Source organism: Trifolium pratense, linkage group LG5 (assembly GCF_020283565.1).
Source record: "Trifolium pratense cultivar HEN17-A07 linkage group LG5, ARS_RC_1.1, whole genome shotgun sequence".
In the NCBI taxonomy this organism is placed as follows: domain Eukaryota; kingdom Viridiplantae; phylum Streptophyta; class Magnoliopsida; order Fabales; family Fabaceae; genus Trifolium; species Trifolium pratense.
Genome location: NC_060063.1, coordinates 54,399,427 through 54,471,515, shown reverse-complemented (window position 1 = coordinate 54,471,515; position 72,089 = coordinate 54,399,427). Strand labels below are relative to the sequence as shown.

Genomic DNA, 72,089 nt, shown 5'->3' with positions numbered 1-72,089 from the left:
TGTTGTTACAGGAAGCTTGATCAGCCTCTCAGAAAGTTTCTTCTCTGTATTTGTGCTGAAGTGTTTCATGATAAACATCCAGAATTTCGAGCACTTGTCATATGACAATTCTTCCGATGATCTCTCCCAATCATTCCAAACATTAACATAATCATCAAGTGAGGGCTTACTCCTGACTTCCATGGCAAAGGTAAAGAAGGGAAGAATCTTCCTATCATAGATATCTTCAAGAACATAAAATTTTAAACTAAAAAGCTTATCCGGGTCATGTATGATGCACTCCTCAGAGTTGACCCACTTTCCACCATCAGTTCCATTCGGAATCCAAATTTTCTTGTCAGCTTTCTCCTCTGGTTTCCAATTGTATCCGGACAAGTACCTATATATTATCAAAGTCAGAATGAGTTTAAAGATGACTAGCAAGAAAGAAACGTAAAGAGAAAAATCATATAGTTGTATAAATTAAGTACCTATAAATTTTCAGAATATTATCAGTGTTAGAGAGAGAGTGAAGGTGACTGGCAAGCAAGGCACACCCATTCTCTAGGTCAACAGTGATTCCTATCGCTTTGAGAGTTTTCTGGAAAGATGACATTTTAGGTCCATAAAAATTTTCATCAATAAAAGGTCCATTAGTTGGATTAAAGAAAGAACTCCACTTGGAATCAAACAACAAACACATCTCAGGAGGCCTATAACCAGCATGTGTCTTTAACCAATTTCTGGACAATCTCTTTCTGAAGTCATCATCGATTGAAATCTTATGCTCTTGCAATAGACTTTGAATGCATTCCATTAAAGAAAACACACTTTCAGGACTAATAGTTGAGGGATCTGAAGGAAAACTCAGACATTCCGGCACAAACCTCATTCCATTTTTCAGTTCAGTTACAACACCAATGTTGTTCAACTCTTCTTTGTATCCATGTATTGCAGTACCATAAAATTTGTCACTGTCGTCAATGAAAGGGAGATAAGTAATTGAAGATATAGATTTCCACTCTGGACCATATAAAATGCACTTTCTTGGGCACGTATAACAACCAACCTTAGTATACAGCCACTTCTGATTATGTATAATGGTTGAGAAATCAGAAGGAAATTTATATACAGTTCCCTTAAGCTGCTTGCAACAAGAAAGAAAAGACATGACATTTTCTCGGTTAAATGTAGATTGTGATGACTTCTGTTTGAAAAGCGAACCAAATTTTTTGATAGCTTCACCAAAATCAACCACCACACCGATTTGCCTCAGTTCATTTTTGTAATCGAAAATCTTATGTCCATAGAATTTATGATCAATCACAGGAAGGCAATTGAATACCTCCAAAATGCAGCCCCACACTGGGTCATACAAGAAACATTCACTTGGAATTTTGAAACCCATGTTTGTCTTAAAGCAGCTTGCTCCCTTCAGTGAAGTTAAGAGTTTACTGGGGGCATTCAAGACTCTGATGCATTGCATTATCAAAAGAACAGCCTCAGCTGTTAAAGAGAACAAAGTTGAGGTAGATTTTAAATGCTGGATCACAATTTGATAATTTCCAGATAATCCAACTATCACACCTAGCAACTTGAGCTCCTCTTTGTAATTATTGATTTCCTCACCAAAATAAAATTGATCGATAAAAGGGATATTACTAATTTGGGAAGCAACGTTCCATTCGGAATCATTCAATACAGATCCATTAGGAGACCTAAGACCTCGAGTTGTCTTTAGCCAAGGTCCATCTTTGATGCTGATCACAAATTTGTCCACAGGGAGCAGACTTTTCCTGAGATATTGTATGAACTTAAGCATCAAAAGAACATGATTCTTACTTAAAGTAAAGGAAGACGCACGAGACATCAGTTCTCTTCCAATGAAATTGCATGCTTCTTCACAACTGGACATCACTCCAATTGTCTTCAACTCCTCTTCATACTTATTTATTTTAACACCATAGAAGCTCTCATCAATCAGAGGTATATCAACAAGAACGGAACCACTTTGCAAAATCTTCCCCAATGGTGAGCGAATTAAGAATGACTTCGAAGGAGGCCTGTATCCATTGACAGTAACTTTAAGCCAGCTGCCATCTTTTATACTTTTTAAAAACCTCTCTGGTAGGTGCTTTCCCTTATACTTTAGATTCCGGATCCAATCCAAAAGCAAGAAGGCATTGTCTTTGGTAAGCGGTGTATCTACCGCTGAAAACCCAGCATTTGGAGGAGATATATTTGGTATGTCAGAAGCTCCAACATGAGTTTTGAGGAAATCAATTAGCTTCCCGGAACTTGTATATTGGCCTGCATAAGATGATGAATTTAGGTACTCCTTTCCAAGCTCAACATAATTTTCATGTCTCCATGGATTGGAAACAATCAAATCTGCCCATTTGCTCACATTTGCAGGCACAAGAACTCCTTTTCTTTTATCTGTGACGCATCCGTAGTTGTCCACAAGTGGCATAGAGCTACATAGACAATCAACCTCCCGACTTGACAAATACCCTTTTGACAAAGAGTGGTATAGGAAATGAGCATAAGCAATGGCATGTTTGCTGTTATTTTTAACAGAACTGCAGAGGACATTTGCAAAATCATACACACTCAAATTAGTAACATAAACATCATTTGAAAGCCATTCCATCAAAGTCTGTTTCTGGGGGAAACGCAAAATAGCATTTTGTGTGCTTTCTGGCATAAAAAACCTGTTTGATGCACATGCAAATTCCTTATTCCAATTGATCAGCCAACAAGCATTAGACTGACTTGAGTCTGCTATTACCAATCGCTTGGAACCGGCATGCTGCTGTGTGCATTCATTAAGACTGAACGAGGATTGAGTTCCATCAAAAGCCACATATTTAATCATTGGAATGCTAGTTATGTTTGTGCCCTTAAATCTTGAAGACCAGTTTTTCGCAACAAACAGTAAAAGCCGAAGATAGAGATTTTCTGATACTCCATCCACAAGATTAGAACTCTGAATGCACTTTGCATACCAATTAACATTCACTGATTTCACCCCTAAAAAATTGAGTACTTGGTCATACTCACTTTTATCAAAAGATGAACTTAATATCTTCCTGCCATCATGAGAAGAAAGGTTAAGCAAGTGCACTCCTTCATCACGAGCTTTAGTCAAAATATTCCAGAATTCAGGCAGCAGCCTGTTAACTTCACCAGGCTTATAGAAGTGCTTCTGCTTTGTGTATGTTTCTATTGGAACAATACTTTCATCAACCAATTTTTCTTTGATCGTGTCCCTCACATAATTAAGCTTCTCAAATGGAGAACTTTCAATGGGAATAAACTTGAACATACGAACCAAACTGGATACTGGAGCCTGATCGGATCCTATGACAAGTGTTTTGAATGCATCCATAAAGGCTGAAGGAACACATTCAAGTATCCCTTGGTTCCATTTATTATCCAAGAGAATTGTTTCCCTTGATGAGGCAAGGACAAAATCGGCTTGAATAATGAAAGGAAAATTAGTGACCATCTCTGTAGGAAGAAATGCATAGACCCCTGGTGAGCTTTTTCCTCTATGAAGCCTCTCCTGATTAGGGAAGGCCAGTGTCACAGCCCATTCTTCCACATCCGTTCTCCTTTCAACCACATTTTCCGACCTGACGGGAAATTTTTGCTTCCACATGTAGTAGCTGCATTCCTTCTCAGCATCACTATTTTCCTCTGCAGAGAGGTGGAGTGTGTAAGACTCTGCATTCATGTTTTTCCTAGTCACAAAGTCAATCTCGCTTGAAATAGATACAGCAGTCACAGTGTTCTGCTTGGCATTCTCTTTAACTTCTCTGACAGAAAGATGTCTGATTTTGGTTAGAAACAAAAGGACTTCTGGATGAACGCTTGAGAGCTGCTGTTTAACGGGTTTGACCTTATCCGGCTTTAGAGGCAACACAATTGTTGTTGTGGGAAGGGAATCTTTACCATATATCTTCTTGATGTCCACAAGAGTTGGCTTCGCCTCAACCCATTCAGGAACTATATACCCAAGACTGCAATGTGGACAAGGTTTCTCATCAAACCTTATCTGATATCCATTGCTAAATATATAAGGCTGAGCAGTAACCAGAAACACACTCTTGAATCCAATTCCTGAAATTCAACAATGAATGAGATTCTGTTAAAGATTTGCATCATGATTTTCAATTTAGCAAGCATAACTTTATATGACTTGATTAACAACGATTTTCAAAATAAATTCAGATATGAAAATACAGAAATCATAAACTTGAATTCAATCAAACAATCAGTTATTAAAAATACCAAATAAAACATTTAATTCATCTTCAATAAAAGTAAATAAATTACCACAGGCCCTTCCACTTTAAGAAACATTTAAATATAAAGAATGGGATGTTAATTTACCTTTTTCGCCAATGTAACCACTGCTCCGATTGCCTTTTTTCGTTGATCGCCCAACACTGCAAATGGACTCGATGTTCTTTGGAGAGAAACCCTTTTCATTATTGAAAATAAGTAATGTAGCTGGAGCACCAGTTGCAGTAATGTCATCAGAAGTTACGACAAACTCCAATGCTGGCTTCACTCCTTCGTTGTAGTGATTATCTTCAGCATTCTGTTAAAGTTACCAATAAAAATTTGTGGAGATGAGTTTCAACTACTATAATTTGAAAAGAGAAATAGTATTTAACAAACAAAATTGTTGTCCAACACCAAATCTATATAAACAGATAGACTCTAGTCAGTGTTAGGCTCACTCCTTCATTTTGACTTATATATTACAATTTTTTTTTCAGTCACATCAGCAACTCTAGTGAGTGTCTTTTTACAAAGAGCCTAATATATGCTGTTTTGAACCCATACCCCATCTTATCAAATGTTAATGTAGTATTTTACTATCTGAGTTGTATTTACTGGACCTAAGAGTGTATTTTTATACAGCATGCATGATACATGTTAGGTTTTTTATGTTGAAATAACATCCTCATTTAAAAATATGATATGATTGTATAGATATAGGAATAATGATAGTGATATAACTCAATATAGAAAATCACTTCTTTACATGTGATGGAAAAAGATTATATGTTGTAACTGCATTAACATTGTAATCATTCCTGGTCTGATAAAAAATGAAGGGCTAGATTTAAACTGTGTTCAATCTACATTGATCAATCAGGACCGTCTGATTACTTTTGGACGTCCGAGACGGTTTACTGTGTTTAACTACAGTGAAGCAATTACAGAAAATCGCATTCCGATCTCAATCATGCGTAAGGTGTACGCAGGTTGGGTTAGGTCGGATTTGTCCTAATACGTTACCAAACCCGTTCAATATTCATTGGGTTAGGTTCATCAACAAATCCGCACTTTTACTATTAAATCCGAACCGAACGAACCTGGTTATTAAGGGGTTGGGTTCGCGCGTTGTTCATAAAATTAAAAATATTTTTTAATAGAAAAAAATACATTTTTCTAAAAAACTTCTACAAAATCTATAATACAATTTAACGCAATTGTGAGTTGTGACACAATTCTAGCACTTAAATTGAATAAAACACACTCATTCAACTTCAAATAAAAATTCATCCATAATCATAACACTTAATAAAATAAATAAGAGTAGCAAATTCCCACACAACATATAATTTCCATGACCGGGTTGGATACACGGGTAGACGGGTTAAAAAACTCAAATCCATACCGAACTGATTACTTGTGGGTACGGTGGGTTGGGCCGGGTTCTACCTACAAATGGACGGGTTTGAGGTGGATTGGGTTGGCGGGTTCGCGGAATGACCCGCACCCCTAATGCATTGTATCAAAACTTTAAAACAAAATAATGAAAGAAAAAAATTAGAAAAATAAGCATGGTCATAATATGTGTAACTTAACAACATATACCAAGTAACCAAAAACAATGAAATAAAAAATTTACAACATTGATTTTATTTATTCATAGATATGCATGATCAATGATTATACTAACAAAGAAAAGAGGTGAAACAGAAAATGTACCTGAATGAGTTCCATGAGGAAATGAACATCTTTTGCATAAAGTTCAGCAGAGAGATTCCTGACAGCATGATGAAGATCTTCAGTCAAAGGATTTGGATTCCCTCCAATAGAGAACTTTGTTCTTCTTATCTCTTCAACGTGTTCTTTTGGAGTAGCCATTGATGATATTCTTCTGTAATGAAGTAAGCAGTGAAAAATGAAAATGTTTGTTGAAGAGAAAAAGCAGAGGTGAAGAGTCCTTCTAGGAGAAGTAAGGTTTATAGATTATATTTTTTGGAAAAGAAAAGTTATAATAAAGTTAGTTAATTGCTTATTGGATATAAGAACTTTAATTATTGGGAAATGTACGTTAAAGAAAGAGTACTACTCCCTCCGTCCCAAAAAGAATGACCCAGTTGACCGAAACACGCATGTCAATGCATAACTTTGGCGACTAATATCTTTAATTGTATAATAGTAAAAATTATAAAAAATTGATATTTTGAAAATACTCATCGAGACGAATCTAACAACATCTTATATGTTAATATTTATTTTTATTTATTAGTAGAAAAATATGGTCAAAACAATATATATGAATAGTGCATATATTCAAAATGGGTCATTCTTTTTGGGACGGAGGGAGTAGTAGACACTAGTGTGGTGTGGTGACTGTCTTTCCAAATTTCCAACAAAATTCCTTTCAATTTCCAACGGGTTTTCCATTGCCAAAAATGGGCTTATGTTCAGTTTGGCTAGCACAATCTAATATTCTAGTCGATAATTTCTTTTAAAAATTAGTTTTATTTTAGCAGAAATAATTTGTTTTTTTTTAAGAAAAATATTAAACGGTGTCTCAACGGAACTAGTTATAAGAAAATAGAGTTTTCATGGCGGAAAAAGTCGTTAGCACATTTATAAAGTTGCTGCAAAAGAGTTTTACACCAACAACCAAAAAGTCGCTACAGGTTGTTGCGATAAATTCCGTTGCAAAAAGTTTTGCAACGAAATTTAATATTGTTGTCGTTTGTAATTTTGCCGACTACAATATTTGTTGCCATTTTTACAAGATTTTGTTGGGATAAGTTAATATTTTTGCTAAGTCTTTATCATAATACATACAAGATTGAAAAAATGGACATAAAAGATTAGAAAACTAAGAAACTAAGAAAGAAAAGGATTGACCCTTACTTGAACTTTTGGAGATTCTCCAACTGAAAAGGAATGACTACAAGCAAAACAAGGATGAGTATTAAGGAGAAAACTAAAATGGTTTTAGATACTGGCAGTTTCCACCTCAAATTATATATAACTCATGTTATTTTTTTTAATAGAAAAATCTAACCTATCACAAGCAAATTAATTAACTATAAAACGTGGGCATTTTCAATAAGTCATGGCTATGAACGTGTGAAAACTATGTGCTTTTTTTTTTGCTAATATCTCACTACTTTTTTTTTGGCGAAACTAATAATATCCCACTACTATCAAATTTGTCTCCAACATTTTAATATACAGCGCTGCTATATACAGCGAAGGAAACCTTCGTGAATTCCACGAACTGCTGTGGTCCCACCATTTTTAATTTACTAAAAAAAAAAAATTGTATCGTGTGTGCCGATTTGCCGCATAAGAGCGCTAACTGTTCCTCTATAACCTAAAACAAACATATATACTTTATAGGATAGGATTAACAAGACCACCGTTTAAGCATATGCGGTTATACCTCTGTGGCTCTGTATTTTTATCGGTCTTGTGATAATAGAGCAAAACACCATCGTGAAGTTGTGAACATACAAGAAAACTACTTGATTCAAAAAGTGGTAACAAGTAACAACAAGTTCAACAAAAAAATTATATCAAGTAAGTTCACTCCCTTAAATTGGCTCATCACTCATGAAGTGAATAATTGGCCATTTTGAAGAGAAATTAGAAACTCTAGTATTCAAGAATCGGAGCCGTTTAGTTGCGGGTTTAAGCTTGGCATGGGGTCTGAAAAAAAATTTTGCACAATTTTAGAACTCCGGGGGTAGTCCTAGGTCCAATGAAGCTCTGGTCCGAATTCTGTCTTTTTGTGTGATCAATCTGTTGTTTCTGCTTGTTGTCTGCTGTTTGGCGTCAATTAGGCATGATACTATTTTTCCCTGTCCTCGTTGCTTTAACATGTTCTGATGTATTCTTTGAGTGATTGAGAGTTTCAATTCTCTTGTTTTGACAGTGGGGATATTCTCTCTAATCTTGTATCTTGTATTTTGTTGGCATATCTTATGCCTATTTATTATACCGTAATTCTCTTAGCCTTTTATGCATATCTTATTATTATACTGTAATTCCCTTAGATTTTGTTAGCAAATTTTAGAGAGCAAGTTTAATTTGGAAGAAGAATAAGAGCAAATTTCAGAGAGGAGAAAGAACTTGTTGTTGGCGGTGAAACTTGGAAGAGATGAAAAAGGATGAGAGAGAAGAGATAAATTGAATTAATTAAAATGAATAAATAAATGTGAGTGGGTCCGATATAGATTTGCCAACTCATTCGCTGTACATTCGTGGAAATCAGTTCGCTGAAACTAGCATTTTCCTTAAAGGAAAGGAAAATGCTAGTTTCAGCGAACTGATTTCCACGAATGTACAGCGAATGAGTTGGCAAATCTATATCGGACCCACTCACATTTATTTATTCATTTTAATTAATTCAATTTATCTCTTCTCTCTCATCCTTTTTCATCTCTTCCAAGTTTCACCGCCAACAACAAGTTCTTTCTCCTCTCTGAAATTTGCTCTTATTCTTCTTCCAAATTAAACTTGCTCTCTAAAATTTGCTAACAAAATCTAAGGGAATTACAGTATAATAATAAGATATGCATAAAAGGCTAAGAGAATTACGGTATAATAAATAGGCATAAGATATGCCAACAAAATACAAGATACAAGATTAGAGAGAATATCCCCACTGTCAAAACAAGAGAATTGAAACTCTCAATCACTCAAAGAATACATCAGAACATGTTAAAGCAACGAGGACAGGGAAAAATAGTATCATGCCTAATTGACGCCAAACAGCAGACAACAAGCAGAAACAACAGATTGATCACACAAAAAGACAGAATTCGGACCAGAGCTTCATTGGACCTAGGACTACCCCCGGAGTTCTAAAATTGTGCAAAATTTTTTTTCAGACCCCATGCCAAGCTTAAACCCGCAACTAAACGGCTCCGATTCTTGAATACTAGAGTTTCTAATTTCTCTTCAAAATGGCCAATTATTCACTTCATGAGTGATGAGCCAATTTAAGGGAGTGAACTTACTTGATATAATTTTTTTGTTGAACTTGTTGTTACTTGTTACCACTTTTTGAATCAAGTAGTTTTCTTGTATGTTCACAACTTCACGATGGTGTTTTGCTCTATTATCACAAGACCGATAAAAATACAGAGCCACAGAGGTATAACCGCATATGCTTAAACGGTGGTCTTGTTAATCCTATCCTATAAAGTATATATGTTTGTTTTAGGTTATAGAGGAACAGTTAGCGCTCTTATGCGGCAAATCGGCACACACGATACAATTTTTTTTTTTTAGTAAATTAAAAATGGTGGGACCACAGCAGTTCGTGGAATTCACGAAGGTTTCCTTCGCTGTATATAGCAGCGCTGTTCCTTTAATATATGGGCATGTCCAGTGAAACCACTTGTCAAAAAAATTAAACCAACCATGCATAAAAAAATGCTAATGAGACCTTAGTACAAGTAGTATAAGTGATCATTTTTTTTTGGAGATAAATACGTACATTTTATTTATGAGTTTATACCTTCTAAAAGTTTTAGTTTCTTTTTTTTTCTTTCTTATCTACTCTTTTTACAACATATTTATTTATTTTATAGGATTTAATTGATATGCACTGACGGTGTAAAATAATTTTACACAGTCAACCAATATCAACCATGTTTTCCGTCACAACACCCTACTTTCTTTATATGACATGGCAAAGTAATGGTTGTTTATTGGACGATGGTGTAAAACTATTTTACACCGCCAATGCATATCAATTAAACTCTTATTTTATAATAAAACAAATTTTTTTATTTATTCACTTATATATTAATTAGTAATCTATACCTATATAAAGAGGATACAAAAAATTTTGGTGCGGACTTTTCATAATTAATTTTTTTTTTTTAATTCACTTGTTCTGTTTTTAACTTTGTTAGCAGTTCTTTTCCTCTTTTTTTGAGGGATTGACCTTGGCAGTTGGACCTTTATATTTTGCAGCAATATATTAATTTTTACACCCCCACTTTTACTAATACTGTTACCTCATAAAAAAAATTTGAGGCCTTCAGAGCTTGTTGCACTTGCTTCTGGGCCGGGCCTGATTAATGCATTGTTTGGTAAGTCCAATAAGCTGACTTATAGTTTATTGAACTAGCTTATAAGCTTGTCTAATAAAAAAAATGTTTGGTAACGAGTTTCTCTAACCAATTTATAGCGTTTTTTGAGATTCTATATTTCAAATAGCGTGTGAGCTTATAGCTTATAGATTTTTAAATTTTTCCCATTTTTACCCATATTATTTTTTATTTATTATTTCTTTATTTTTTTTAAAAAATATAATAACTACCCATTAACCATATTCATTAACCATATACTTTTATGTCATTTTGTAATTACAACAACTAAATTTGTCAAACACTTTTATTTTATTCTACTAACTTTTCAGCTATAAGCTACCAGCCATCAACTATAAGCTACATTTTCAGTATATATCGACCGAATTTTATTCAAGTTGGTTGCATTTTTTTATTAAAAAAAAATAACGGTTTTATTTCAAGTGCAAAAGAGGCACTATCTTCGCTAAACTTTTTTGGATGGCAAAACCAATCCTTCTAAAAACCACATTCATTGACCTAGGAGTCACAATATTACTATGTCTTTTGGACTCTCTGCTTATACAAAAAAAAAAAAAAACTTTTGGACTCTCCCAAGGAGATCCACAGCCTCTAGTGCGGAAGCCAAAGTGTCGAAATCAAATGGGATAAAAACATATTTATTGTCGGAGCACGCTTTCTCGTGTTTTGCCACTTTGTTGTAAGCGACTTTCAGGGCTGCCTGTCCAACGATAAATTCTCCAATCTCCAGTCTCACAAGCGGAAAAACTCCGATCAAATCTACCCACACATACCTCCTACCCATCCATTCTAAATTAATGCAAAATTTTATGGGTTTCTCAACATCTTAATAATGAGTTTTTTTCCTTGAGAATTGCTTCTTTTTTTTTTCCCTTCTCTCCCCTATTAACTAGGGAACTGTGATATGGTTCCAAAAGCAAAACAGAAAAAAGGCAGGAGTCCTCTTCTCCTCGCAATACCCTTTTCATCTTCTCCCTTTCAATTTCCCATAAAATACTGCATTAATTGTTCCTTACGGTGTGCAATATTCCCCAGGTTAGAAAAATTCATTAATCCAAAAACAGGACTACTACTATGATTGTGATATAAACCAGTTGAAAACAAGTTTTAATATAGGATTAGAAAAATATTCACAGCTAACTAATTTGAAATCCTTAAATTTGAAACCATTTACTTTTCACTTTTCAGGTTACAATTGAAATTTCAGATAATCAAAGAACAGAAACCAAAAGAAAATAATAAAACATAACAGTTGTTTTAAGAGTACTTCAGTAATAACAAAGGTAAACCAATGCAAGATATTGTTGACAGATAGTTATAAGAAATTCAGTGACACAATAATAACGTAAGTGTCTTAACATAGACTCACAAAACAATGAAAAGAGAACATAGGTACGAGAACGAGAAAACTTAAACATTCCGTAAAGAGACAGACATAGTAACAAGTAAACCTATGCAGAATCCTTAGTCAGAAGGGAAGGCAGAACTGAGGAGCTTCTCATCCTCGCAGAAAATCTGTAAATTCTTCGACTCCATCAAAAAATCAATATCTTCATTCTTGAACTTCAGCACAAATCCCAATGTGATCAATTCAGAAAGAGCAGCAACAAAATCATGATTCTCACACAAAACACCTTCAGATATCGTCTCAGAGAAATATGTCGCATACTTCAGTGCATTTTTCTGAGGCTCATCCATCTTCTGGATGAAAAACTTGGAACTTTGCTTTTCCCAGCGCACCATTTTGTCATATTTCTTTGTAATGATGCACCCTGATGACAATGATAACCTATAGCTTACCGAGACCGGCTCCAATGTTTCAAGGAAACTGAGGTTGAGAAGACCTTGAACAGCTTCATGCCTCTTTTCTGGTTCCATTTTCAGGCTAGAACAAGCAAGGAAACCAAGAATGAGCTTAACCAAACCTTTTAAGTTGAAAATATTGCTATGATCAATTTCCACCAGTTCGACAGCATTATCACTAGCTACAGATGACTCTACTTTGCATAGTGATTCAGATATATTGCGAGCACCGATCTTTCTGTAGATGTCGTATATCTTGGAAATGGACAATGGACAAAAATTCTGCTGAGGATACCACACAAATATCTTCTCCTGCTCAAAAAGCTTCTTCAAGTGAAGGTTATCAGGAATAAACACATCTTCTTTAGCCAACAGAAATATTTCATTGCTGCCTGTTGTTACAGGAAGCTTGATCAGCCTCTCAGAAAGTTTCTTCTCTGTATCTGTGCTGAAGTGTTTCATGATAAACATCCAGAATTTCGAACACTTGTCATATGACAATTCGTCCGATGATCTCTCCCAATCATTCCAAACATCAACATAATCATCAAGTGAGGGCTTACTCCTGACATCCATGGCAATGGTAAAGAAGGGAAGAATCTTCCTATCATAGATATCTTCAAGAACATAAAATTTTAAACTAAAAAGCTTATCCGGGTCATGTATGATGCACTCCTCAGAGTTGACCCACTTTCCACCATCATTTCCATTCGGAATCCAAATTTTCTTGTCAGCTTTCTCCGCTGGTTTCCAATTGTATCCGGACAAGTACCTATATATTATCAAAGTCAGAATGAGTTTAAAGATAACTAGCAAGAAAGAAATGTAAAGAGAAAAATCATATAGTTGTATAAATTAAGTACCTATAAATTTTCAGAATATTATCAGTGTTAGAGAGAGAGTGAAGGTGACTGGCAAGCAAGGCACACCCATTCTCTAGGTCAACAGTGATTCCTATCGCTTTGAGAGTTTTCTGGAAAGATGACATTTTAGGTCCATAAAAATTTTCATCAATAAAAGGTCCATCAGTTGGATTAAAGAAAGAACTCCACTTGGAATCAAACAACAAACACATCTCAGGAGGCCTATAACCAGCATGTGTCTTTAACCAATTTCTGGACAATCTCTTTCTGAAGTCATCATCGATTGAAATCTTATGCTCTTGCAATAGACTTTGGATGCATTCCAGTAAAGAAAACACACTTTCAGGACTAATGGTGGAGGGATCTGAAGGAAAACTCAGACATTCTGGCACAAACCTCATTCCATTTTTGAATTCAGTAACAACACCAAGGGTCTTCAGCTCTTCCTTGTATCCATGTATTGCTGGACCATAAAATTTGTCACTGTCGTCAATGAAAGGGAGACAGGTAATTGAAGATACAAATTTCCATTCCGGACCATATAAAATACACTTTCTTGGGTATGTATGACAACCAAGCTTGGTATACAGCCACTTCTGATTAAGTATAATGGTTGAGAAATCAGAAGGAAATATATACTCAGTTCCTTTCAGCAGCTTGCAGCAAGAAAGAAATGACATGACATTTTCTTTGTTCAATGAAGTTTTTGTCGCCGCCTTCTCTTTGAAGAGAGAAGCAAAGCTTTTGATAGCATCTCCAAAATCAACAACCACACCGATTTGCCTAAGTTCACCTTTGTAATCCAAAATCTTACTTCCATAAAATTCATGATCAATCACAGGAAAGCAATTGAATACATCCAAAATGCAGCCCCACACCTGGTCATACAAGAAACATTCACTTGGAATTTTGAAACCCATATTTGTCTTAAAGCAGCTTGCTCCCTTCAGTGAAGTTAAGAGTTTGCTAGGGGCATTCAATAATCTGATACAATGCATTAGCAAAACAACGGCCTCGGCTGTCAAATTTGAGGGCAGTTTTAGATGATCTATAACAATTTGGTAATTTCCAGATAATCCAACAATCACTCCAAGCAACTTGAGCTCCTCTTTGTAACTATATATTTCCTGACCAAAATAAGATTGATCAATGAAAGGGATATTACTTATTTGGGATGCAACTTGCCATCCGGAATCATTCAATACAGATCCCACAGGAGACCTAAAACCATGTGATGTCTTTAGCCAGCTTCCCTCCTTGATGCTGTCCACAAATTCATCCAAAGGGAGTAGACTTTTCCTGAGATATTGAATGAAGTTAAGCATCAAAAGAACATGATTCTTACTTAAAGTGAAGGAAGCTGCGCGAGACATGAGTTCTTTTCCAATGAATTTGCAAGCTTCCTCACAACTGGACATCACTCCAATTGTTTTCAACTCCTCCTTGTACTTGTTTATTCTATCCCCATAGAAACTCTCATCAATCAGAGGAATATCAACAAGAACAGAACCACTTTGCAATATTTTTCCCAATGGTGAACTAATTAAGAACGACTTTGAAGGAGGCCGGTATCCATTGACAGTAACTTTAAGCCAGCTGCCCTCTTTTATACTTCTTAAAAACCTCTCTGGTAGGTGCTCTCCCTTATACTTCAGATTCCGGATCCAATCCAAAAGTAAGAAGGCATTGTCTTTGGTTAGCGGTGTATCTACCGCTGAAAACCCAGCATTTGGAGGAGATATATGTGGTATGTCAGAAGCTCCAACATGAGTTTTGAGGAAATCAATTAGCTTCCCGGAACTTGTATATTCGCCTGCATAAGATGATGAATTTAGGTACTCCTTTCCAAGCTCAACATAATTTTCATGTCTCCATGGATTGGAAACAATCAAATCTGCCCATTTGCTCACATTTGCAGGCACAAGAACTCCTTTTCTTTTATCTGTGATGCATCCATAGTTGTCCACAAGTGGCATAGAGCTACATAGGCAATCAACCTCCCGGCTTGACAAATACCCTTTTAAAAATGAGTGGTATAAGAAATGAGCATAAGCAATGGCATGTTTGCTGTTATTTTTAACAGAACTGCAGAGGACATTTGCAAAATCATACACACTCAAATTAGTAACATAAACATCCTGTGAAAGCCATTCCATCAAAGTCTGTTTCTGGGCCAAACGCAAGATAGCTTTTTGTGTGCTTTCTGGCATAAAAAACCTGTTTGACACACATGCAAATTCCTTGTTCCAATTGATCAGCCAACAAGCATTAGACTGACTTGAGTCTGCTATTACTACTCGCTTGGAACCAGCATGCTGCTGTGTGCATTCATTAAGACTGAACGAGGATTGACTTCCATCAAAAGCCACATATTTAATCATTGGAATGCTAGTTATGTTTGTGTCCTCAAATCTTGAAGACCAGTTTTTTGCAACAAAAAGTAAAAGCTGAAGATAGAGATCTTCTGATACTCCATCCACAAGATTAGAACTCTGGATGCACTTTGCATACCAATCAACATTCACTGATTTCACCCCTAAAAAATTGAGTACTAGATCATACTCGCTTTTATCAAAAGCTGAGCTTAATATCTTCCTGCCATCATGAGAAGAAAGGTTAAGCAAGTGCACTCCTTCATCACGAGCTTTTGTCAAAATATTCCAGAATTCAGGCAGTAGCCTGCTAACTTCACCAGGCATATAGAAGTGCTTCTGCTCGGTGTATGTTTCAATCGGGACAATATTTTCATCAACCAATTTGGCTTTGATTTTGTCCCTGACATAATTAAACTTCTCAAACGGAGAACTTTCTATGGGAAGGAACTTGAACATACGAACCAAACTGGATACTGGAGCTTCACCTGATCCTATGACAAGTGTTTTGAATGAATCCATAAAGGCTGAAGGAACACATTCAAGTATCCCTTGGTTCCATTTATTATCCAAGAGAATTGTCTCCCTTGATGAGGCAAGGACAAAATCAGCTTGAATAATGAATGGAAAGTTGGTTACCATCTCTGTAGGAAGAAAAGCATAGACCCCTGGTGAGCTTTTGCCTCTATGAAGCCTCTCTTGATTAGGGAAGGCCAGTGTCACAACCCATTCTTCCACATCGGTTCTCCTTTCAACCACATTTTCCGACCTTACTGGAAACTTTTGCTTCCACATGTAGTAGCTGCATTCCTTCTCAGCATCACTATTTTCTTCCGCCGAGAGATGGAGTGTGTAAGACTCAGCATTCATGTTTTTCCTTGTCACAAAGTTAATCTCGCTTGAAATAGATACAGCAGTCACAGTGTTCTGTTTGGGATTCTCATTAACTTCTCTGACTGAAAGGTGTCTGATTTTAGTAAGAAACAAAAGCACTTCTGGATGAACGCTTGATAACTGCTGTTTAACAGGCTTGACCTTATCCGGCTTCAGAGGCAAGACAAATGTTGTAGTTGGAAGGGAATCTTTACCATATATCTTCTTGATGTCGACAAGTGTTGGCTTCTCTTCAACCCATTCAGGAACTACATACCCGAGACTGCAATGTGGACAAGGTTTCTCATCAAACCTTATCTGATATCCATTGCTAAATATGTAAGGCTGAGCAGTAACCAGAAACACACTCTTGAATCCAATTCCTGAAATTCAACCATAAGAGAGATTCTGTCAAAAATTTGCATCATGATCTTCAATTTGGCTACTCTAATGGATAATCATATTCCATAGTCAAGCATAACTTTATATGACTTGATTAACAAGGATTACCAAAATGAATTCTGATATGAAAATACACGAATAAAAATCGAATTCATTCAAACAATTCAGAAATTAAAATACCAAATAAAACACACCACAGGTCCTTGTTGACTCAGAAGTGCAAAACACTATGAAACATTTAAATATAAGAATGTGATGTTAATGTACCTTTCTCTCCTATGTAACCACTGCTCCTATTGCCTTTTTTCGTTGATCGTCCAACACTGCAAATGGACTCAATGTTCTTTGGAGAGAAACCCTTTTCATTATTGAAAATAAGTAATGTAGCTGGAGCACCAGTACCAGTAATGTCATCAGAAGTTACGACAAACTCCAACGTTGGCTTCACTCCTTCATTGTAGTGATTATCCTCAGCGTTCTGTTCAAGTTAACAATAAAACATTTGTGGAGATGAGTTTCAACCACTATAATTTGGAAAGAGAAATATTACTTAGCCAACAAAATTGGTGTCAAACACCAAATCTATATAAACAGTTAGACTCTAGTCAGTGTTGAAATAACATCCCTCATGATACATGTTTGGTTTTTGACGTTGAAATAACATCCCAGTTCTAGGGCCGGATACCAAGTTTAAAAAAAATAGTAATAATAATAGTGATATAAAAATATTAAAAATAAACTACTAGCTTTGATCTGGTAGGTAGGTGAGGGTTTGAGTAATATGCATTAGTTCATTGTAAACAAAAAGAAACAACCTAAATATAAAAATCACCCTTTACATGTCACTCAGGGTGAGTTTGTTTCAGCCTTAAAAAAAATCTCTATGATTCTTTTGGAGAGATTTTGAAGAAAATCTAAAACTACCTTCGGTTTGTTTATGATCATAAAAATCTATATCCTTCCATTGAGTTCACTTTGCACATGGTTTGTGATTTTAAAAAAAAAAGATTTTGAAAACAGCTTTTCATTTTAAGGGAAAAAATGATTTTTTGTACTAAAATATTTTTTTTTTAAGAAAATCTAAATATAAGATTCTCAAAGTAGTTTATGATAAAATAACTTATAAAAATACAATTTTTTTTATAAAATTGCATAAAACCTAATTTATATTGTATAAACTGTTTGCATAAGCTCAAAAATAAGCTACTCTAAGTAAAATAAAAAAAGTGATTTTTTTGAAAAAAAAAATAGATTTTTTTGGTAAAAAAAAATGGAACAAACGGGCCTCAATCATGGTCTTAAAAAGTTAAGTTCATAATGTGTAACTTAACAAACAACATATACCAAAAACATCCATGAAATTAAAAATTTACAACATTGATATTATTTATTCATAGATATGCATGATCATTGATTATACTAACAAAGAAAAAAGGTGAGACAGAAAATGTACTTGAATCAGTTCCATGAGGAAATGCACATCCTTTGCATAAAGTTCAGCAGATAAATTCCTGACAGCATGATGCAGATCTTCAGTCAAAGGATTAGGTTTCCCTCCAATAGAGAACTTTGTTGTTCTTATCTCTTCAACGTGTTCTTTTGGAGTAGCCATTGATGATGTTTTTCTGTAATGAAGTGGAAGTGAAAAATGAAAATGTGAGTTTTGAAGAGAAAAAGCAGACACAATGCAGAGGTGAAGAGTCCTTCTAGGAGAAGTAAGGTTTATAGATTATATTTTTTGGAAAAGAAAAGTTATAATAAAGTTACTTATTGCTTATTGGATACAAGAACTTTTAATAAAGAAAGAGTACTAGACACTAGTGTAGTGTGACTGTGAGACTGTCTTTCCAAATTTCCAACAAATTTCCTTTCAATTACCAACGGGTGGTTAATCAACTCAACTCAACTCAAACACCATCCATCAAGCTTCCTCCCATCTTAATTATAAGCAAATTTTACTTTTTAGATTCATTAAAAAATCAACGTATTTGACTTTAAGTAAGTTTAGATACATTGATATTCAAATAAATCTAAAAAATAGAATTTGCTTATAATTAAGGCCGAAGAGAGTAATAGATTATATGCAATTATTGCATTAACGTAGTAATTATTGTACATCATTTGATCAGAAACAAACGGTTAAGATTAAAATTGTGTAAAACAATTTTGAATATTTTCTCCGTATCATGATATAAGTCACTTTGACAGTTTTATGTATATTAAGAAATATAATTAATGTTGAAAAAATAAATTATGAGTTAATTTATATAATTGTCCTTCATTTATGATAAGGAAAAAATAAATTGAAGAATTGAAAGAAAATAAGTAATAAATAGTAAATGGTATAATAGGAAAAATAACATTACATGTTTTATCAATAATGTAAAACGACTTATAATTTGGTAGAAATTTTTTTAGCAAGGAGGGAGTAAATTACAGCTGATTGATCATCTTTTAATGGTTGAGATTGACTATTTGTGAAACTGTGTGGCAAACTTACGCTGAGTTTGGCTAGCACAATCTAGCTGATAGCTTATACAATACTTTTTTATTTTAAAATTAGTGTCATTGTACTTTTTTTTATTGTTAGTGTCATTTTACTTTTTTGAAAAAGCAGTATGCAGAAGTGAAGAGTCCTTCTTGGAGAAGTAAGGTTTTTACTATGATGAAAAAATATTCATACCACTAAATATTAGTGGATAAAATTTGCAAATATGAGGTGAATAATTTAATGGATATTCATGGATGAAATAAATAGATATTTTAAATACCCGATACTTGATGGATATGAATACGGATTTAATGGTATTCACGCCCGCGGATATCCATACCTGCTAAAAAATAAGAAAATTACTTAAATATCCTTAGTTATTAAATATAAAAGAGGCTTTTATATTCCGTACAACTTTATGATGAATTTTATTTTACTTAGAAATGTATCTATATTATTTTTTAAAAGAGAAATATATGGATATTAGATTAAGTTTTGGTAAAACGAAAAAAAAATGAATGTGGTGACATTTCTGTAAATTGAAAGGGAAATGCATGAATATTATTATGTGTTAATATTTTTTTTTACTACTTCTTTTAAGAAATTTTAGGTATAATTAGAAATTTTTTTTTTAAAAAATTATCATCCATGAATATCTATTAATATTCGCGGATACCTAAAAAACCGCGGATTACCCGCATAATAAATACCCGCATGAATATGAAGCGGATACGAATATCATATTTATCTAATAGAGTGGACACAGATATCATAATATCTGCGTCCATGGATATCGATTGATATCCCTAGTTTCTACCGTAAAAAGAAGATACTAGTCTTTCAAAAAAAGAAAGAGTTATTAGTTTTTGGAAAAGAATGATAATAAAGTTAGTTATTGCTCATCGGATATAAGAACTTTTTTTTTTTCTGAACCAATCGGATATAAGAACTTTAATTAATGGGAAATGTACGTTAAAGAAAGATTACTAGACACTAGTGTAGTGTGACAGTGAGACTGTCTTTCTAAATTTCCGACACATTTTCTTTCAATTTCCAACGGGTAATTGTCGTAGACCATCCAATTAGAAACAACCGGTTGAAATTAAAATTGTGTAAAACTACAGTATTTTGAATAAATTACAGCTAGTAGTATTTGATTATTTTTGGCTTAATTAATCTATTGGTCCCTTAAAGATATTTTAGGTTTCATAATAGTCCCTTAAAGAAAAAAAAGCTCGGATTGGTCCCTTAAAGAAAAAAAAGTTCGGATTGATCCCTTAAAGACATATATGTTTGTCATATTGGTCCTTTCCGTTAAATTTTAACTCCAAATATAACAAAAAATTCCAATGGTTAAAATTTTAAAAATTAATAAGGTTTTTGGTGGACCACTTACACTTAATGACATCCACAATCCAGTCAACTAAAACTAACGTTTTTTTTTGTAAAAAATTGACGGAAATGACCAATTGAGAAACGGACGTGTCTTTAAGGACCAATCCAGACCTTTTTTTCTTTAAGGGACCATTGTGAAACCTAAAATGTCTTTAAGGGACCAAAAGACTAATTAAGCCATTATTTTTTAATGGTTAAGATTGATTATTGCGTGAAACTGTGTGCGACAATTACACGCTTACGTTCAGTTTGGCCAACACAATATCTAGCTCATAGCTTATACTACGACTTTTTTCGTTTTAGAATGAGGTTGCATTTTACCCTACTTTTTTAAGGCTTAAAAGCTACTTTAAAATAAAGTTGATAAAAAATTTAAATTTAAAATTAAAGTTGAAGTTATTTGGTATTTATTATTTTTTCAACTTAATTATCACTTTTAAGTTAAAATCTGTTTGGTAAAATATTTTTATTAAAGTTTTGATATTTTAATATAAATTTATCATAAATAATAGACTTAAGAAATTCATGTTTTTTTAATAAAAAAATATAATATGCAGAGACGTGATTTTTAAAGATAATTATCTTAATAATAACAAAATTAAAAAGCGACGTAAACAATATTTGGATAAACAAAAAAAAAAAATATAATAATCATAAAAAAAAATATAATTATCATAAATTCTTTTTTTATAGTTATTTATTTTGTGTTTTCTTCATTACAAAAAAGACATTTCAACTTTGTTAAAATTGTATTTGACCATACTTCTCCTTAAAAGAAGTACATAAATAGAAAATAAATAGGAGCTAACACAATATTAGTGTCATTTTAGCAGTAATAATTTGTTTTAAAATAAATATCATTTTCACTTTTTAATACAAATTTTGTTAGCGTTAGGATCAAAAGTGTCAATAATTTATTTGACATTAAATCTCATCCATTGATTTTATTTGATCTAAAGTATAAAGTCATCACTAAAATGATTAATATGGAGCAACTCACACTCTATCATCTGAGTTACCATGTGTCATTAAAGGTTTATTTAGTTCTTTAAACAATTGAGTTGCAAAAGTAACTAGATGACTAACAAGGAAACCAACTAATTAAAATATTTACATACAAACCATATCAAGCTTCTTTACTTCAACAAAGTTGTAGAAGCTTCCACTCATTTGAAGGGATATATGGTAAAGGAGCTTGAAATTGTTGAGGTAATAATTCTGCCTCTGATGGTATCAATAAAATTTAATTTGAACTTCTTCAATTTGTTGGGACTAAATGTCTCATATGAAGGAATATATATAGTTAGATAGATATCAAAATTCACTGCCTATGGTGTGTTCCAAGTTGATGGACCTGAAGTTTTCCATATAGAGATCAACTAAACACTGAATGAAAATAAACTCAAAAGTATTGTCTCATAGAGCCATTAGGCTATTTTTGGTTGTATAGTATTACAGACCAGTATTCTATCACACCACCAACAGACCTACAGGCCATTATACTACATTAGATATTGAACTTATTTGCGCCCGACATTTTTCAATTACGAGACTTGCAATGATTTGTAGGGTCTGTAAGTTGGTAAGACGAGTCATTCTATCTAGCAGCCATTCTAAATCGCTGCAAAAATCTGTTGTGAAAGTGATATGGCGAAGCGATGAGAGGTTGCAAATATAATCTAACAATGCTGTTAGGGATGAACAATGAGCCAAGGTGATTTTTTGTAGGGAAGGGAGATAGCTGAGATTTTCTTTAAACTAAATTTTAATTTCTTCAAATTGTTGACTTGTAAACCATTGAATTTGAAGATGCATTAAATCATGCATTATAAAATGAAGTATATAAACAATGATTCAAAAGTTGAATACATGTTGCACAGGCATCAAGAACAGATACTCTTAATGCATGCATTACTTGAATGGAACTACTTTCCCATAGAGTTCACTCACTTTAATCTCGATTATACGATAAACAAACAATGAATAATTTTATTGATAAACGAACTTGACGCTGTCTTGCAGAGTTATTTATCATAACTAATCTATAGCAACAGGCATACAAATAAACAATTGCTGCATATAGAAAAGCTTCTCTCCTTGATGTGCAAACCAGCTATACATGCGTACCAACAATTGATCCTAGATGTTTATGAGTGTTGGAGAAGTCATCGATAAATATCAAAAACTCTAAACAGTTAGAAACTTCCTCTGTGATGTAAATGTTCTCTCTCTCCTGAAGCCTTTCAGCTTTGATGTAAATGTTACTACTATGATTGTGATATAAACAAGTTTTAATATAGGATTAGAAAAATATTCACAGCCAACTAATTTGAAATCCTTAAATTTGAAACCATTTACTTTTCAGGTTACAAATATTGGAAGCCATTTACTGTTGAAATTTCAGATAATCAAAGAACAGAAACCAAAAGAAAATAATAAAACATAACAGTTGTTTTAAGAGTACTTCAGTAATAACAAAAGTAAACCAATGCAAGATATTGTTGACAGATAGTTATAAGAAGTTCAGTGACGCGATAATAACGTAAGTGTCTTAACATAGACTCACAAAACACTGAAAAGAGAACATAGTTACGAGAACGAGAAAACTTAAACATTCCGTAAAGAGACAGACATAGTAACAAGTAAACCTATGCAGATTCCTTAGTCAGAAGGGAAGGCAGAACTGAGGAGCTTCTCATCCTCGCAGAAAATCTGTAAATTCTTCGACTCCATCAGAAAATCAATATCTTCATTCGTGAACTTCAGCACAAAACCCAATGTGAGCAACTCAGAAAGAGCAGGAACAAAATCATGATTCTCACACAAAACACCTTCAGATATCGTCTCAGAGAAATATGTCGCATACTTCAGTGCATTTTTCTGAGGCTCATCCATCTTCTGGATGAAAAACTTGGAACTTTGCTTTTCCCAGCGCACCATTTTGTCATATTTCTTTGTAATGATGCACCCTGATGACAGTGATAACCTATAGCTTACCGAGACCGGCTCCAATGTTTCAAGGAAACTCAGGTTGAGTAGACCTTGAACAGCTTCATGCCTCTTTTCTGGTTCCATTTTCAGGCTAGAACAAGCAAGGAAACCAAGAATGAGCTTAACCAAACCTTTTAAGTTGAAAATATTGCTATGATCAATTTGCACCAGTTCGACAGCATTATCATTAGCTACAGATGACTCTACTTTGCAGAGTGATTCAGATATATTGCGAGCACCGATCTTTCTGTAGATGTCGTATATCTTGGAAATGGACAATGGACCAAAATTCTGCTGAGGATACCACACAAAAATCTTCTCCTGCTCAAAAAGCTTCTTCAAGTGAAGGTTATCAGGAATAAACACATCTTCTTTAGCCAACAGAAATATTTCATTGCTGCCTGTTGTTACAGGAAGCTTGATCAGCCTCTCAGAAAGTTGTTTCTCGGTATTTGTGCTGAAGTGTTTCTTGATAAACATCCAGAATTTCGAGCACTTGTCATATGACAATTCGTCCGATGATCTCTCCCAATCATTCCAAACATCAACATAATCATCAAGTGAGGGCTTATTCCTGACTTCCATGGCAAAGGTAAAGAAGGGAAGAATCTTCCTATCATAGATATCTTCAAGAACATAAAATTTTAAACTAAAAAGCTTATCCGGGTCATGTATGATGCACTCCTCAGAGTTGACCCACTTTCCACCATCAGTTCCATTCGGAATCCAAATTTTCTTGTCAGCTTTCTCCTCTGGTTTCCAATTGTATCCGGACAAGTACCTATATATTATCAAAGTCAGAATGAGTTTAAAGATGACTAGCAAGAAAGAAACGTAAAGAGAAAAATCACATAGTTGTATAAATTAAGTACCTATAAATTTTCAGAATATTATCAGTGTTAGAGAGAGAGTGAAGGTGACTGGCAAGCAAGGCACACCCATTCTCTAGGTCAACAGTGATTCCTATCGCTTTGAGAGTTTTCTGGAAAGATGACATTTTAGGTCCATAAAAATTTTCATCAATAAAAGGTCCATCAGTTGGATTAAAGAAAGAACTCCACTTGGAATCAAACAACAAACACATCTCAGGAGGCCTATAACCAGCATGTGTCTTTAACCAATTTCTGGACAATCTCTTTCTGAAGTCATCATCGATTGAAATCTTATGCTCTTGCAATAGACTTTGGATGCATTCCAGTAAAGAAAACACACTTTCAGGACTAATAGTTGAGGGATCTGAAGGAAAACTCAGACATTCCGGCACAAACCTCATTCCATTTTTCAGTTCAGTTACAACACCAATGTTGTTCAACTCTTCTTTGTATCCATGTATTGCAGTACCATAAAATTTGTCACTGTCGTCAATGAAAGGGAGATAAGTAATTGAAGATATAGATTTCCACTCTGGACCATATAAAATGCACTTTCTTGGGCACGTATAACAACCAACCTTAGTATACAGCCATTTCTGATTATGTATAATGGTTGAGAAATCAGAAGGAAATTTATATACAGTTCCCTTAAGCTTCTTGCAACAAGAAAGAAAACACATGACATTTTCCGGGTTAAATGTAGATTGTGATGACTTCTGTTTGAAAAGCAAACCAAATTTTTTGATAGCTTCACCAAAATCAACCACCACACCGATTTGCCTCAGTTCATTTTTGTAATCGAAAATCTTATGTCCATAGAATTTATGATCAATCACAGGAAGGCAGTTGAATACCTCCAAAATGCAGCCCCACACTGGGTCATACAAGAAACATTCACTTGGAATTTTGAAACCCATGTTTGTCTTAAAGCAGCTTGCTCCCTTCAGTGAAGTTAAGAGTTTACTGGGGGCATTCAAGACTCTGATGCATTGCATTATCAAAAGAACAGCCTCAGCTGTTAAAGAGAACAAAGTTGAGGTAGATTTTAAATGCTGGATCACAATTTGATAATTTCCAGATAATCCAACTATCACACCTAGCAACTTGAGCTCCTCTTTGTAACTATATATTTCCTGACCAAAATAAGATTGATCAATGAAAGGGATATTACTTATTTGGGATGCAACTTGCCATCCGGAATCATTCAATACAGATCCCACAGGAGACCTAAAACCATGTGATGTCTTTAGCCAGCTTCCCTCCTTGATGCTGTCCACAAATTCATCCAAAGGGAGTAGACTTTTCCTGAGATATTGAATGAAGTTAAGCATCAAAAGAACATGATTCTTACTTAAAGTAAAGGAAGACGCACGAGACATCAGTTCTCTTCCAATGAATTTGCAAGCTTCCTCACAACTGGACATCACTCCAATTGTTTTCAACTCCTCCTTGTACTTGTTTATTCTATCCCCATAGAAACTCTCATCAATCAGAGGAATATCAACAAGAACAGAACCACTTTGCAATATTTTTCCCAATGGTGACCTAATTAAGAACGACTTTGAAGGAGGCCGGTATCCATTGACAGTAACTTTAAGCCAGCTGCCCTCTGTTATACTTCTTAAAAACCTCTCTGGAAGGAGCTCTCCCTTATACTTCAGATTCCGGATCCAATCCAAAAGTAAGAAGGCATTGTCTTTGGTTAGCGGTGTATCTACCGCTGAAAACCCAGCATTTGGAGGAGATATATGTGGTATGTCAGAAGCTCCAACATGAGTTTTGAGGAAATCAATTAGCTTCCCGGAACTTGTATATTGGCCTGCATAAGATGATGAATTTAGGTACTCCTTTCCAAGCTCAACATAATTTTCATGTCTCCATGGATTGGAAACAATCAAATCTGCCCATTTGCTCACATTTGCAGGCACAAGAACTCCTTTTCTTTTATCTGTGACGCATCCGTAGTTGTCCACAAGTGGCATAGAGCTACATAGACAATCAACCTCCCGACTTGACAAATACCCTTTTGACAAAGAGTGGTATAGGAAATGAGCATAAGCAATGGCATATTTGCTGTTATTTTTAACAGAACTGCAGAGGACATTTGCAAAATCATACACACTCAAATTAGTAACATAAACATCATTTGAAAGCCATTCCATCAAAGTCTGTTTCTGGGCCAAACGCAAGATAGCTTTTTGTGTGCTTTCTGGCATAAAAAACCTGTTTGTCACACATGCAAATTCCTTGTTCCAATTGATCAGCCAACAAGCATTAGACTGACTTGAGTCTGCTATTACTACTCGCTTGGAACCGGCATGCTGCTGTGTGCATTCATTAAGACTGAACGAGGATTGACTTCCATCAAAAGCCACATATTTAATCATTGGAATGCTAGTTATGTTTGTGTCCTCAAAACTTGAAGACCAGTTTTTTGCAACAAAAAGTAAAAGCTGAAGATAGAGATCTTCTGATACTCCATCCACAAGATTAGAACTCTGGATGCACTTTGCATACCAATCAACATTCACTGATTTCACCCCTAAAAAATTGAGTACTAGATCATACTCACTTTTATCAAAAGATGAGCTTAATATCTTCCTGCCATCATGAGAAGAAAGGTTAAGCAAGTGCACTCTTTCATCCCGAGCTTTAGTCAAAATATTCCAGAATTCAGGCAGTAGCCTGCTAACTTCACCAGGCTTATAGAAGTGCTTCTGCTCGGTGTATGTTTCAATCGGGACAATATTTTCGTCAACCAATTTGGCTTTGATTTTGTCCCTGACATAATTAAACTTCTCAAACGGAGAACTTTCTATGGGAAGGAACTTGAACATACGAACCAAACTGGATACTGGAGCTTCACCTGATCCTATGACAAGTGTTTTGAATGCATCCATAAAGGCTGAAGGAACACATTCAAGTATCCCTTGGTTCCATTTATTATCCAAGAGAATTGTCTCCCTTGATGAGGCAAGGACAAAATCAGCTTGAATAATAAATGGAAAGTTAGTGACCATCTCTGTAGGAAGAAATGCATAGACCCCTGGTGAGCTTTTGCCTCTATGAAGCCTCTCTTGATTAGGGAAGGCCAGTGTCACAACCCATTCTTCCACATCGGTTCTCCTTTCAACCACATTTTCCAACCTTACTGGAAACTTTTGCTTCCACATGTAGTAGCTGCATTCCTTCTCAGCATCACTATTTTCTTCCGCCGAGAGATGGAGTGTGTAAGACTCAGCATTCATGTTTTTCCTTGTCACAAAGTTAATCTCGCTTGAAATAGATACAGCAGTCACAGTGTTCTGTTTGGGATTCTCATTAACTTCTCTGACTGAAAGGTGTCTGATTTTAGTAAGAAACAAAAGCACTTCTGGATGAACGCTTGATAACTGCTGTTTAACAGGCTTGACCTTATCCGGCTTCAGAGGCAAGACAAATGTTGTAGTTGGAAGGGAATCTTTACCATATATCTTCTTGATGTCGACAAGTGTTGGCTTCTCTTCAACCCATTCAGGAACTACATACCCGAGACTGCAATGTGGACAAGGTTTCTCATCAAACCTTATCTGATATCCATTGCTAAATATATAAGGCTGAGCAGTAACCAGAAACACACTCTTGAATCCAATTCCTGAAATTCAACCATAAGAGAGATTCTGTCAAAAATTTGCATCATGATCTTCAATTTGGCTACTCTATTGGATAATCATATTCCATAGTCAAGCATAACTTTAAATGGCTTGATCAACAAGGATTTCCAAAATAAATTCAGATATGAAAATACAGAAAAAATAAATAAAATAAACTTGAATCCATTCAAACAAATCAGATATTAAAATTCCAAATAAAACATTCAACTCATCTTCAACAAATCACTTTTAGAAACATTTAACTATAAGAATGTGATGTTAATTTACCTTTTTCGCCAATGTAACCACTGCTCCTATTGCCTTTTTTCGTTGATCGTCCAACACTACAAATGGACTCAATGTTTTTTGGAGAGAAACCCTTTTCATTATTGAAAATAAGTAATGTAGCTGGAGCACCAGTACCAGTAATGTCATCAGAAGTTACGACAAACTCCAACATTGGCTTCACTCCTTCATTGTAGTGATTATCCTCGGCATTCTGTTCAAGTTAACAATAAAAATTTGTGGAGATGAGTTTCAGCCACTATAATTTGGAAAGAGAAATATTACTTAGCTAACAAAATTGGTGTCAAACACCAAATCTATATAAACAGTTAGACTCTAGTCAGCGTTGAAATAAAATCCCTCATGATACATGTTTGGTTTTTGATGTTGAAATAACATCCCTCATTTTAAAAAATGAACAATTTAGTTATAGTAATAATGATAGTGAACCCATTTGGGGTTGGTCTAGTGGTGTTGGTTGGATGTTGAAATTGGTACCCTTGAATTAGTTGGTTCTAGGGCCGGATACCAAGTTTAAAAAAAAATAGTAATAATAATAGTGATATAAAAATATTAAAAATAAACTACTAGCTTTGATCTAGTAGGTGAGGGTTTGAGTAATATGCATTAGTTCATTGTAAACAAAAAGAAACAACCTAAAAATCTATATCCTTCCATTGACTTCACTTTGCACATGGTTTGTGATTTAAAAAAAAAAAAGATTTTGAAAACAGCTTTTCATTTTAAGGGAAAAAATGATTTTTTTTTACTAAAATATCTTTTTTTTAAGAAAATTCAAATATAAGTTCTCAAAGTAATTTATGATAAAATAACTTATAAAAATACAATTTTTTTATAAAATTACATAAAACCTAATTTATATTGTATAAACGGTTTGCATAAACTCAAAAATAAGCTACCCTAAGTAAAATAAAAAAAAGTGATTTTTTTGAAAAAAAAAAGATTTTTTTGGTAAAAAAATATGGAACAAACGGGCCTCAATCATGGTCTTAAAAAGTTAAGTTCATAATGTGTAACTTAACAAACAACATATACCAAAAACATCCATGAAATTAAAAATTTACAACATTGATATTAATTATTCATAGATATGCATGATCATTGATTATACTAACAAAGAAAAAAGGTGAGACAGAAAATGTACTTGAATAAGTTCCATGAGGAAATGCACATCCTTTGCATAAAGTTCAGCAGATAAATTCCTGACAGCATGATGCAGATCTTCAGTCAAAGGATTAGGATTCCCTCCAATAGAGAACTTTGTTGTTCTTATCTCTTCAACGTGTTCTTTTGGAGTAGCCATTGATGATGTTTTTCTGTAATGAAGTGGAAGTGAAAAATGAAAATGTGAGTTTTGAAGAGAAAAACCAGACACAATGCAGAGGTGAAGAGTCCTTCTAGGAGAAGTAAGGTTTATAGATTATATTTTTTGGAAAAGAAAAGTTATAATAAAGTTAGTCATTGCTTATTGGATACAAGAACTTTTAATAAAGAAAGAGTACTAGACCCTAGTGTAGTGTGACTGTGAGACTGTCTTTCCAAATTTCCAACAAATTTCCTTTCAATTACCAACAGGTGGTTAATCAACTCAACTCAACTCAAACACCATCCATCAAGCTTCCTCCCGTCTTAATTATAAGCAAATTTTACCTTTTAGATTCATTAAAAAATCAACGTATTTGACTTTAAGTAAGTTTAGATATATTGATATTCAAATAAATCTAAAAAATAGAATTTGCTTATAATTAAAGCCGAAGAGAGTAATAGATTATATGCAATTATTGCATTAACGTAGTAATTGTTGTACATCATTTGATCAGAAACAAACGGTTAAGATTAAAATTGTGTAAAACAATTTTGAATATTCTCTCCGTATCATGATATAAGTCACTTTGACAGTTTATGTATATTAAGAAATATAATTAATGTTGAAAAAATAAATTATGAGTTAATTTATATAATTGTCCTTCATTTATGATAAGAAAAAAATAAATTGAAGAATTGAAAAAAAATAAGTAATAAATAGTTAATGATATAATAGGAAAAATAACATTACATGTTTTATCAATAATGTAAAACGACTTATAATTTGGTAGAAATTTTTTTAGCAAGGAGGGTGTAAATTACAGCTGATTGATCATCTTTTAATGGTTGAGATTGACTATTTGTGAAACTGTGTGGCAAACTTACGCTGAGTTTGGCTAGCACAATCTAGCTGATAGCTTATACAATACTTTTTTATTTTAAAATTAGTGTCATTGTACTTTTTTTTACTGTTAGTGTCATTTTACTTTTTTGAAAAAGCAGTATGCAGCAGAAGTGAAGAGTCCTTCTTGGAGAAGTAAGGTTTTTACTATGATGAGAAAAATATTCATACCCGTAAAATTTGCGAATACGAGGTGGATAATTTAATGGATATTCATGGATGAAATAAATGGATATTTTAATTACCCGATACTTGATGGATATGAATACTGATTTAATGGTATCCACGCCCGCGGATATCCATACCTGCTAATAAATAAGAAAATTACTTAAATATCCTTAGTTATTAAATATAAAAGAGACTTTTATATTCCGTACAACTTTATGATGAATTTTATTTTACTTAGAAATGTATCTATATTATTTTTTAAAAGAGAAATATATGGATATTAGATTAAGTTTTGGTAAAACGAAAAAAAATGAATGTGGTGACATTTCTGTAAATTGAAAGTGAAATGCATGAATATTATTATGTGTTAATATTTTTTTTTTACTACTTTTAAGAAATTTTAGGTATAATTAGAATTTTTTTTTTTAAAAATTATCATCCATGGATATCTATTAATATTCGCGGATACCTAAAAAACCGCGGATTACCCGCATAGTGAATACCCACATGAATATGGAGCGGATACGAATATCATATTTATCTAATAGAGTGGACACAGATATCATAATATCTGCGCCCATGGATATCGATTGATATCCATAGTTTCTACCGTAAAAAGAAGTTACTAGTCTTTCAAAAAAAGAAAGAGTTATTAGTTTTTGGAAAAGAATGATAATAAAATTAGTTATTGCTCATCGGATATAAGAACTTTTTTTTTTCCTGAACCAATCGGATATAAGAACTTTAATTAATGGGAAATGTACGTTAAAGAAAGATTACTAGACACTAGTGTTGTGTAGTGTGACTGTGAGACTGTCTTTCTAAATTTCCGACACATTTTCTTTCAATTTCCAACGGGTAATTGTCGTAGACCATCCAATTAGAAACAACCGGTTGAAATTAAAATTGTGTAAAACTATTGGCTTAATTAATCTATCGGTCCCTTAAAGATATTTTAGGTTTCACAATAGTCTCTTAAAGAAAAAAAAGCTCGGATTGGTCCCTTAAAGAAAAAAAGGTTCGGATTGATCCCTTAAAGACATACTCCCTCCGTCCCAAAATATAAGCAAAAATTGGTCAATGAAAGTTGATGTATTTGGTTTAAAATTTAGTCCAGATATATTCACTTTTGTTGACCTCCTTTTGCTTATATTTTGGGACGGAGTATATATGTTTGTGTAACCAAAAAAAAAAAAACATATATGTTTGTCATATTGGTCATTTCCGTTAAATTTTAACTCCAAATATAACAAAAAATTGCAATGGTTAAAATTTTAAAAATTAATAAGGTTTTTGGTGGTCCACTTACACTTAATGACATCCACAATTCAGTCAACTAAAACTAACGTTTTTTTTGTAAAAAATTGAAGGAAAGGACCAATTGAGAAACGGACGTGTCTTTAAGGACCAATCCAGACCTTTTTTTCTTTAAGGGACCATTGTGAAATCTAAAATGTCTTTAAGGGACCAAAAGACTAATTAAGCCATTATTTTTTAATGGTTAAGATTGATTATTGCGTGAAACTGTGTGCGACAATTACACGCTTACGTTCAGTTTGGCCAACACAATATCTAGCTCATAGCTTATACTACGACTTTTTTCGTTTTAGAATGAGGTTGCATTTTACCCTACTTTTTTAAGGCTTAAAAGCTACTTTAAAATAAAGTTGATAAAAAATTTAAATTTAAAATTAAAGTTGAAGTTATTTGGTATTTATTATTTTTTCAACTTAATTATCACTTTTAAGTTAAAATCTATTTGGTAAAATATTTTTATTAAAGTTTTGATATTTTAATATAAATTTATCATAAATAATAGACTTAAGAAATTCATGTTTTTTTAATAAAAAAATATAATATGCAGAGACGTGATTTTTAAAGATAATTATCTTAATAACAAAATTAAAAAGCGACGTAAACAATATTTGGATAAACAAAAAAAATAATAATATAATAATCATAAAAAAAAAATTATCATAAATTCTTTTTTTATAGTTATTTATTTTGTGTTTTCTTCATTACAAAAAAGACATTTCAACTTTGTTAAAATTGTATTTGACGATACTTCTCCTTAAAAGAAGTACATAAATAGAAAATAAATAGGAGCTAACACAACATTAATGTCATTTTAGCGGTAATAATTTGTTTTTAAAATAAATGTCATTTTCACTTTTTAATACAAATTTTGTTAGCGTTAGGATCAAAAGTGTCAAAAATTTATTTGACATTAAATCTCATCCATTGATTTTATTTGATCTAAAGTATAAAGTCATCACTAAAATGATTAATATGGAGCAACTCACACTCTATCATCTGAGTTACCATGTGTCATTAAAGGTTTATTTAGTTCTTTAAACAATTGAGTTGCAAAAGTAACTAGATGACTAACAAGGAAACCAACTAACTAAAATATTTACATACAAACCATATCAAAGTTGTAGAAGCTTCCACTCATTTGAAGGGATATATATATGGTAAAGGAGCTTGAAATTGTTGAGGTAATAATTCTGCCTCTGATGGTATCAATAAAATTTAATTTGAACTTCTTCAATTTGTTGGGACTAAATGTCTCATATGAAGGAATATAGTTAGATAGATATCAAAATTCACTGCCTATGGTGTGTTCCAAGTTGATGGACCTGAAGTTTTCCATACAGAGATCAACTAAACACTGAATGAAAATAAACTCAAAAGTATTATCTCATAGAGCCATTTGGCTATTTTTGGTTGTATAGTATTACAGACCAGTATTCTATCACACCACCAACAGACCTACAGGCCATTATACTACATTAGATATTGAACTTCTTTGCGCCCGACATTTTTCAATTACGAGACTTGCAATGATTTGTAGGGTCTGTAAGTTGGTAAGACGAGTCATTCTATCTAGCAGCCATTCTAAATCGCTGCAAAAATCTGTTGTGAAATCTAGTCTAACAATGCTGTTAGGGATGAACAATGAGCCAAGGTGATTTTTTGTAGGGAAGGGAGATAGCTGAGATTTTCTTTAAACTAAATTTTAATTTCTTCAAATTGTTGACTTGTAAACCATTGAATTTGAAGATGCATTAAATCATGCATTATAAAATGAAGTATATAAACAATGATTCAAAAGTTGAATACATGTTGCACAGAAGATTGAGGCATCAATAACAGATACTCTTAATGCATGCATTACTTGAATGGAACTACTTTCTAATAGAGTTCACTCACTTTAATCTCGATTATACGATAAACAAACAATGAATAATTTTATTGATAAACGAACTTGACGCTGTCTTGCAGAGTTATTTCTCAAAACTAATCTATAGCAACAGGCATACAAATAAACAATTGCTGCATATAGAAAAGCTTCTCCTTGATGTGCAAACCAGCTATACATGCGTACCAACAATTGATCCTAGATGTTTATGAGTGTTGGAGAAGTCATCGATAAATATCAAAAACTCCGAACAGTTAGAAACTTCCTCTGTGATGTAAATGTTCTCTCTCTCCTGAAGCCTTTCAGCTTTGATGACTTTTGTTACAAGAAATGCCTTGCAGTGGAAAAACTTGTATTTGAAGAACTCTTGACATGACTACACTTCTTTCAAGCTAGTCATGAATGGAAAAAAAAAAAATCAGAGGATAAAATCACAAATATAACAAAGCCAAAAAGTTCTAAAACACTACAAAAGAAGACCACCATAAAAAGCTTTAAGATCAAATAATATACTCTTGATGTTACAAATAATACAGAAAATCAAAGAGTAAAAATAGTTGTTTTAAGAGGATATATTGGTACCTTTCTAAATGTAGTCCTTTAAGATTATGTTGGGGATGTGAGCAATTTTGGGCCAAGTTGCACTTGCTTGTATCTCACATTCTTTTACTAACAGGGGACATCCAACGATTTCTAGGGTCTGTAATTTGGTAAGACGATGCATTCCTTCAGGCACAGATGCTAAATGTGGGAAATACCTTATGGTCACATGTTGAAGCGGTGAGAGGCTACATATCCAGTCAGGCAGTTCCGTTAGGTCATCACAATGTTGTAAGGTGATTTTTTGTAGAGAAGGAAGATAGTTGAAGTTGTCATTAAACCAACTAGCAATTTTCTGAAACTGTAGCCTTGAAAAGTATTCAATTTGAAGGTGTTTGAGAGATGTAAGATTTTGCATCCAATTTACTGGGATGCTATAGACAAAAAGTTCGTGTCCGCCAATACACAGGGATTTGAGCAGTGAAAGAGGAGGCAATGAGGGACTCTGATTGTTTAGTGTTGAATTCAATGCCTCCACTGGACTACCATTTAACTCCAATCTCTTAAGTTTTGGGAAAGTAGACATGCGAATCAAGTTCTTACATCCTGTGATTGATAGTTGAGATAGAAGAGGAAAGGGAGGGAAGGATGGATGATGTGATTGCGAAGAGTGAATATAACCTCCTATCCTACACCATCCCTTTAACTGTCGGCAATACTCCAACCTGAGGATCTCCAATGATGGGAAGAATTTTTCAGACAAAATAGGTTTTTCATAATGTATGTATTCTAGAAAACCTAGGTGACTTATATGAAGAGATTTAAGGAATGGGAGACGTTCCAGCGGGGGGAGAAACCGCAAAGTTCCACAATAAGTGATAGAGATTTGAACAATATTTGTTAGTGAAGAAAGCCATTTTGAATTATTAATCCTATATGCTTTAAATTCCCAAGGAGTGGTTTCACGCAATTGCAGTTTCAATGTTTTTAGGCAAACAAGGTTGCTTATGGCTTTGAAAATATCTATTGAAGCCCTGCAATCATATAAGTTAAGGCATTTTAAATGCTTTAACTTTCCAATTGAACCAGATAGCTTGGTTAAAGAAGAATCTGACAGATTCAAGACGCGCAAGTATTTGAAATTTGAAACAACCGACGATTCCTCCCCATCCAATCCTGTCCACTCGGGACACGAGGACAACAAAACCAAAGTTCTCAACCTGCTTGCATCCAAAGATTCCAACAAACCAATGGCATTGCGTTGAAAAGATACATGCACAGGCCTTCCTACTGGTTCTTTCACCTCGCCATCTAAGAAACAACAATTTTTGCCAGCAACTTGCATTGCGAGATCATGCATTAAATCATGCATTTTGAAACTATATATATCACCATCTTCATCCATTCTCGCGTCTTGGAAAAATGACTTTGTCAAGAAAATCTTCACGAATTTGTTACCAACATCTTCGATGACCTCAGTTTCAGGTGAACACTCGAGATAACCTTGTGCCATGCACATCTGAATCCACTCATCTTTCAGCACTTCCCAATCCTTAGGATATACTGAGCAGTATGCAAAACACTGTCGTTGCTGAGGCGACAAATTTTGGTAACTCAGTTTCAGAACCGGCATGATGCTATTTTCGTCTTTGCATAATCTCCAAAAGTCACCTTGTAAAACATTGTTCCATTCACTCTCTTCACTTTTACTTTGTAACAGGCCTCCTAGTGTTCTGATAGCTAGTGGAACTCCACTACATTTTTCTGCTATCTTCTTACCAATTGATTCAAGAGTTTGGTTCACTCCTTCGGCCTCATTGCCATATGTAATGATGCTCTTTAACAAACCCCATGATTCTTCTGGAGTCAAACCATTCAAAACATAGGGGTCACCTACACCCATTGTATGTGCCACAGTTTTACTACGAGTCGTCACTAAAATCTTACTGTCTTTAGCACCACACATCAAGTAAGTTCTCAAATCAATCCATTTTTGATGACTTTCATTCCAAATGTCATCTAGGACTAACAAGTATTTTCTTTCAGATAAATTTTCACGGAGGTTATTTTGCAAATTGTCTAATGATAAGTTTTCATCAACTTTTCCATTTAATAATGACTCTAATATGTTCTTCAAAATAGTTTTGACATCGAAGTTTTCAGAGACACATACCCACATCTTCTTTTCAAAAAACTTTTGCACTTCCTCATCATTATATACCAGTTGAGCAAGAGCTGTCTTGCCTAAACCGCCAATACCAACAATAGCAATCAAGGATACATTGTGGTCTCTATGTGGTTCCCTCAACAAATTTATTATCTCTTTTTTATTATCTTCTCTACCAATGATATCTGATTCTAATACAAAAGAACCAGTTTCTCTCCTTATATTGTCACATTGCTTAACCACCACAACATTTTGGCTCAAATTCAACTTAGACATTTCGTCCACTACATCATTAAAACTTTTTCTTGTTTTTTCAATCTCATAAGCCATTTTACGGCGAAAAGCCATTCTATTTGGAGATAAGGAATGCAGTACCTTTGACACTTTGTTCTTCTTATGTTGTTTGATTTTCTGTCTCAAATCTTCAACAAAAAATTCATCTAGCAAGTCATCGGCAGGATGAAGCACGTCATTGAGTCTTCTAATCCAATTTTGAACAGCATGGTTTTGTTCTTGCTTCTCCTCAGCATCAAGGAGCACAGCTTTGATGGATTCAACTGTATTTTTAAGCCTTTCTAGTTCATCCCTTACACCATAAATCCGTCCAATTTCATGAAAGGCTGCAGAAGCCAGCCTGTCAAAAGAAAAATTTCAGTACAGCAACTAAACTTTTTCTATTTTGACACTTCTCTTATATTTATTATAAATGATATTAAAAAAAATAAAAAAAATTATGTATGAAAAAGTTGAAAAGTTGTTCACCTTTTAATGAGGCCTTCAGCAAGGCCATATGGAATTTGTTCAGCCATCCTTCAAAAGAGCAGATTGAAAAGTTGAAGAGTTTGAGAGTGAAAAAGAATGCAGGAAAAGCATAGGTGGACCAACCCAGCACTACACACATCAATTATTGTAAAATCTCTATTTATTATTATACTTTAGAAAAGTAAAGATCAGGATAAATTACTGTTGCTAGTCTATTTGTTGGATGTGATTCTCTATCTGAACGTATGACCAATCGGAACACGACAAATTTTACTATATTTTACTTGTAATTTCCAGCAATATAACAACACAAAACTAGCAAACAAGCCAAATTGATATATTTTGTGAGGGGACTCTCTATTTGAGAAAATAGAATATAATATTTGGCCTTCTTAATTGTCTAAATCCAAGAATTGTAATCAAAGTGAATGATATCGATACAAGTCTCAATAGATGCTAGACTAATGAAAGAGTTTCTTCTTGTATTTGTTTTGAATCACAAAAACATAAGTACTCTTTCATATTATTTATTTGATAGTCCCAATAAAGTACTGTTAAAAAATTATATAATTTAAAGAAATTAATTGTTAGTTCCACCAGAGCTTATTATGATAGTACAGTATTTCCCATTTGGCAGAAAGAAAGTTGCTACTATAAGACATCATGGTTCACTTGACCAAATCAAATAAGTATCATGCATTGATATTTCCATAAAGTACGCAATTACAAGTAAAAGGATGTACTATATGAAAAATCCAAATTAATATCATTAATTATGCTTGCACAACACAGTTTTTTAGGGTCTTTATTTGTATCGGTCGATAAATTTCGTTAGTATGTCATGTGGTAAATAGAAATGACATCAAATAGAAATGAAGGAAGCAAAATATTGTTGGCAGATACTCGTAAGTAATATAGTGATACAATAATATAAAGGTTTCTTAACATAGTCACACAAACCACACTGAAAATAGACCAAAGTTAAGTGAACGAGAATACTTAAAACATATTGTAAAGAGGCAGACATATAGCAAGTAAACCTAAGCAGAATACTTAGTCAGAAGGGAATGCAGAACTGAGGAACTTCTCATCCTCGCAGAAAATCTGTAAATTCTTGGTCTCCATCAGAAATTCAATATCTCCATTCTTGAATTTCAGCACAAAACCCAACGTGATCAATTCTGAGAGAGCAGGAACAAAATCATGATTCTCACACAAGACACCTTCTGATATTGCTTCAGAGAAATATGTTGCATACTTCAGTGTATTTCTATGAGAGTCATCCGTCTTCTGGATGAAAAACTTGGCATTTTGCCTTTCCCAGCGTACCATTTTGTCATCTTTCTTTGTAATGATGTTCCCTGATGACAGTGATAAACTATAGCTGACCGTGACCGGCACCATTGTCTCAAGGAAACTCAGGTTGAGAAGACCTTGAACAGCATCATGCCTCTTATCTGGTTCCATTTTCAGGCTAGAACAAGAAAGGAAACCAAGAATGAGCTTAACCAAACCTTTTAAATTGAAAATACTATTATGATCCACTTGCACCAGTTCAACACCATCATCATCAACTACGGATGATTCTTCCATGCATAGTGATTCAGAGATATTTCGAGCACCGATTTTTCGGTAGATGTCGTATATCTTGGAAATGGACAATGGCCCAAAGTTCTGCTGAGGATACCACACAAAAAAATTCTCCTGCTCAAAAAGTTTCTTCAGATGAAGGTTATCAGGAATAAACACATCTTCTTTATCCAACAGAAATATTTCATTGCTGCCTGTTGTTACAGGTAGTTTGATCAGCCTCTCAGAAAGTTTCTTCTCTGTATTTGTGCCCAAGTGTTTCAGGATAAACATCCAGAATTTCGAGCACTTATCATATGACAATTCTTCTGATGATCTCTCCCAATCATTCCAAACATCAACATAATCATCAAGTGAGGGCTTACTCCTGACTTCCATGGCAAAGGTAAAGAAGGGAAGAATCTTCCTATCATAGATATCTTCAAGAACATAAAATTTTAAGCTAAAAATCTTATCTGGGTCATGTATGATGCATTCTTCAGAGTTGACCCACTTTCCACCTTCAGTTCCATTCGGAATCCAAATTTTCTTGTCAGCTTCCTCCTCTGGTTTCCAATTGTATTCGGATAAGTACCTATGTATTTTCACAATATTATCAAAGTCAGAATCTTAAGGTAACTGGCAAGAACGAAGCATAAAGAGAGAAAAATCATGTAGTTGTATAAATTAAGTACCTGTATATTTTCACAATATTATCAGTGTTACAGAGAGAGTCAAGGTGACTGGCAAGTAAGGCGCACCCATTCTCTAGGTCAACAGTGACTCCTATTGCTATGAGTTCTTTCTGGAAAGATGCCATTTTAGGTCCATAAAAATTTCCATCAATAAAAGGCCCATCAGTTGGATTGAAGAAAGTCCTCCACTTGGCATCAAACAACAAACACATCTCTGGAGGCCTATAACCAGCATGTGTCTTTAACCAATTTCTCGATAATTGCTTTTTGAAGTCATCTTCGATGGAAAGCTTATGCTCTTGCAATAGACTTCGGATGCATTCCATCAAAGAAAACACACTTTCAGGAGTAATGGTGGAGCTATCTGAAGGAAAATTCATACATTCAGGCACAAACCTCACTCCATGTTTCAATTCAGTAACAACTCCAATGTTCTTCAGCTCTTCTTTGTACTGATGTATTGTCGCACCATAAAATTTGTCACTGTCGTCAATGAAAGGGAGACAAGTAATTGAAGAAATAGATTTCCACTCAGGACCATATAAAATACATTTTCTTGGGCACGCATAACAACCAACCTTAGTATATAGCCACTTCTGATTATGTATAATGGTTGAGAAATCAGAAGGAAATTTATATACAGTTCCCTTAAGCTGCTTGCAACAAGAAAGAAAAGACATGACATTTTCTGGGTTAAATGAAGTTTGTGATGCCTTCTGATTGAAGAGAGAAGCAAATATTTTTATAGCATCTCCAAAATCAACCACCACACCGATTTTCCTCAGTTCGTCTTTGTAATCAAAAATCTTCTCTCCATAGAATTTATGATCAATCACAGGAATGTTAGTATCGAGCAATAATAATAGTAGAAGAAATGAGAAGAATAGAAAAAAGAGAAAAAAGGACACAAAGATATAACGTGGTTCAGCACACAGTGTGTGTGCCTAGTCCACGGTTGCACTAGAGAAGAGCTTTATTACTTGGTATATAGAAGTTTACAAGATGTCTATATATATAGCACTTAATGAGACATAACAGAAATAAAATAAGCGATGTGGGACTAATTTAGACCACACAACTCTAACAATTCTCCCACTTGGGGTCTAAGTTTCAAACAACAACAACTTCTTGTAAACATTGAGCTCATCTGCTCATTCCCTAGTGCAACGCCTTCGTCTTCAATTATCCTCGAAGGCCAGCTGAGGTTATGCAAAGCCTCAGCTTGTCAGTAGTGACAGTCTTGGTTAACATATCTGCTGGATTCTCTGATCCTGAGATCTTTAGCAATGACAACTCTCCATCATTTATTAGCTCCCTGATAAAATGGTATTTCAATTGAATATGCTTGCATCTAGAATGGAAGACTGGATTCTTAGCAAGAGATAGAGCACTCTGACTATCACTGAACAATGGAGCATCATCTTGTTCTTTCCCCAATTCTTTGAGAAAATTCTGCAACCAAATCATCTCCTTAGCTGCTTCTGAGATGGCTATGTACTCGGCTTCGGTGGTTGAGAGAGCAACACTATGTTGAAGTTTAGACTTCCAACTCACAGCCGTACCTCCCAAAGTGAAAATGTAACCGGTGGTGCTTTTTCGAGTATCTAAATCTCCTCCCAAATCTGCATCTGAAAAACCTTGTAAGGAGATATTACCTTTTCTGAAGCACAAACACATCTCTGATGTACCCTTCAAATATCTGAGTATCCATTTTACACCTTCCCAATGCTCCTTTGCTGGATTTGATAGGAACCTACTGACAACTCCCACTGCATGTGCTATATCAGGTCTGGTACACACCATAGCATACATCAAACTCCCAACTGCTGACGCATATGGTACTTTTGACATGTAACATTTTTCTTCATCTATCTGCGAAGACTGACTCTTTGAAAACTTCAAATGAGATCCCAGAGGAGTATTTCTGGTCTTGGCATCTTCAAGGCTAAATCTATCAAGTAACTTGTGTATATATTTCTCCTGAGACAATTTCAAAGTTCCTTCTGATCTGTTTCTGAGAATTCTCATACCAAGTATTTGTTTAGCTGGACCAAGATCCTTCATTTCAAAGTTTTCTGCTAACTTCTGCTTCAACCTGTTGATTTCTGCCATATTCGATCCTGCAATCAACATGTCATCAACATACACAGCAAGAATAATATAACTGTTAGCATATTTCTTAACATAGCAACAATGGTCCATGTTACATCTGTTGAATCCTGAGTTACTCATAAACTCATTAAACTTTTTGTACCACTGTCTCGGTGCTTGTTTCAAGCCATATAAACTCTTATTAAGCTTGCATACAAGATTCTCCTTGCCTGGAACTTCAAAACCTTCTGGCTGAGTCATGTAAATGTCTTCCTCTAAATCTCCATGTAAAAACGCAGTTTTGACATCTAACTGCTCTAAGTGAAGATTCTCTGCAGCTACAATACTCAAGATAACTCTGATGGTGGTCATCTTGACGACAGGAGAGAAGATCTCTGTGAAGTCAATTCCCTGTTTCTGTTGAAACCCTTTCACCACAAGTCTCGCCTTGTATCTTCTACTACCGTCAGATTCTTCCTTTAACCTGTAGACCCATCTATTATGTAAAGCTTTCTTTTCTTTTGGCAACTTGGTCAAAGACCACGTTCCATTCTTTTCAAGAGATGTCATTTCATCTTTCATTGCTAGCTCCCACTTAATAGAGTCATTCCCCTGCATAGCTTCACTAAAACATTCTGGTTCACCAGCATCAGTTAACAACAAATAATGTAATGAGGGAGAATACCTATCTGGTGGTACTGACATTCTGCTAGATCTTCTCGGAGGAGTTGATGGTTCTGATTCTGACTCAACCTCAATACCTGTATTCTGGCTTTTAATGGCTATATCACTTTCTGAAATTTCTTCAAGTGTTGCCTTTTCAGGAAGTTCTGGTACTTTACTAGCACCCACAGATTCTGCAGAAAGTCTGTCCTTATAAAATAAATTTTCATTAAAAGTGACATTCCTGCTTCTGATGATTTTCTTGTTTTGGTCATCCCAAAACCTGTAGCCATACATGTCAGATCCATAACCAATGAAATAACACTTTCTTGCTTTCGGGTCCAGTTTATCTCTATTACAAGAGTCAATTAGTATATATGAAACACAACCAAAGATTCTTAAATGTGAAAGTTTTACCTCCTTTCCTGACCATACTTCTTCCGGCAATTGATAATTCAAAGGAACTGATGGTCCTCTATTGATGAGATATGCTGCTGTGTTTATTGCTTCTGCCCAAAATACTTTAGGCAAACCAGATTGGATCCGGATACATCTAGCTCTTTCGTTTAAGGTTCTGTTCATCCTTTCTGCAACACCATTTTGTTCAGGTGTTCCTGGTATTGTCTTAATCATTCTGATTCCATGTTCTGAACAGAAATCTTTAAACTCTTGACTATCATACTCTCCACCATTATCAGATTTCAGACTTTTAATCTTTAGACCTGTCTGATTTTCAACTTCTACTTTCCACCTTTTAAATACAGAAAACACATCTGATTTATTTTTAAGAAAATAAACCCATACCTTTCTGGTGGAGTCATCGATAAAGGTGATGTAATAGCATGAGCCTCCAATAGATTTCACCGGAGCTGGTCCCCAAACATCTGTATGCACCAATTCTAGCTTTTCAACTTTGGAATTCTTCCCTGTTCTTGAGAAGCTAACCTTTTTCTGCTTTCCAAAGATACAATGTTCACAGACACCAACATCAACATGCTTCAAGTTTGATAACTTACCCTTTGTTGCCATAAGTTTCATTCCTTTTTCACTCATGTGCCCAAGTCTTTGATGCCATAAGGATGAATTATTGACAACCTCAGTAACTGCTATCATATCTTCATCTGCAACCATGTAAAGAGACCCTTGCTTCTTACCACGAGCCACAACAAGATTACCTTTTGTTACCTTCCAAGCTCCATCTCCAAAAGTGGTGTAATGTCCTTCACTATCCAACTGCCCTATAGATATCAGATTTCTTTTTAAGGCTGGAATGTGTCTGACATTGTGCAATGTCCAAAGAGTTCCACTAGAGGTCCTGATGTCAATATTGCCCCTTCCGACAATGTCAAGAGGTTTTCCATCTGCAAGATAAACTTTTCCAAACCTTCCAGAAACATAATTAGATAACAATTCTTTACAAGGAGTGGTGTGGAATGACGCACCTGAATCCATAACCCATGAATCAACAGGACTATCCAAGCTACATATTAATGCATCATCAAATTCATCAGTTGCTGCATTTGCGGATTCATCATCATCATGCTTTTTATTTCTGTGACTCTTGTTCTTCTTTGGTGCCTTGCACTGATTGGTAAAGTGGCCTATCTTGTCACAATTCCAACAAACAATATCACTTCGAAACTTTGTCTGACCTTTCCCTCTTGACTTTGATCTACCTCGACCATTCTGAGACTTTTGAGTTGTCCTTCCTCTGCTTTCAGTATTCAATGCTGAATTAGAAACATGACTGGAAGACTCCCCTGAGGCTCTCCTGCGAACATCTTCGCTTAAGATCAAGTTACGGATGTCATTGAGCTTCAATGTGTTATCCCCTGTAGAACTACTGACTGCTGTAACAGTTGCATCCCAACTATCCGGTAGTGATGACAATAGGATCAGTGCTTTCACCTCATCCTCAAATTTAATCTGCACTGATTCCAACTGGGAGAGAATAGTATTAAATTCATTAATATGATTAGTTATAGAAATACCTTCTCCCATCTTGAGGTTGAACAACCGCCGCATCAAATATACTTTGTTGGCTGCAGACGGCTTCTCGTACATATCTGATAACGCCTTTATCAAACCTGCAGTAGTCGTCTCGTTCACAATGTTGAATGCAACATTCTTGGCCAATGTCAATCTGATCACGCCAAGAGCTTGTCGATCTAACAAAACCCAATCTTCCTGCTTCATGTCATCTGGCTTCTTCCCTGACAAGGGTTGATATAACTTCTTCTGGTAGAGATAATCCTCTATCTGCATCTTCCAGAAACTGAAGTCTCTGCCATCAAACCTCTCAATCTTCACCTTCCCTTCTTCTAACGCCATTGCTCGACTATCTCCTCTAAACTGAGAAGACTCCCACTAATTCCTCTAAACTAAGGAATTCCCTTGGAATAACCAAAGGCTCTTGATACCAGTTGTTAGTATCGAGCAATAATAATAGTAGAAGAAATGAGAAGAATAGAAAAAAGAGAAAAAAGGACACAAAGATATAACGTGGTTCAGCACACAGTGTGTGTGCCTAGTCCACGGTTGCACTAGAGAAGAGCTTTATTACTTGGTATATAGAAGTTTACAAGATGTCTATATATATAGCACTTAATGAGACATAACAGAAATAAAATAAGCGATGTGGAACTAATTTAGACCACACAACTCTAACAAGGAAGACCGTTGAATACATCCAAAATGCAGCCCCATACCTGGTCATACATGAAACATTCAATCGGTAGTTTGTAACCCAAATTTGTCTTAAGGCAGCTTGCTTCCTTCAGTGAACTTAACAGCTTCGTAGGGGCATTCAAGAATCTGATGCATTTTATTATCAAAAGAACAGCCTCAGCTGTCAAAGAGGCCAAATTTGAGGGTGATTTTAAATGCTCAATGACAATTTGGTGATTTCCAGATAATTCAACTATCACGCCTAGCAACTTTAGGTCCTCTTTGTAATTAGATATTTCCTCACCATAATAAGATTGATCGATAAAGGGGATATTACTAATTTGTGATGCCACTTGCCATCCGGAATCATACAATACAGTTCCCACAGGAGACCTAAGACCCCAAGATGTCTTTAGCCAAGGCTCATCTCTGATGCTGTTTACAAATTTTTCCAGAGGAAGAACACTTCTCCTGAGATATTGGACGAAGTTAAGCATCAAAAGAACATGATTCTTACTTAAAGTAAAGGAAGACGCACGAGACATCAGTTCTCTTCCAATGAAATTGCATGCATCCTCACAGCTGGACATCACTCCAATTGTCTTCAACTCCTCTTCATACTTATTTATTCTATCCCCATAGAAGCTCTCATCAATCAGAGGTATATCAACAAGAACTGAACCACTTTGCAAAATTTCCCCCAATGGTGAGCGAATTAAGAACGACTTTGAAGGAGGCCTGTATCCATTGATGGTAACTTTAAGCCAGCTTCCATCTTTTATACATTTCAAAAACCTCTCTGGTAGGTGTACTCCCTTGTTCTTCAGATTCCGAATCCAATCCAAAAGCAAAAAGGCATTGTCTTTTGTAAGTGGTGTATTAACGGCGGAAAACCCAGCATTCGGAGGAGATATATAAGGTATGTCAGAAGCTCCAACATGAGTTGTGAGGAAATTAATAAGCATCTCGGAAGCTGTAAATTGACCAGCATAAGATGATGCATTTAGGTAAACGTTTCCAAGCTCAATATAATTTTCATTCCTCCAAGGATTAGAAACAATTAAGTCTGCCCATTTGCTCACATTTGCAGGCAAGAGAACCCCTTTTCTTCTTTGTGTGACGCAGCCATAGTTGTCAACAAGTGGCAGAGAATTACATAGACTATCAACCTCCCGCTTTGACAAATAACCTTTTAACAAAGAGTGGTATAGGAAATGAGCATATGCAATGGCAAGTTTGTTGTTATTTTTAGCAGAACTACAGAAGACGTTGGCAAAAGTGTACACGCTCAAATTAGTAACATAAACTTCATTTGCAAGCCATTCCATCAAAGTCTGTTTATGGGCAAAACACAATATAGCATTTTGTATGCTTTCAGGCATAAAAAACTGGTTTGCTGCAAATGAAAATTCCTTGTTCCAATTGATCAGCCAAGAGCAAGCATTGGACTCACTTGAGTCAGTTAGTACTACTCGCTTAGAAAATGGATGGGGCTGTGCACATTCATCAAGACTGAAAGAGGCTAGAGTACCATCAGAAGCCACATATTTAATCAATGGAATCCTCTTAATGTTTGTGCCCTTAAATCTTGAAGACCAGTTTTTTGCAACAAAAAGTAAAAGCTGAAGATAGAGATCTTCTGATACTCCATCCACAAGATTAGAACTCTGGATGCACTTTGCATACCAATCAACGGACACTGATTTTACCCCTAAAAAATTGAGCACTTGATCATACTCACTTTTATCAAATGAAGAATTCAAGATTTTCCTCCCATCATGAGAAGATAGGTTAAGCAAGTACACTCCTTCGTCCCGGGCTTTAGTTAAAACTTTCCAGAATCCAGGTAGCAGCCTATTAACTTCACCAGGCTTATAGAAGTGCTTCTGCTTTGTGTATGTTTCAATAGGGACAATATTTTCGTCAACCAATTTGGCTTTGATTTTGTCCCTCACATAATTAAACTTCTCAAATGGAGAACTTTCAATTGGAAGGAACTTGAACATACGCACCAAACTGGATACTGGAGCTTCATCTGATCCTATGACAAGTGTTCTGAGTGCATCCATAAAGGCTGATGGAACACATTCAAGTATCCCTTGGTTCCATTTATTATCCAAGAGAATTGTCTCCCTTGATGAGGCAAGGACAAAATCTGCTTGAATAATGAAAGGAAAATTAGTGACCATCTCCGTAGGAAGAAAAGCATAGACCCCTGTTGAGCTTTTGCCTATATGAAGCCTCTCTTGATTAGGGAAGGCCAGTGTCACAACCCATTCTTCCACATCCGTTCTCCTTTCGACCACATTTTCCGACCTTACCGGAAACTTTTGCTTCCACATGTAGTAGCTGCATTCCTTCTCAGCATCACTATTCTCCTCTGCAGAGAGATGGAGTGTGTAAGACTCGGCATTCATGTTTTTCCTAGTCACAAAGTTAATCTCACTTGAAATAGATACAGCAGTCACAGTGTTCTGCTCAGGATTTTCATTAACTTCTCTGACAGAAAGGTGTCTGATTTTGGTTAGAAACAAAAGGACTTCTGGATGAACGCTTGAGAGCTGCTGTTTAACAGGTTTGACCTTATCTGGCTTCAGGGGCAAGACGATTGTCGTAGTTGGAAGAGAATCTTTACCATATATCTGTGTTATGTCAATAAGGGTTGGCTTCTCAACCCATTCAGGAACTATATAGCCGAGGCTGCAATGTGGACAAGGCTTCTCATTGAACCTTATCTGATATCCATTGCTAAAAATGTAAGGCTTAGCAGTAACCAGAAACACACTCTTGAAACCAATTCCTGAAATTAAAACATAAGAAAGATTCTGTCAATTATTTGCATCATCTTCTATTTGGCCACTCTAATAGATATACATAGTAAATCATAATACTATATTCCATGAATTACAAAATTTCCAAAAGAGATAAAGTTGTCTATTGAAAAGTAAAACATGTTTAAATTTTACAAAACAGATCAAATGATATTGAATTCATTAAATGCATTCAACCATATTTGTCAAAGGTAAATAACCATACTAGCACAAGTCCTTCTTAAGTCAAAAGTACAGACCACTTCAAGAAAAATTTAAATGTGAGAATGTGGTGTACCTTTCTCTCCTATGTAACCACTGCTCCTGTTGCCTTTCTTTGTTGACCTTCCAACACTGCAAATGGAATCGATGTTTTTCGGAGAGAAACCCTTTTCATTATTGAAAATAAGCAATGTGGCTGGAGCACCAGTACCAGTAATGTCATCAGAAGTTATGACAAACTCAAGTGTTGGACTCACTCCTTCATGATAGTTGTTATCTTCAGCATTCTGTTCAAGTTGACAATAATTTTTGTGGAGATTAGTTTCAACAACTATAATCAAAGTCAACTATATTTTGACTTTTATTACTTTTCTATTTCTCCTAAACATGTAATTTTAGAAGTGTAGAATTGACTTTGACATGTTTGGATGTTTTTCAGTGGAATTGACTTTGACATGTTTGGATTTTTTTCAGTAGAATTGATTCTAACTTGAATATAGTATTTGTAGTTTTTGACTCCGAATGTGATTTTTACACTCAAAGTTATTGTTCAACTCACTTTTACAAATATGTATCCAAACATAGTTAACTTCACATTCAACCCACTTTTAACTAAAACCAATTTTTTGTTACCAAATTCACATTCAGAATCACAATTTTTGTCGCCACAAAACCAAACATATATACTAAATATTGAATTTTTATACAGCATAATAAGATGTTAGGTTTTTTACTAAACATATATACTAAAAAAAATCAAATAAAACCCCTCATTTAACACCATGATTGCTTCGTAAAAAAATAAAAAACACCATGATTGCATAATTCTACATATAGAAAGTCACTCCTTTACATGTTATCTCAATCATGCTGATACGGATTGAACCTAACTCCACCTCAAAACCATGGTCAAATGGGAGGATTGTCCAATCCTATATAGACCCTCACACCGGGATCATTACTTCCGATGTGGACTCTAAGTTGGGTTCATGAAGCGCAACTTGCCCATGGAAATCGGTAACACATGCATGCATTGTATCAAAAGTTCAAAACAAAACAATGAAGAAAAAAAAACAATTTTTTAACAAACAATATTATTTTTTATTTTATGATTATACTAACAAAGAAAATAGGTTAAACAGAAAAAGATGAAAATGGTAAATGTACTTGAATGAGTTCCATGAGAAAATGAACATCTTTTGCATAAAGTTCAGCAGAAAGATTTTTGACAGCATGATGAAGATCTTCAGTCAAAGGATTAGGTTTCCCGCCAATAGAAAACTTTGTTGTTCTTATCTCTTCAATGTGTTCTTTCGGAGTAGCCATTGATGATCTTGTTATGAGTGAAGAAAGCAAAAGTGTGTTTGTTTGGTTTACTTGAAAAGACTCTTTCTTGGAGAAGTATCTGTAAGGTGGGTTATAAAGTTTTTTTTTTTTTTTAATTAAAGAAGATTAAAGTATCGTTTGACCTAATTTTTTTTTCCTCTTATTTAGAGTTTATGCAAATAACTTATGCAATTTTTATAAGTTTGTCAAGGTAGTTTATAAAATTACAATTTTCACTAGTGTGAACTTATAAAATAACATAAAACTTAATGGATTTAATTTAAATACTTTTTTGATATGACATGACAAAATAGTGGTTGTTTATTGAACGATCGTGTAAAACTATTTTACACCGTCGGTGCATATCAATTAAACTCAAACTTAATTTATATTGCATATCAATTAAGCTCAAACGGACCCTAAATATCTAACTTTAATTTCTCACAATTTGTTTAATTTTTTTTTTGTTTTTCGGTAACAAGAGAGAAACTCTCACAATTTGTTTCCCGCTCCAATCCGTCGTTTGATGAGAAAGACTAATTTGTTAGTATTATTTTTCGGTATTGTTAGTGTATTATTTTTTTATATCTATCAATACACGACTTAGGTGAATGATTGTGATTGGTTAATAAATAATATTTAATATAAAAAAATTAATAAATTTTATTTGTAAACCAATTAGAATCATCCACTTTAGCAAATGTACAAGTGCATATCACATAATATGGGACCCGGATTCCGTGCAGTCATCTTTTTGGTGCAGTCATGCATTCAGATCCAATTACGATCGGACGGCTATAAAACGACTGCATGGAAAAGTGACGCACCAGATCCAATTCCCATAATATGTACTGAAGAATTCATTTGTTTTTTGTTGAAACTGAATTGGTTTGCGAACAATTTGCCAAAGACCAAATGAGAGGCTGGATCAATGCTAAAAATTATTAGAAATTCTAACGACCGTCGATAATACGATTATTCTCATTTTTACGGCTAAAAAAATGAAATTATTAACATCAATTCAATACGAGTTACATCTTTATTATATATTATTTTAATCAAACTGATATTAATTAAGTCATTATCAATCATGAAAATGTAAATAACCATTAAATTATACTTTCAAACATCAACTTAGATTATCGATAATATTTTTTAAATATCGGTCCACATAAACCCCTTGAAGAAGTCATCCATATTAGAATTTTTTTTTATACTTTTATTTTTCTATAATTCTAAGTTATGTTAACAAACTCATGAAGTCATTAGGTTTGATCTAGTGATGAGAGATTTGGGTAATATTCAGGAGGTCCTAACTAGCTCCTCTCTGGCGGCTCCGTTGTAAAAAAAAAAACTTATTTTAGAAATATTCTTAGTAAAAGTTATACATTCAATTTTTAAATTTTTTACTTTTTTTAATGCAAATTTTTGAACTCTTAACATGTACTGAATACCTATAAAAATGCAATTTTTTAAAATTTTTAACATGTACATTTTTTTGTTGACAGACGAAATGACAAAATTATTGAAAACTCACATACACAAAGTGAAATGACCGGAGTTTAAACCCCGATCCTAACGTCCGACACTAGCAAGTTCGGCATTTCTGCCGGTTGAACTAGGATTTGTGGAATTTAACAATTGGATTTTTTTTTGACAAAATTAAAAATTGGATACTTAGTCTAGAAGAAAAGTTATAAAGATATTTTCTGTAGGGAAAAAGTTTTGAAGTTTTGTTTTATGCAATGAAAAAGTTTATTTTTTTATTCTGGCAAAATTGGTAGAAAAAGTTATAAAGTTTGTTATTGCTTATTGGATGATAGCAGTAGTATATTTTTTGTTGTCATTACAATTATTATTTGTTGGAGTAATAGTTAATTAATTAATTAATGTGTGTACTTAAAGAAAGAGCGCTGGTGCATAGCTTTGGGAATAGTTCAGGTGGCCTACAGGCGCCTTCGGTCTGACCTGACCTATTTATTAAAAATGTCAGGTTTAGGCTTTGAAAAGAGTCTGTTTATATAAATAGGTCAGACTCAGACTTCTAAAAAAGCCTACAAAACCTGATAGGCCGGCCTGTTTATATTTAATAATTATTATTTATATTATATTATTATTTATATTTTTTTTTACAAAGAAAAAATATATTATTCAGACATAATATTTCACGCGGCACACAAATAGAAATTAGAAACCCTTCCTCCATATCTCATATTTGTTATTTTATTAACTTTTAATTATTATGCTAATCATAAAAATTATTATGCTAATTATTTTATTAACTTTTTCTTAATGTCGTAGAAATCATAAAAAGTTAAATGTGAAATAGGTTTTTAATTAAGGTCTGTTTAGCCTATTTAAAAAAACTAGGGTAAATGATCATTTACCCCCCTGCAAAATAAGCAAATTTTCGTTTACCCCCCTATGCAGATTTGTTTTCTGTTTACCCCCCTGCAAAAAATAGATTCCCTCATTTTGCCCCCTAGGTGTACAGCAGGACATGTGACTGTGCAAATCTGCTGACGTGGCTTGTACACGTGGAAAAAATCATTTATATTTATTTTTTAAATTCCATGTCACATAATTTTTTTTTTTAAAAAAAATCCTACAAAAAAAAAACGAATTTTTTTTTCCCAAAATTTAAAATAAAATTTCCTACAAATAATTTTTTTCCTACAAAATAAAAAATAAATAAAAGATTTCGTACAAAAATAACTTTTTTTGCATAAATAAAAAATTAAATTTTCTTATTTTGTCCCCAAAATAAAGAATTTAACGATTTATTTTCAAATATCTTTTAATTAAAAAAAATAGAATCTTTATTTTATGTCTGCGTAATTTAGTGCTGCAGATATAGTACAAGCTAAGGTTGCTGCACAATTTAATATCACATAAGAATTGAAGCATAATTTTGCTTAATTTTTTTTGCTGCATAATTAAATATCACATATAATTTTGGTAGAAGAGGAAAACACAAATAAAACTTCTTCTTCTATTTTTTTTTTAATTCAAAGAGATTAACAAAAAAAATAAAGTTTTGTTTTTAAAAATTGAAGATTATGTTTTTTTTTAATTTAAAGAGATTTGAAAATAAATCTTTAAAATATTTAATTTGGAAATAAACTTTATTTCGGAGTAAATCTTTATTTTGGGAGTAAAATAAGAAAATTCGTTTTTTTATTTGGGGAGGAATTTTTTTTTTTAAATTCGTTTGTAGGAAAACAAATATAATTTTTAAAATTTTGTAGGAAAAAAAATTATTTGTAGGAATTTTTTTTTAATTTTGGGAAAAGAAAATAAGAAAATTGGTTTTTATATTTTGTAGGAAAAAAATTTTATTTTTTATAAAAAAAAAAATATCTGACGTGGAATTTTTTAAAAAAATATAAATGATTTTTTCCATGTGTACAAGCCACGTCAGCAGATTTGCACAGTCACATGTCCTGCTGTACAGCCAGGGGGCAAAATGAGAGAATTTATTTTTTGCAGGGGGGTAAACAGAAAAAAAATATGCACAGGGGGGTAAACGAAAATTTGCTTATTTTGCAGGGGGGTAAATGATCATTTACCCAAAAAACTATATAGAGACCTTTATATAACACAGACTTTTAAACATTGTTACAAGGTCATGCCAGACTTAAAAAGGCCAGATCAAAAAAAGTAACACTTGATAAGCCGTAGGCCAGACTCAAGCCTAAAGAAAAATCGTAAGCCATGCTCGGGCTATCGAAGCCTGGTCTGGCATGTTTACCAATCGTACTATAGTGAGGAATTTGGGACATTAATGTGGTCAAAGTAACAAAATTATATTAGCCATTGATTAACAAATTAATGTGGTAAATCACAAATTAATATGTAATAAATAAAATTATTTTATGCAGGACATTGTATTATATATGCTTGGGGGTCGGGACTCCAACCCGGGTCATCCCACTAAAAAGTTATTTTTACGGCCAGATTGGATTTCTACTCCAACACATAAGAATTTTTTGAACCAGCCATAACATGAACTAGAACCCCCATTACAACATGCATCACTGAACAAAAAATAAATAAAAAATTGATAGCGTTAATAAAACTCGTGGGCTGGCTCGCGCCGTCCTATTTTTTTAGTGGATTAAGCTGGACGGATCAACCAGAATAGTCGGGTTCAAAACTCCGATTCAACCCGTAAAAACTGATCGGCACAGCAGACCAGACCTGTTTTACCACCCCTAGGTATATAGGCGTTAGCCTATTAGGTGTAGGAAAATGTTTTTAAATAGCATTTCTGTTAATTAATAAATTATAAGAGATACTTGAAACACAAGCAGTAACATAATCCATACAAAACAAATTCTTAACATGACAATTGAGAGGCCAAGATGAACAAGAAACTGAGAAAGAAACCAAATACACATTGATAAACTTTTTTCCTCACAGATGGAACAAGAATACAAAGATGTAAGTATTTGAAGTCCTAATTAAATGCTGATAAAAATAATGAAACAAATACTAATAGAGCCTGGAATATTACAAAGTACGAAAATCTACGACTCGAATGAGTTAGCTAAAGAGCTATGAAGAGTTATCAAGGCTCAACAAACATAATGACATACCAACTGAGAGGAAAACATAAGCAGTGGCAATAGACTTAGCCAGAAGGAAACGCGGAACCGAGAAACTCCTCATCCTCGTGCTCAATCTGCAGATTCTTGGATTCCATTAGAACATCAATTTCTTCTTTTTTAAATTTCACAACAAAACCTAATGTGATTAGTTCAGAAAGTGCAGCAACATGATCAGGTTTCTCACGCAAAATGCCTTCAGATACCGCTTCAGAGAAACTTATAGCAGATTTCAATTCATCACCGGGAACTTCATTCATCTTCTGGATGATAAACCTTCGACTTTCCAAACGCGCCCTTTTGTTTGCTTTCTTTGTAATGATGTCTCCTGATGATAATGATAAACAATAGCTTACATTGATTGGCTCCGTTGTCTCGTAGAAACTCAAGTTGGTAAGACTTTGAACAGCTTCGTGTCTCTTTTTTGGTTCCATTTTCAGTTTAGGTAATGCAAGAAAACTAAGAATAAGCCTAACCAACCCCTTTAAGTTGAAAATGTCATTTGGATCAACACAGTTCAGTTTATCACCATCATTCACCAAGGATGATTCATCTTTGCATAGTGATTCAGAGATATTTCTAACACCAATATTTCTGTAAATGTCGGATAGTTTAGACTTGGACAATGGTGCATTGTTATCAGACTTGGACGATGGTGTCATGTTATACTGAGGATACCATACAAAAACTTTCTCCTGCTCAAAAAGCTTCTTCATGTGAAGATTATCAGGAATAAAAGCATCTTTCTTATCTACCAGAAATATTTCATTATTTCCTGATGTTGCAGGTAGTTTCATCAAACTCTCCGCGGCAAGTTTTTTCTCTTCATATGCGCTCAAATGTTTTGAGATAGATGTCCAAAACTTGTAGCAATCATCATATTGCAACTGCTTCATTGAACTCCCCCAATCATTCCATAGATCAACATAATCTTCTACGGAGGGCTTATTCTTGACTTTCATTATAAAGTCGAGAAAAGGAACAATACTGTTATCGTGATCATAGATATCTTCTAGAACATAAAATTTTGAACCAAAAAGTTTAGCAGGGTCTTGTATGATGCATTCTTTAGAATCAACCCACTTACCACCATTATTTCCATCTGGAATCCAAATCTTGCTCGCAGTTTTCTCCTGAGGTTTCCAGGTGTGCTTATATAAGTACAAATATATTTTCACGATGTTATCGTGATCAGAGAGAGACTCAGCGTGACTGGCAAGTAAAGAGCACCCTTTCCCAACTTCACTAATGACCCCTATTGCATTGAGTTCTTTTTGGAAAGATGCAATTTTAGGTCCATAAAAATCCTCATCAATAAAAGGTCCATCAGTTGGATTCAAGTAAGAACTCCACTTGGAATCAAACAATAAACACTTCGCTGGAGGCCTATAACCTGTAACATCCGAATTTTTTGAAATGTTAACTAACGAACTACTATGCCTAAAAAGAGAGTTTTGTTTGTAAATAATGAAAACAATTAGAATGCAGCAAACACCTTTTTTGAGTTCCCATTTGCTAAACTTATAATAAGGTATGTTACGTTGGAGAGATTCATAAGAAAATAGGATAGTAGTCCTAGCATATATTTTTTGTACTCTCATAATTTCATAAACAAAAACTGATTTCTAACAACAAATTGATGATGGAAAAAAAAGAATCGTGAGAGTGAAGAAAACGTTAAGAAAAATTCTCGGTACTTACCAGCATGTGTCTTCAACCAATTTCCGGACAATATTTCTCTGAAAACATAAGTTAATCCAAGCTCATTTTCTTGCATTAGAAGTTGGATGCATTCAAGCAACGAAAAAACACTTTGAGGACTAATGGTGGAGGGATCTGAAGGAAAATTCAGACAATCAGACACAAACTTTAATCCATCTTTCAATTCAGTAACAACACCGATGCTCTTCAGCTCTTTCATGTAACCATAACATTTGTCACTGTAACCGATGAAAGGGAGACGGGTTATAGGAGATATAGATTCCCACTCCGGACCATTTAAAATGCAATTTCTCGGCCACCTAAAACCACCAACACTAGTATGCAACCACTTCGTTGTACGTATGATGGTTAAGAAATCAGAAGGAAACATTCCTTCCAGCTGCCTGTAACATTTGAGAAATGAAATAACATGTTCTTGGTTAATTGAAGTTTCCAATGCCTTTTTTTTGAAGAGAAAAGCAAATAGTTTTATAGCATTCTCAAAATCAACCACCACCCCGATTTTCCTTAGTTCATCTTTGTATGAGAAAATCTTCTCCCCGTAAAATTTATGATCGATAACAGGAAGATCATTGAATACATACAAAATGCAGCCCCACACTTGGTCATACAAAAAACATTCACTTGGTATTTTGAAACCCATGTTTGTCTTCAAGCAGCTCACTCCCTTTATTGAATTTAAGACTCCGATCGGAACATTTGAGCATTTGATGCATTCCATTATCAGATAAACAGCCTCAGCTGTCAAAGAGGCCAAGTTGGATTGTGACTTTAAATGCTGAATGACAACTTGGTAATTCCCATGTAAGTTAATAATCACCCCCAACAACTTGAGCTCCTCTTTGTAACTAAATATTTCCTTACCATAATAAGAATGATCAATGAAAGGGATATCGCTAATTTGCGATGCAACTTCCCATTCTGAATCATTCAATACCGATCCCTCAGGTGACCTAAGACCATAAGATGTCTTTAGCCAACTTCCCTCTTTGATTTTGTTGACAAAATCGTCCAAAGGAAGATGATTTCTCCAGAGATATTGGATGAAGTTAAGCATCATAAGAACATGACTCCTGGTTAAAGAGATAGAAGCTGCACGAGTCATTAGTTCTTTTCCGATGAATGCACATGCTTCCTCACAATTGAACATCACTCCAATTGTTTTCAACTCTTCTTTGTATTCATTTATTCTATCCCCATAGAAACTCTCGTCAATAAAGGGAATGTCAACAAGAACTGAACCACTTTGCAAAATTTTTCCCAATGAACCAATTAAGAATGACTTTGAGGGAGACATGTATTCATTGCCTGTAACTTTAAGCCAGTTTCCTTCTTTTATGCATTCTAAGAACTTCTCCGGTAGGGGAACTCTCTTATGCTTCAGATCCCGAATCCAATCCAAAAGTAAAAAAGCATTGTCTTTGGTAAGTCGTGTATCCGCAGCTGAAAATCCAGCATTTGGAGGAGATAGATGAGGTATGTCAGAAGCTCCAACATGAGTTTTGAGAAATTCAATAAACTTCTCAGAATCTGTAGTTTGGCCTGCATAAGATGTGTTTAGGTACGCCTTTCCTAGTTCAACATAACCTTCATTTATCCATGGATTAGAAACCATTAAGTCTGCCCATTTGCTAACATTTGCAGGCAGAAGAACTCCGTTTCTGCTTTTTTTTACACGTCCTTGCTTGTCCACAAGTGGCATAGAACTACATAAATCATCAACCTCCTGACTTGACAAATAACCCGCTGACAAAGAGTGGTATAAGAAATGAGCAAATGCAATGGCAAGCTTGCGGTTACTTTTAATCGAACTGGAGAGGCCATTTGCAAAAATGTACCAATTCAGCCTGTCAACATTAACATTATCTGCAAGCCAATCTAACAAATCCTTCTTCTTCGAGATAGCTTGCTGTGTGCTTTCTGGCATGAAAAACTGGTTTGCTGCATTTCCAAATGTTTTGTTCCAATTGATCAAAAAAGAAGTCTGACTTGAGTCTGCTAGTATTACTCGCTTGGCACCTGCTTCTTTCTGTCTGCATTCTTCGATAGTGAAAAAAGACGGAGTCCCATCAGAAGAAACATATTTAATCAATGGGATATTAATGATATTGGAGTTATTCAACTTTTTAATAGACCAATTTTTAGCAAAAAACATTAAAATCTCAAGATAGAGATTATCTGATACTCCATCGACAAGATTACAATTCTGTATACAGTTTGCATACCAATCAACCTCCACTAGTTTCACCCCTAAGAAATTGAGTATTGCACCATACTTTCTTTTATCAAATGAAGAATTCAAGATTTTCCTCCCATCATGAGAAGATAGGTCAAGCAAGTACACTTCTTCCTCTTTGGCCATTGTCAAAATATTCCAAAACTTAGGTAGTAGCCTGCGTACTTCACTAGGTTTACAGAAGTGCTTCTGATCTGTGAATGTCTCAATAGGAATAATTTTTTCTTCAAGCAGTTTTTCTTTGATTTTTTCACACACGCGACTGAAATTCTCTAAAGGAGTATGATGAATTGGAAGGAATTTGAACATAATAGGCAAGTTGGACACCGGAGCTGCATCTGATCCTGTGACAAGTGTTTTGAACGCATCTACAAAAGCTGATGGAACATATTCAAGTATCCCTTGATTCCACTTATCATCCAAGAGAATTGTCTCCCTTGATGAGGAAAGGACAAAATCTGCTTGAATTATGAAGGGCAAATTAGTAACCATATCTGTAGGAAGAAATGCATAAACCCCAGGAGAGCTCTTATCCGTGCGAAGCCTTTTAACCTTGTGAATGTGAAGCCTCTCCTCAAATGGGAAGGCCAATGTTACAACACACTCTTCCACATCCATTCTTCTTTCCACCACATTTTCCAACTTGACAGGAAACCTTTGTTTCCACATGTAGTAGCTGCATTGCTTTTCATCACTTCTATTTTCTCCCGCAGATAGATTGATTGTGTAAGACTCAGCATTCATGTTTTTCCTTGTCACAAAGTTGATCTCACTTGAAATAGACACAGCAGTTACAGTGTTCTTTTTGGGATTCTCGTTATCTTCTCTGACAGAAAGGTTTCTGATTTTCGAAAGGAAAAGTAAAACTTCCGGGTGAATGCTTGAGAGCTGCTTTTTCACAGGTTCAATCTTGTCCGGCTTCAGAGGCAAGACAATTATTGTAGTTGGAAGGGAATCTTTACCAGCACCGTATATCTGCTCTATGTCATGAAGGGTTGGCTTCTCCTCAACCCATTCAGGAACTATATACCCGAGACTGCAATGTGGACATGGCCTCTCACTGAACCTTATCTGATATCCGTTGCTAAAAATATAAGGCTGAGAAGTAACCAGAAAGACACTCTTGAAACCAATTCCTGAGATTCAACCATAGAAGAAATTCAACCATAAAATTCCTTCTCAAGGAAAAAGTACAAAATAAATTAAGTGACATTTAAATGTGACAACCGACAATATACCTTTTTCGCCTATGTAACCGCTGCTCCTATTGCCTTTCTTTGTTGATCGTCCAACACTGCAGATAGACTCAATGTTTTGTGGGGAGAAACCCTTTTCATTGTTGAAAATAAGTAACGTGGCTGGAGCACCGGTAGCTGTTATGTCCTTTGAAGTTATGATGAACTCCAACGTTGGACTCACTCCTTCATTATAGTGGTTATCTTCAGCATTCTGTATAAGTGAACCAAAATTTTACGATAATGAGTATCACCACTATAATTTGACAATATAATTGCAACGTTGGACTAGGTAAGGTACCTGAATGAGCTCCATGAGGAAATGAATATCTTTGGTATAAAGTTCATCTGAGAGATTCTTAACAGCATGATGAAGGTCCTCAGTCAAAGGGTTTTGGTTGCCACCAATTGAGAACTTTTTCCTTCTTATCTCTTCAATGTGTTTTTTCTGTGTAGCCATTTTGCTAAAATCTTACTTCTCAAAATCAAGTGTTGCAAAGTAACTGTGGTAGTTAAGCACAAAATACAAAATGTGTAAGAGAATACATCAAGATTATTATGCAAGGTACCTTCTTCGACAAGTAAGGTGAAAAAACTCTTAAAAACTATTGATTACACCCTCAATTTTTCAATTGTAATATATACAATCAATAAATAGTTTGATTAATAATGACATTTTAAACATCTCATTATTCAACTATTGATAAAAAACACATAAGAGTATAAATGAGAGAAAAATAATTAATGTAATCTTGAAAAACTTCACAATTTTTAGAAAATAATTCTTCATATAAGTGTGAGAATTGTTGCTATGTACAGATTATTGCTTATTGGGAAAAAGGCAACAACTTATTGGATCAAACTCAGAGTGATTATCCTATAAAAATTATCACATTTTCATATTGAACTTTCCTAATGAGTTAGTTCAGTTTTCAATTCTGCTCTTAGCCCTTCATTGCTTAGAAAATTCCTCAATTTGAGAAAGCTGATAATCCATTTTTCTCAAAAAATAGTGGAAGTGCATTGAACATAGTCTTCATTTACCGGAAGGATTATGGTCCTGTTTAGATTGACTTATTTGAAGTTATCTACCACATAAGTACTTGTGAGACTTCTTAGGAGAACTTATGAAAACAACTTATGACATGTTTGTAAGCTGTTTTCAGCTTATTTTCATAAACTCTCCAAGATAACTTATGAAAACAGCTTATAGCGCATATACCAAAACAACTTAACTATTTTATAATTTTTTATAAAAATGGCTTATACGTAAGTGTTTGCTATGATAAGAGCTTATGCTATACAAGCTGTAAAATAAGTTGTTTATCCAAACAACACCTATAGACCAACTATTATGTAATTTGAAAAGTAATAGTAGTATTTTTCATGTGCATCAAGATTGAATATTACAACCTCAGTTACATAAATTAAAAATACATACTCCAATTGCATCAGTTCACCAAACTCAATGCTTGATTTGGTTGTATCCAAGGAAGATCAATGTTCTGCAGAAATTCAGGTAAAAAAAATGGATTATTGAGCAGAGAAAATTTAGTAATGATAAATATGAACTATGAACCACAGACACGCACCAGACATGACAAAGATACCGACACATTAAAACCGATAATAATTTAAGAAAATTAAATATTACCCCCAAAATCTTAAAAAATTAAGTACACGATCCTTTCACTTAGTATTTATTCAATAGGAGACTTCTAACTCACAGTTAACACACAACATGAAACAATATTTTTATTTTTCGGAATTGTTGGTTTTTAAAAAATATCAAACAAACAAGGAACTTTTAAAAATAATTTTTATTTTTATTTTGACAAGAAAAATAACTATTTTATATAAAAAAAAAAGTCTTTTTCACAAAAAATGCAACACATGGAATCTTAAATTTCAATCAAGAAAAAATAAAATGATTTTAATTCTATTATTACCAAATAAAAAGAATAAAAAAATTGATTTTAATTATTTACCACTGATTTTATACTAATCAATAATGGATGATTAATAGTCTACCAATAGTTAACCGATTCCGTAGTGATTAACGTTAGACTTGATAGGGAGGAACACGATTCGATCTTCGCAACTACGATCGGAGGGGGCTGGAACCTGGAACCACTTATGTCAGAATCAAATTAAACTGATGGTGAAAGCAAAGAAAATAATAATAAATAAAAAATATTTTCTCTTTAACCAAACAAACCTAAAATTAAGGAAAACAATACTTATCCTATAATATGGTATGTTACAGTATGTTACGGTGTAGCAAACTTTGTTCACATTTACATACAAAAAAATCAAATTTTCCATGAATAAAAAATATCCCAAATACACCCACGAACCAGATTCAACTAGCCAAAAAAAAAATGATCTGAAGACCTAGATGATAGCTAGAATTTAACCCTAGTCATTTTCATGCATCACGTAAACTTGAAAGAGATCAATAAAACTGACACACATATTCAAGTATTCTAATAATATTGTTAAATATATACAATTGAAAAATAAATTCACAAAAGAATTAATTAATAATAGTATCAGAAAGAAGAAGAAAAAACTAACCCTTATGATCCTGATAAAAGATGGAGTCTTGACCGATCAAGTGTTTGATGTTTTTTTGTTTCCCGCTAATGTTGTCATTAGTATCTCTAAAGTCAGTTATATATGGAAGTTTAGTTATTATTTTCACCCACTATTTGAGGAAGTTATCATTTTTTTCCTTAAGTATTTCAAAAATAAAAATTCTTTATTTGAATTAAGCGGGGTGAATTTTAATTTTGAATTTCACATTTCTTTTACCGCATTTTCATTTTGGTTTTTAGGGAATTTTGAATTTCATATTTTTCATTTTTTGGGTCAATTTTGGTCTTTCAATTTTATATTATTTTTTATACATTAGAATTTTGTATTTATTTTTTACAGAAAGCTAAACATATATAATGTTGGAATTAATTTAATATTAATCGACACATGCTCGATAACAAAGAATATAACTATAATTATATTTTAGTCCAGAAACAAATAAAATTAAACTGAGCATGGATACAAGGTAAAAAACAAATTTGGTAAGGTATTTTTGGGGTGTATTTGCTACCTAAGTAGTGAACAAAGTTATTTTTGTAAATTCGTAGGGTGCACGAGAAAATGAGTAAGGTGACAAAAGACAAAGTGTTGACCAATCAGGAGCCAAATGGATCTATAACACCTAGAAGTGAATTAAGACAAAGTGATTCGTTATCTCCTTATTCTTTTATGTCCAAGGCTTGACCACAGTACTGCTGATAATGGTTATCTACCAAATAAACTATATAACAATATTCTCCAAGTCAACATCGTTATGAGTACCAAAAATTATTTAAGGTTGTCATCAATGATAGGAAGGAGCAAGAAGGACTTGTTTAAGCAAATATAGTGCAGCTGATCCTATAAATTTGAGACTTGTTTCTATCTACAAATTGATCCAGAGGTGCTCAACAGAAAAGAAAAGTATAGAACAAGCAAATTATTGTAAACACATAATTAGATAATCTAGTCATACAATAATGACTAATGAGTCTAAAAGTGATCACATTCAAACAGAAACATTCAAACAGAAAACACAAGTAAGCAGTGCTGATAGACTTAGCCGGAAGCGAAGGCAGAAAGGAGGAACTCCTCATCCTCATACTCAATCTGCAGATTCTTGGATTCCATTAGAAAATCAATTTCTTCATTTTTAAATTTCAGAAAAAAACCAGATGTGATTAGGTCAGAGAGTGCAGGAACATGATCATGATATTCACGCAAAACACCTTCAGATATTGCTTCGGCGAAATTTGTAGCATGTTTCATTGCATCACTGCGATCTCTATCCATCTTCTGGATTATAAACATAGAACTTTGTCTTTCCCAACGTACCCTTTTGTTTGCTTTCTTTGTAATTGTTTCCCCATTTGATAATAGTAAACTATAGCTTACATTGATTGGCTCCTTTGTCTCATGGAAACTCAAGCTGAGAAGAGTTTGAACAGCTTCATGTCTCTTTTTTGGTTCCATTTCCAAGCTAGAACAAGCAAGAAAACCAAGAATAAGCTTAACCAACCCCTTTAAGTTGAAAATTTCATTTGGATCAACATGCTTCAGTTTAACACCATCGTTCACTAAGGATGATTCTTCTCTGCATAATGATTCAGAGATATTTCTAGCACCAATCTTTCTATAAATATCAGATAATTCACACCTCAATGATGGTGTTAAGTTATGCTTAGGATACCATACAAAAACTCTTTCCATCTCAAAAAGCTTCTTCATGTGTAGGTTATCAGGAATAAAAGCATCTTGCTTATCTATCAGATATATTTTATTATTTCTAGATGTTGCAGGTAGTTTCATCAAACTCTCAGAAAGTTTTTTCTCTTCTTTTGCGCTCAATTGTTTGGAGATAGTCGTCCAAAACTTGCAGCACTCGTCATATGACAATTGCCTCACTGAACTCCCCCAATCATTCCAAAGGTTAACATAATCATCTAGTGAGGGCTTTCTCTTGACTTCCAATGTATTGAAAAAACCAAGGATATTCCTATCATAGATATCTTCAAGAACATAAAATTTTGAACCAAAAAGTTTAGCAGGGTCATGTATGATGCATTCTTCAGAATCAACCCACTTGCCACCTTTAGTTCCATCCAGAATCCAAATATTGTTTTTTGCGGCTTTCTCCTCAGGTTGCCATTTGTGTTCATATAAATACTTATATATTTTCACAATGGTACCATGACCAGAGAGAGACTTGAGGTGACTGAAAAGCAAAGAGCACCCTTTCTCAACTTCACTAATGACCCCTATTGCATTGAGTTCTTTCTGGAAAGATGCAATTTCAGGTCCATAAAAATTCTGATCAATAAAAGGCCCATCAGTTGGATTCAGGAATGAACTCCACTTGGAATCAAACAACAACAAACACCTCTCTGGAGGCCTATAACCAGCATGTGTCTTCAACCAATTTTTGGACAACCTTTTTTTGAAATCATCGTCTATTGCAAGTTTGTGAACTTGCATTAGAAGTCGGATGCATTCCAGCAAAGAAAACACACTTTTAGGAGTAATAGTGGATGGATTTGAAGGAAAATTCAGACATTCAGGTACAAACCTCACTCCATCTTTAAATGCAGTAACAACGCCAATGCTTTTCAGCTCTGCCTTGTACTCTTGTATTTTCATACAACAACTTTTGTCACTGTAATCAATGAAAGGGAGACAAGTTATAGAAGATATTGATTTCCACTCGGGACCATATAAAATGCATTTTATTGGGCACCTAAGACCATCAACCGTAGTATGCAACCATTTCATTTCACATATCATGGTTAAGATATTTGAAGGAAAACTATAGTCAGTTCCCTTCAGCAGCCTGTAACAAGAGAGTAATGACATAACATGTTTTTGGTTAATTGAAGTTTCCAATGCCTTTTGTTCGAAGAGACTGGCAAATTGTTTGATAGCATCCATAAAATCAACCACTACCCCTGTTTTCTTCAATTCATCTTTGTAACTGAAAATCTTCTCCCCATAAAATTTATGATCAATAACAGGAAGACCATCGAATACCTCCAAAATGCAGCCCCAAACTGGATCAGACAAAAAACATTCACTTGGTGCTTTGAAACCCATGTTTGTCTTCAAGCAGCTCACTCCCTGTATTGAATTTAAGACTTCAGTAGGGACATTTGAGCATTTGATGCATTCCATTATCAAAAGAACAGCCGCAGCTGTCAAATAGGCCAAATTTGAGGGTGATTTTAAATGCTGTGTAACAACTTGGTGATTTCCATGTAAATCAACTATCACTCCCAGCAACTTGAGCTCCTCTTTGTAGTTATATATTTCCTCACCAAAATAAGCATGATCAATGAATGGTATATCACTAATTTCAGATGCAACTTTCCATCCTTTACCACCCAATACAGATCCCACTGGAGACCTAAAACCATGTGATGTCTTTAGCCAACTTCCCTCTTTGATGCTGTCCAAAAATTCGTTCAAAGGAAGAAGACTTGTCCTGAGATATTGGATGAAGTTAAGCATCAAAAGAACATGATTATTACTTAAAGGGAAAGAAGCTGCACGAGACATTAGCTCTCTTCCAATGAATTTGCATGCTTCCTCATAACTGAACATCACTCCAACTATTTTCAACTCCTGTTTGTACTTATTTATTCTTTTCCCATAGAAGCTCTCATCAACCAAGGGAATGTCAACAAGAACCGAACCACTCTGCAAAAGTTTTCCCAATTTTGCGCCAATTAAGAATGACTTTGAAGGAGACATATATCCATTACCGGCAACTTTAAGCCATCTGCCGCCTTTTATGCATTCCAAGAATATCTCTGGCAGGTCAACCCCCCTTCTATTCATATTCCGAATCCAATCCAAAAGCAAAAAGGCATTGTCTTTGGTAAGTGGTGTATCTGCAGCTGAAAACCCAGCATTTGGAGGAGATATATAAGGGATGTCGGAAGCTTTGACATGGTTTTTGAGGAAATTAATAAGCTTCCCCGAATCCGTATGTTGACCTGCATAAGAAATTGGATTTAGGTACGCCTTTCCTAGCTCAACATAATTCTCATTTCTCCATGGATTAGAAACAATCAAGCCTGCCCATTTGCTCACATTTGCAGGAAGGAGAACCCCATTTCTGCTTGTAGTTGTTCGTCCATAGTTGTCCACAAGTGGCATAAAACTACATAGAGAATCAACCTCAAGACTTGACAAATAATCATTTGACAAGGAGTGGTATAAGAAATGAGCAAATGCAATGGCAAGCTTGCAGTCGTTAGCAATAGAATGGCAGACTTTTTCTGCAAAATTGTACACATTAAGAATATGAACATTAACATCTTTTGCCAACCAATCCATCAAATCTTTCTTATCGGGAAAGTGGGCGATAGCTTGTTGAGTGCTTTCAGGCATAAAACACTGCTTTGTTGCAAATGTAAATACATTGTTCCAATTGATCAGCCAAGAACAAGGACAATTCTGACTTATGTCTGCTAGAAAAACTCCCTTGAAGCATTCATTTAGTGTGAAAAACGATGGAATCCCGTCAGAAACCACATATTTAATCAATGGAATGTTACAGATGTTCGAGTCCTTAAACCTTGACCAGTTTTTCGCAACAAAATGTAAAAGCTCAAGATAGATATCTTCTGATACTCCATCCACAAGATTAGAACTCTGTATACACCTTGCATACCAATCAATCTTCACTTGTTTCACCCCTAAAAATTTGAGTGCGTCATCATACTGTCTTTTATCAAATGAAGAACTCAAAATTTTCACCCCATCATGAGAAGATAGATCAAGCAAGTATACTCCTTCCTGCTGGGCCTTCGTCAAAATATTCCAAAATTTAGGTAGTAGCCTGCTAACTTCACGAGGCTTATAGAAGTGCTTCTGGTTCGAGAATGTCTCAATAGGAACAATTTTTTCTTCAGCCAGTATTTCTCTGATTTTCTCCCTCACGTGATTGAAGTTCTCAAGAGGAGAACTAACAATTGGAATAAACTTTAACATATAAGACAAGCTGCTTACTGGAGCTTCATTTGATCCCATGACAAGTGTTTTGAATGCATTTATATAAGCTGATGGAACACATTCAAGTATCCCTTGATTCCACTTATCATCCAAAAGAATTGTCTCCCTCGATGAGGCAAGGATAAAATCTGCTTGAATTATGAAGGGAAAATTTGTGACCATCTCTGTAGGAAGAAATGCATAAACACCTGGTAAACTCTTATCCTTGTGAAACCGCTCATGATGTGGGAAGGCCAATGTCACAACCCATTCTTCCAAACCCGATCTCCTTTCCACAACATTTTCCAACTTGACAGGAATCTTTTGCTTCCACATGTAGTAGCTGCATACCTCTTCGTCGACATTGCTATTTTCCCCCACAGATAGATGGATTGTGTAAGACTCCGCATTCATGTTTTTCACTGTCACAAAGTTAACCTCGCTTGAAATAGATACAGTAGTAACAGAATTCTTTTTGGGGTCGTCATTATCTTCTCTGACAGAAACGTGTCTAATTTTCGAAAGGAACAGTAAAACTTCCGGGTGAATGCTTGAAAGCTGCTGTTTCACAGGATTTACCTTGTCTGGCTTCAGAGGCAAGACAATTGTTGTAGTTGAAAGGGAATCTTTACTACCACCGTATATCTGCTTTATGTCAAGAAGGGTAGGCTTCTCCTCAACCCATTCCGGAACTATATACCCAAGACTGCAATGTGGACAGGGACTCTCATTGAACCTTATCTGATATCCGTTGCTAAAAATATAAGGCTGATCAGAAATTAGAAACACACTCTTGAAACCGATTCCTGAAATTCAACCATAGGAGAGATTCTGTCAAATATGAGCATTATTACCTTCAACTTAATATGATATCTATAGTTAAGAATAATCTTATAGTCCCTGATTCAGAATCTTTTTGAATTATATTAATCATTACACTTGATTGATAAGGCTTTTCAAAAGATACATAAAAAATTAGAAGCACTGTTAAATTAGTCAATATTTTTTTCCTTTGGTATAATGGCTGAAAATATTCTTTTTATACATACAAATTAATTGACATTGAATTGATTCAAGCAAGTTACATGCTTATACTTACAAATTATCCAGGTACTAAAATATCATTTAATTATCATTCAATGTAAGCAACCACATTAACACAAGTCTTTCTGAAGGCAAAGGCTGAAAATAAATGTGATAATATATACCTTTTTCACCGATGTAACCGCAGCTCCTATTGCCTTTCTTTGTTGATCGTCCAACACTGCAGAGAGACTCAATGTTTTCGCGAGAGAAACCCTTTTCATTGTTGAAAATAAGTAACGTGGCTGGAGCGCCAGTAGCTGTTATGTCCTTTGAAGTTATGATGAACTGCAATGTTGGTCTCACTCCTTTAATATATTGGTTATCTTCAGCATTCTGTAGAATTTAAGAAAAAAACTATGGTGATGAATATCAACCACTAATACTATAATTTGACACTATGATTGCATCATTCTAGAAACTGTTTGAGATAACATATGGAAACAACTGATGACATACTAGTATTCATAAGCTATTTTAAGTTTATTTCCATAAGCTCTCTAGGAAACAACTGATAGCTTATGAACAAAGCTTATAGATTATACAAAAATAATGTGACTTTATTTTAACTTGTGTTATAGAAATAACTTATATGATAAGCATTTATGTTATAAGCTGCAAAATAAGTTTGTTTATCCAATAATCCAAACAGTGGCCAATTATTCATTCAGCTTAACATGATAAAGTAATTTGGGCACGAAAAACAATAGATGGGTGCTTACCAAGCGGCTAAGGAGTGTTTGGATGGATTTGGTGTTGAAATTCCTAGAGAAGTTGGAAGGGGGGATCGAAATGAAATGGTGTTCAATAATAAGAAGCTTGAATCAAATGCACAAGCTTTTAAGTAGTTTTTGAGCAACATTCCAAAATTGGTGTATAACTAGCATGAAAACGGACACAAACAACCCATTGATACCGAGATACGTCTAATCTAGGGATGGCAAAAATATTCATACCCGCAAATATCAGCGGATAAAGTCCGCCACGGATACAAGACGGATAACTTAATGAATATCCACGGATGAAATAAGTGGATATTTTAATTACCCGGTACTTAATTAATATGGATACGGATTTAAAGGTATACACGCCCGCGGATATCCATATCCGCTAATAAATAAGATAATTACTTAAATATCCTTAGTTATTACTGGTATCGTTATCAAAAATATTTATGTCAACTTGTCCATATTTAGTTGTATTCTCTCTTGTATTTTTTATTATTTTTTTATAAATAAATCAAAGATATATTTTTGTGAGAGAAAAAAAAATCAGTTATATATTGTCAAAACCCAAAACACCAGTTCTATAGATACAGTCAAATATAGTTACAAGTTTTAAGACATAAATCTAATATCAAAGCTAAAACAAAATACAAACAAACACAAAAACACACAACCTATTGATGTTCTCTCTTGTATTGCTGATGATGCTATTGCGAGTAATATGAGATAAGTTTCTTCACATCAAAAGAACAAAATGACTTTAAAATATAACTTTATAAAAAAGGATCATGTTAAACAGTGCACTCGGTACATTTATTAAGCATAAAATTAATGTTGATAAAAATAATTTTTTACACTTTCAATGCATTGAATGCACGAGTTTCAAGACAATATTTAGGTAAAATATCATATAATGTGTAGCAGAAAAGAAGTGAAAAAGATGAAGATGTGACTTAGAAGATGTGTTGAATGCACTATTTAACATTTTCTTATAAAAAAATATCATATAATGTGTAGCAGAAAAGAAGTGAAAAAGATGAAGATGTGACTTAGGTAATAAGGTACCTGAATAAGTTCCATGAGAAAATGAACATCTCTGGTATAAAGTTCAGCTGAGAGATTCTTAACAGCTTGATGAAGATCTTCAGTCAAAGGATTTGCTCGTTTTCCACCAATAGAAAACTTTTTCCTTCTTATCTCTTCAATGTGTTTTCTCTTTGTACTCATATTTTCCATATCTTACTTCTCAAAACCAAGGTTGCAAATTAAGTAGCTAGTATATATATATATATATATATATATATATATATATATAGTTCAGCACACTCTGTGAAATGTATAAGAGAATACAAACACTGTTACATTTTCATATTTTACTTAGTTGAGTAAGTTAAGTTTTCAATTCTTATCTTTATATATATTATTCCTTTGTTGCTTACAAAATTTTCAATTTGAGAAGGCTATAATATTTCATTTCTCTCAAAAAATGGTGTATGTGCAATTAAACTATCTTAATTTACCCAAAGGATTATATGCCAACTATATATTTTGTAATTTAAAGTGCGTAAAAATTCCTTCGGCATTCAATTAAATTAATGCACCTATTAGATTGATTGAATAAAACATATATCTAGACCTTAAAAAATTAATTTTTGTTTATATTCAAAATCAGTATAGCATAGGTCTTGTAAAATCACTATTACTCACCATCATTTCGAAGAATTCAACATAGTAATATGGAAAGATATGACTTTATTACGTGTGAATAATTTTAAAAAATTAACACTAATGCAAAGTCATATCAAGTACAAACCTAACAGATCATACTAGAGTCATTTCTACGGTGATAATTGGAGAATGTTAAAAGACACATATTAAGAAGATAAATGTGGAAAAAAATTATTAAAATTGTGGTATATTCAATTATCTAAGCATTAAATTTTTTGTATCATTAAATATTACATTTCTATTTTTAGGTAGCTTAACATGTGCCCTTAGGGCACAAGTTAACATGACCCTAATTATTATTATATTTAACATTTGTATTAATTGTTCGAATCTCTCCTATATGTGGAAGTTTTTGTTGGCACTATATATGAGGAAGGAAGTTATCGTTTTATAGTTTTGTCTAACATGCACAAGTGATGCATATGGTGCATGGTGCACAAGTTAACGATATTATTATAACGAATACGAATTTTACGAAATCCACCATTAGATTGATAATTTATATCATATAGATCATCCATATCAAATTTTAAAGAAATTGTAATGGTGGATCTATATCATATAAATTATCAATAAAATTTATATCATTCTTTCTACTAGTTTTGACTTAACATTCACCTCATTTCTCTTTTTGATGATCATGAATCTCTCTTCTCACGAGTCTCAAGAGAACTTAACAATTATTCAACAAATTTCACAAATATATAAATTAAAGTCTTTCTATTCTTAGTAGACAACAAAAAAACATTTATCAATTTTTCAATATCATCAACAAGTCAGAAGGGAAGAGTAAACATATTCATAATATAGGAAGGTATCGCCTGAAGCACCGACTTTATCATTATTTGCTTACCCTTTGACAGTGCACACCGTCTCCAAGAATTCATTCTCTCCCAAATATGATCCTTAATGTAGGAAAATGTTGCTTTATGGCTTCTTCCGATCATGGACAGCAACCCAAGATATATACAAGTACCCAAAACACCAAGAATGCAAGATAGGTCTTCTTTAGTTGCTTGAGACATAGTACGACTAATGAAACTTTAGACTTTACTAAATTAATTTCCTGACTTTAAGTTTGTTCATAAGCATGTAAGATCATCATAAGTTCATTCATCTCAGCTACATTAACCCTACAAAATAAGAAACAATCATATGCAAATAAAAGATGAAAGACCTCTTGAGTTCCACGACGAATTCTCACACCATGAAGGTCATCCCACCCAACAGCCTGGTGAATTTGAGAAATTAATGGCTCTACCGCCAAAATAAATAAATAAGGAAAAAGATGATTTGCCTTGCCGCAATCCTCGACTTCATGAAATAGGATCAACTCGATCATAATTCATAAGCATCGAGTTTAAACTCATAAATAATTTTCCAATTTTAACACTAAAAATGTGCTAATTTCACCATTAAAAAAATAGTACTATTTGGATTCTTCATATAGAAAATTAATGTATGTCTAAATAAAAAAAGCTAGCTTTGTCAATAAAATAAAAGCTACTCATGTACCAAAAAATAAAATAAAAGCTAGTAAACTTATGTAAATAAAGGCTCTGTTTGGTAACACAAATAAGCTAGCTTATAGCTTATTATATGAGCTTATAAGCTTGTTTCAAAAAATTAGAGGTGTTTGGTAACAAGCTTTTTGTACTAGCTTATAGCTTTTTTTCAGATGCTATTTCAAGTAGCATTTGAGCTTATATCTTATAGCTTTTTA

At 34.1% G+C, this 72,089-nt stretch overlaps 7 protein-coding genes across 7 annotated transcripts in view; all 7 read right to left on the bottom strand.

The window, feature by feature from the left end:
• LOC123883233 overlaps positions 1-6,300 on the bottom strand; it is a 7,873-nt gene extending 1,573 nt beyond the window's left edge. The window contains exons 1-4 of the mRNA XM_045931973.1: positions 5,992-6,300; positions 4,378-4,588; positions 471-4,104; positions 1-379 (exon numbers count right to left, since the gene is read on the bottom strand). The exon at positions 1-379 is cut by the window's left edge and continues 1,573 nt beyond it. Coding sequence (XP_045787929.1) covers positions 1-379; positions 471-4,104; positions 4,378-4,588; positions 5,992-6,150 — 4,383 coding nt within the window. The 5' untranslated portion in view covers positions 6,151-6,300. The remainder of the gene's footprint in view (positions 380-470; positions 4,105-4,377; positions 4,589-5,991) is intronic.
• Positions 6,301-11,628: 5,328 nt separating this feature from the next.
• Positions 11,629-18,530, bottom strand: LOC123883234. Its single transcript, XM_045931974.1, has 4 exons — positions 18,143-18,530; positions 16,957-17,167; positions 13,043-16,670; positions 11,629-12,951 (listed from the first exon to the last, which is right to left on the bottom strand). Exons 1-4 carry the CDS (start codon positions 18,299-18,301, stop codon positions 11,841-11,843), a joined length of 5,109 nt encoding a protein of 1,702 aa, XP_045787930.1. The 5' UTR covers positions 18,302-18,530; the 3' UTR covers positions 11,629-11,840.
• Positions 18,531-23,102: 4,572 nt separating this feature from the next.
• LOC123883232 lies at positions 23,103-29,927 on the bottom strand. Its single transcript, XM_045931972.1, has 4 exons — positions 29,521-29,927; positions 28,359-28,569; positions 24,439-28,072; positions 23,103-24,347 (listed from the first exon to the last, which is right to left on the bottom strand). Exons 1-4 carry the CDS (start codon positions 29,677-29,679, stop codon positions 23,237-23,239), a joined length of 5,115 nt encoding a protein of 1,704 aa, XP_045787928.1. The 5' UTR covers positions 29,680-29,927; the 3' UTR covers positions 23,103-23,236.
• A 3,856-nt stretch (positions 29,928-33,783) lies between these two features.
• LOC123883236 (disease resistance protein RGA2-like) lies at positions 33,784-37,685 on the bottom strand. The gene is made up of 3 exons (XM_045931975.1): positions 37,422-37,685; positions 34,535-37,293; positions 33,784-34,344 (listed from the first exon to the last, which is right to left on the bottom strand). Exons 1-2 carry the CDS (start codon positions 37,466-37,468, stop codon positions 34,539-34,541), a joined length of 2,802 nt encoding a protein of 933 aa, XP_045787931.1. The 5' UTR covers positions 37,469-37,685; the 3' UTR covers positions 33,784-34,344; positions 34,535-34,538.
• A 528-nt stretch (positions 37,686-38,213) lies between these two features.
• On the bottom strand, positions 38,214-49,502 carry LOC123883237. Its single transcript, XM_045931976.1, has 5 exons — positions 49,306-49,502; positions 48,215-48,425; positions 45,117-47,906; positions 39,686-40,529; positions 38,214-39,585 (listed from the first exon to the last, which is right to left on the bottom strand). The coding sequence occupies exons 1-5, from the start codon at positions 49,462-49,464 to the stop codon at positions 38,475-38,477; spliced, it is 5,115 nt and encodes a 1,704-aa protein (XP_045787932.1). The 5' UTR covers positions 49,465-49,502; the 3' UTR covers positions 38,214-38,474.
• Positions 49,503-54,097: 4,595 nt separating this feature from the next.
• On the bottom strand, positions 54,098-59,724 carry LOC123883231. The gene is made up of 4 exons (XM_045931971.1): positions 59,566-59,724; positions 59,268-59,478; positions 55,773-59,165; positions 54,098-55,464 (listed from the first exon to the last, which is right to left on the bottom strand). Exons 1-4 carry the CDS (start codon positions 59,722-59,724, stop codon positions 54,098-54,100), a joined length of 5,130 nt encoding a protein of 1,709 aa, XP_045787927.1.
• Positions 59,725-62,900: 3,176 nt separating this feature from the next.
• On the bottom strand, positions 62,901-69,865 carry LOC123883230. Its single transcript, XM_045931970.1, has 3 exons — positions 69,704-69,865; positions 68,039-68,249; positions 62,901-67,636 (listed from the first exon to the last, which is right to left on the bottom strand). Exons 1-3 carry the CDS (start codon positions 69,863-69,865, stop codon positions 62,901-62,903), a joined length of 5,109 nt encoding a protein of 1,702 aa, XP_045787926.1.
• Between the last annotated feature and the right edge of the window lie 2,224 nt (positions 69,866-72,089).

Coding starts and splice junctions, on each gene's coding strand:
- LOC123883234 (XM_045931974.1), bottom strand. CDS start 18,301: ATGGCTACTCCAAAAGAACACGTTGAAGAGATAAGAACAACAAAGTTC. Junction 17,168..18,142: donor TCCTCATGGAACTGATTCAA/GTACATTTTCTG, acceptor TAACTTGAACAG/AACGCTGAGGATAATCACTA. Junction 12,952..13,042: donor AATATTCTGAAAATTTATAG/GTACTTAATTTA, acceptor GATAATATATAG/GTACTTGTCCGGATACAATT.
- LOC123883232 (XM_045931972.1), bottom strand. CDS start 29,679: ATGGCTACTCCAAAAGAACACGTTGAAGAGATAAGAACAACAAAGTTC. Junction 28,570..29,520: donor TCCTCATGGAACTTATTCAA/GTACATTTTCTG, acceptor TAACTTGAACAG/AATGCCGAGGATAATCACTA. Junction 24,348..24,438: donor AATATTCTGAAAATTTATAG/GTACTTAATTTA, acceptor GATAATATATAG/GTACTTGTCCGGATACAATT.
- LOC123883236 (XM_045931975.1), bottom strand. CDS start 37,468: ATGGCTGAACAAATTCCATATGGCCTTGCTGAAGGCCTCATTAAAAG. Junction 37,294..37,421: donor GCTGAAGGCCTCATTAAAAG/GTGAACAACTTT, acceptor TTCTTTTGACAG/GCTGGCTTCTGCAGCCTTTC.
- LOC123883237 (XM_045931976.1), bottom strand. CDS start 49,464: ATGGCTACTCCGAAAGAACACATTGAAGAGATAAGAACAACAAAGTTT. Junction 48,426..49,305: donor TTCTCATGGAACTCATTCAA/GTACATTTACCA, acceptor CAACTTGAACAG/AATGCTGAAGATAACAACTA. Junction 40,530..45,116: donor CATTTTGGATGTATTCAACG/GTCTTCCTTGTT, acceptor TGCTCGATACTA/ACATTCCTGTGATTGATCAT.
- LOC123883231 (XM_045931971.1), bottom strand. CDS start 59,724: ATGGCTACACAGAAAAAACACATTGAAGAGATAAGAAGGAAAAAGTTC. Junction 59,479..59,565: donor TCCTCATGGAGCTCATTCAG/GTACCTTACCTA, acceptor TCACTTATACAG/AATGCTGAAGATAACCACTA. Junction 59,166..59,267: donor CGGTTACATAGGCGAAAAAG/GTATATTGTCGG, acceptor GTTGAATCTCAG/GAATTGGTTTCAAGAGTGTC.
- LOC123883230 (XM_045931970.1), bottom strand. CDS start 69,865: ATGAGTACAAAGAGAAAACACATTGAAGAGATAAGAAGGAAAAAGTTT. Junction 68,250..69,703: donor TTCTCATGGAACTTATTCAG/GTACCTTATTAC, acceptor TAAATTCTACAG/AATGCTGAAGATAACCAATA. Junction 67,637..68,038: donor CGGTTACATCGGTGAAAAAG/GTATATATTATC, acceptor GTTGAATTTCAG/GAATCGGTTTCAAGAGTGTG.